The sequence below is a fragment of the Micromys minutus genome, assembly GCF_963924665.1.
Source record: "Micromys minutus genome assembly, chromosome: 16".
NCBI lineage: Eukaryota > Metazoa > Chordata > Mammalia > Rodentia > Muridae > Micromys > Micromys minutus.
In genome coordinates, this window is record NC_137985.1 from 33,611,073 (window position 1) to 33,682,598 (window position 71,526).

A 71,526-nucleotide genomic window follows, 5' to 3' on the forward strand; every position below is an offset into this window, starting at 1 on the left:
AACATCATTATCCAGCCAAAGCACTGAAATGGAGAGGGTGATTGGGAGAGGGAACCCCTTCATGGAAGCAAGTTGAGGGGAAGAAATGAAGGGAGTGGGTGGGGGTGAGGTATAACATTTGAATAATAAATACAGAGAATGTGGGTTAGTTTACAATGTTTAATTGCTTATCTGTAACTTCCACATTTTAAAAAGAACAACAGAAAGAGAAATAAAAAAAAATTAAGAAAATATTTAAGGTGTTGCCATAATCCATTGTATTAACTGTATTATACTCCATTTCATGTCATTGCTATAGTAGTACCACAAATTTTCCCCTATACTTTAAAAAATTCATCAATAAAATATATTAAATAAAACAATTTTAATATTTACATTGTCTGTATTTCTACAATCAATATTTATTGTCAAATTTACTAAGGTCAAGATATTCATCTTCAGCCCCTTCCATGAAAACCCTGTTATCATCAAAACAATATGGGAACACATAAGAGAGAACTTTTTATTATTATTAGAAGTTATTATTTCCAAGGCATTTATTAAATAGGGGCAGAGGGCAAGCATTGAACATGGACTCATATACTTAAGAGATTATTTTCAGATGGGTAGCTGTTATGGAATCTTCCTACAACCATGCTATTAGACTTCAGTCTCTGGCCCCAAATGCAATAAATAATACTATTTCCAAACACACAGAATTATGCTCAGGGGAAGAAAAATAAAAGTAACAAACAAATTATGATGCCAGAAGTCTTAATCACTTTTTCTGTGAGCGTGACATCCCCAGTGAAAGACAAATCCCTGGGGAGTTGCCTTCTGTACATGTATATGATGGCTCTTATATATGACATCTCTGTGAAAATGATACTAGGCTTGTTGAGAGCCTTTAGAAAATTTGAGGGGAGTCACGAAACTGGACTTATAATAGTAACATAAACTAATCAGAACATAAAATTTCTGTTCTGATTTGAAAATTAAGAATGAGTCAGAAGATTTTATTTTAGATTACTCACTCCAACAACGTGAAGGTATAAATTTCATTTAATAAGTATTTGACTAGCACTCCTGTGTACTAGAATGGAAGTCTCCACACAGGGCAAAGGTGAGGGCCTAACTTTCACTTCTCTTGAAATCTCTTAACACTAGAATCTAAAATGACATTTGTGATAATCTCATGACTATCATGAGATATACATATTATGATATGTTATCATGATATATTATATATAAAATCTAAAAAAATAAAATAATTTAAAAATATGTAGTCTGTTTTAAAAGGGAGATTTTGTAACAACAGATTAAGGGGTCTCCTTTAGATTCATTCTTGACTTCCTGGAAGATTTCCCTTAAAGCTGTAAGTTTTGTGGATGCACAGCTGGAGAGCAGGGATAATCAAGACATTTCCTTCCCTGAAAAGCATGAAAGGGTTCCAGATGTTGAACACTGAAGCAGAAGATTCATATTCATAGAGTGTATGTTTGCTTAAGTAAAATTTTTTAATGCTTCAGTTCTTCATCTTTAAAATAAGAAAGCACTTACTAGTTTTAATTTTTCAAGAGCCTATAGTTAGGAAACTTTGTACATTAAAGAGAATTTGGATTTTAAGGTGTTAAATTTTCTACTGACTAGGATAATTTAACATTTTTATGGTATTAAATATTATCTCAATGCCATGAAACTTTGAGGATAATGAATGGAAAGGTTGTGTTTTAATAGAGGTATATTTATGTAATTAGTTTATACAGAATGGAGAGAGTCTAGTTAATTCCTTTCATCAATTTAACACATTCTAGAATCATCTGGGAAGAAAAAATTCAATTGAGTTGAAATTTTTACCTTGGAAAAACTGGCCTGTTCCAAGGTCTATGAGAGATTGGTAAATAGATGGAAATTATGTGAAGGCCTAGCCCACCTAGGGGAGGACTTTTTCTGGAAGTAGCACTGGGTTCTATATGAAAGCTAGTTAATCATTTATCAGCACACAAGCCAATAAACAGTGGCCTTCATTGTTTTTCTTCAGTTCCTGCTTCCTTTGCTGCCCTAACTGTCTGCAGTGGTAGACTATGACCTAAAAATCCATATGCTGAAATGGTATTTTATAACAGAAACAGAAAAGAAAACTAGAACAGATAGTGAGTTCACTTACATGGCTCTACTAATCAATATACTATTATTAATATACAATATACTAACTGTCTTGGAAAGTTCCCATATCTCAACAAGGTTTTATTGATGAATGAATTATCAATATATGAATTCTGGGGAAAAAACAATGTATGAATGCTCCATATTGTTACTTTTGATTCTTTTATTTCTTGACATTATAATATAATTAATTTGTGTCCTCCTTCCTTTTCTCTCTCCAAGTCCTCCAAAAATTCTTCATTGCTTTCTCTCAAATCCATGACTTCTTCTACAATATTATTTTCACCTATATAAATATATATTCCTAAATACAACCTGAATAATCTGTGTAATGTTACCTGTATCTACATTTTCAGGAATGACTATTTGATGCTGAGTGTACTCTTCTCTTAGGAATATTCTCAAACACATATTTTGTGAGACAGAAAACTATGAGTACATGAAGCTTATTACCTTTGAAAGAATTATTCTATGTATAAAAACTATAAAATAATACATTCACTTATATGTTTATAATTTTTAAATCACAGTATATTTATGTTATAATAATACAATTTTATATTTAAAAATTTATAATTATATTATTATACCAATTGATGTGTTTTACTCTGAGGAGAATTATTTTTCCCACTTTCAGCATTTCTTAATTTCCTGTTGTGGTTCTTTGTGTAGAGGTGAAGTCTCATTGCTTTTTTCTGTCCACTATAATATTTCTATTTCTGTTTTCCCTGTTCACCTCTTCTTTAGACAGTTATCCTTATCATCAATGGAAAAAAATAAGAGATTTGCTAAAATACATAAAACACATTTTATAAAAATGAATATACTACCACCTCTGAGTTTGACTTTAAGTTAAAAATACCAATCTCTAGACATTCGTAAGTTTTTCTACAAAAATACAGAATTGGACAAGAATGGCTATTCTTTGTGTCACTGAGTTTTCTACTCTTGCAGGTGTTTCTCAAGTATTGAAATTCTTTGGACTTGTGATTACTGTATGATTTATATTTTCATGGGATCTTCAACAGTTTTCTGAAACTTTTGTCCTGTTTTAAACCCCAGCAGTAATATAATGTTGTCAGGTCCTCACATGTCTGCCAGCAGATATCATTTTATCACAACCCATCTAACCCATGTGAAATTACGTTCCACTTTGGCATGTATTTAAATGTTTCTAATAATTTAGAATGGTAAACATGTTTTCAGGTGTTTTTGGTGATTTACTTATCTCAAATTCAAAGGTCATTATTCAAATTATCTGGTTATTCTTAACTGGATTATTTGTTTTCTTATATATTATGATATATATATATATATATATGTATATAATATATATATATATATATATTATATACATATATATATACATAATATGTAATATATATATATGTATATATATATATATATATATATAAAATGTCTTTAATTCTATTAATAGTTTTTCATAAGATACAACACTGAGATGTATTTCTCATGGAGTATGTTAATTTTCATATATCTATGGTGCCCATTAAGGCTCAAATTATTTTTATTATGCCCAATTAATTCTTTTTTTGTTGTTTATAGCCTCTGATTGTGCCAACTTATCCAGAAAACTATCACAAATTTCATGGACATGAAGAGCTACTGTTTTATATTTTTTAAATATTGTTATATTAATTATAGCATGAATGTTTCATAAAAAGAAAATTAAAATTTATTTTATTTTGTAACTTCATATCTTTGCTCATTAGTTGGAAAAAAAGAGGCTTCCTCCACTGATTTTTTTATAAAATATATAACTTCAAAAATATAGATCAAGAGTTATAAAGTTTAATAAATTGTTTATATTTGAAAGTATTCTTGTATTATAAGAATAGTATAATATTTAGCAAGTTTTCAAACAGAAAACTTGGAACTTCCAATGTCATTGTTTTTATTCAGGTTTGTCTCGATTGTTCCCAGCCCCATTATATTTTTATGATTATTATATGATCAATATAATAATATTAAAAATGAAAGTTTTTCATTTTCAGTAAGGTTACTATGAAATCCTAGAACAGTTTGGAAATTATTGTCATTTCACATGGTTAAATCCTGTGGTTCATTAAGATGGAATGATTTCCCATGCATGTAATAATATATTTTTCCAAAATGTTGATAACTACAAGAGCAATGCTTCGTAATTATTTAATTTATTTCTAACTATCTTAACATTTTCCATGATATGGTAAGTGAATTTTTATGATTTCTGAGAATTTTTAATGATTTTTGTGCTCAGTAGGGGTTTGGCTTTTTAAACAAATTACTATGCCATTTTTAAGGATTTCTTGGAATTATATGTATAAAAAATTAATTCACATATATGTAAATGTATTTTTCATTATTCACTTTTAAATTCAGGTTCCTTTTAATTTCAAAATTCATCTGATTGCCCAAACTTAAGATTCTGTTTAAGGTTAATTAAAGTATAGCTTACACTGTTCATTACCTTATGGAAAAAGGTTTTACGTTGCCACCATTAAGTACAGCAACAGTTACGAATGTATGTGGTGGTCCTGTGCCTTTGTGTAGATGCTGCTCTTGTTGTAACTTAGAAAACAAAGTACTTCTCTCTAAAGTGACTGAGAGAAGGACAAATAAGTCATGAACACTCCTTAGCAGACTCTACTGAATGCATCTGATCACTCTTTCGTTGTCAATGAAAAAAGTCTTAAAATTCCCATAACAAAAATTTTACTCACAGACAGTAGTAACTTATCTTTAACTTCCATGTGCTAAGACTAATGCCTCAAATTCTAAAATTTAAGATTATCTGTCAGAAAATGGAAGATAAAAAGCAAGCTTGAATTGTTTCACACCTCAGTAGAAGGTAAGACACTAGATAGTTATTCCATTTTTGTCTCTCTTGCATAGTACTCGAAGAAATGTTACAAGGAAATAGTTCTGAAGTGACAGAGTTCATCCTCGCTGGGTTAACAGACAAAGCAGAGCTGCAGCTGCCCCTCTTCCTCCTCTTCCTAGGAATCTATGTGGTCAGTGTGGTGGGGAATCTGGGCATGATCACCCTGATACTACTCAGTCCTCAACTACACACACCCATGTATTATTTCCTCAGTAGTCTGTCCTTCATTGACCTCTGCCAGTCCATTATCATTATTCCCAAAATGCTGGTGAACTTTGTGACAGTGAAGAACATCATCTCCTACCCTGAATGCATGACTCAGCTCTACTTCTTCATTATTTTTGCTATTGTAGAGTGTCACATGTTGGCTGTAATGGCTTATGACCGCTATGTTGCCATCTGCAACCCCTTGCTGTACAATGTTGTGATGTCTTATCAAGTCTGTTCCTGGATGATATTTGGGGTATACAGTATTGCTTTGATTGGTGCCACATCCGATATAGTATGCATGCTAAAAGTGTATTTCTGTAAGGCCAATGTAATAAATCACTACTTCTGTGATCTTTATCCACGCCTAAAACTCTCTTGTTCTGATACTTTTAATATTGAACTATTAATTTTATGTTTTGGTGTTTTTAATATCTTTATTCCAACTCTGACTATTCTAAGCTCTTACATCTTCATCCTTGCTAGCATCCTCCGGATTAAATCCACTGAAGGCAGGTCCAAAGCCTTTAGCACCTGCAGCTCACACATATCAGCTGTTGTTATTTTCTTTGGTTCCCTTGCATTCATGTACCTGCAGCCATCATCAGTCAGCTCCATGGACCAAGGGAAAGTGTCCTCTGTGTTTTATACCAGTGTTGTACCCATGCTGAATCCCTTGATCTACAGCCTAAGAAATAAGGATGTCAAAATTGCCCTAAATAAGTTCCTCGAAAGAAAGCTTTTCTTGTGAACAAGACTGATGTTTGTTTACTAACATTCATGTTTATAGGGTTAGCAAACAGTTGAAAGAGCTAAGTATAGTCCCATGATGTGAAATTACTGACATCACTCTTTATTTTTAATGTTTCCAAGGGCAGGACATTATACTCAATGGGGCATGTGATGGAGAACATCTGTTTGGGATGTAGAGAACCATGTGCTTATCATATAATGCATCACTTTATTCAGTTTGTCAAATGTACATAATATGTATAAAAAATCTTTCTTTTATGTGAAACATATTGACCTTATAGCAAAGAGTAAATGCATATGGCTTGACTTCTTCATCATTACAATATAGTCTATAATCACCATTTGTAATAAAATATATTTCTAAAGATTTTGGACATTGTGATCTTCAAAAATAATAATTTTATAAAATAAAATATGCAAAATACAATGCCTAATTTTTGTTAGACAAGAAGAAGTGTATTAAAACTGGTGATGTTTTGCAGTGTCCTTGTTCAGTTTCTGTTCCCATGATCTGGAGTGAGTGCATACCATGCATTTTCTTTTGTGACTGGGTTACCTCACTGAGGAGGAGAGTCTCTAGTTCCATCCATTTGCATATGAATTTCATGAAGTCATTGTTTCTAATAGCTGAGTAGTACTACCATACCAAGCCCCTGTCACATACCCACAGCTCCCCATAGATTTGCAGCCGTCAATTATGTACGTGCAACACCCCATGACCTTCCACACATATATGAGGCATCCCTAAAATCTCAGAGTAAGAAAATAGAAAAAGAGACATGACTATAGGTCTAGTAGACTGAAAAAAGAGAACTCTATGCTAATGAGGTACCTAGAGATATGGAGCGTTTACCAATAAAATACATCCTTCTCAGACATTCCCACCTGCAAAAGGTATTTTAATCTCAATCCAACCCTGGGAAGCAGGGTATTGGTTTTATTTTACACATATCTATCAGCGTAATGTCTAAAGTTCACCCATTTATAAATGTACTTCCAGATCTAATTCAATATTGTCTATGTATATACTCTAATACATTTTCTTCAATAGCAAAATATGTGGCATTTTTTAAGAGTTTCTATTGCTAGGATAAAATATCAAGACCAAAATTAACTAGGAGAGGAAAGGGTTTATTTCAACTTATTCTTCTGTATCACAGTTCATTATTAAAGGAAGTCAAGGCAGGAGCTCAAGACAGAAATTTAAAGGCAGGAACTGAAATAAACACATGTCAGAACTCTCTTTACAGGCTTTGCTCTGTGTTTTTGTCAGCCTACTTTCTCATAAGCTCTGGGACCACCTTCAATAGGGACAGCACTACTCACGGTGGTTGAGACTTCTAACATCAAATATTAATTAAGGAAGCTTCCTAGAGGCTTAACCACAGTCTAATTCAGAAGGGGGATTTTCTGTATTGAGAATTGCTTTTCTAAAATGAGTTTAGTTTTATCAAGTTGAAAAAATAAAACAGAAGAACAAGAGCAAAACAAAAACAACTGCCCCTAAACTATGACAGACAGCTAAATATTTTCTACACATTAAAATATTTTCTTAAGTTTCTTATATATATTTGAATCATATATTTTCACAATAGAAGAATGATACCTTGTTTCATTTTGATGCATAAATAGCTTCAGGTTTTATATTTATATGGTAATTTTAGTTGCAGTTTATTCTTTTACTCTTGTATATAGCCCATAAAATATAGATTTTAATGGCTTAGTAATACCCCACTGTATATTAGTACCATATATACTTTATCTATATTTATGTTAAGGAACATCTATGTTGATTATACTTTCTGGCTATTACAAATAGAATATGGTTAAGCAAGTATCCCTGAGGTAGGATGAAGCATCCATTGGGTATGTAAGAGTGGTATATGAAGATCTTGAGGTATATGGATTCCCATCTTCCTGAGGAACTACCGCATTGAATTCCATTATTCTCCTTCCAGCAATGTATATTTATACATTTCTCTTCCTTTACATCTCTGCCAGCATGAGCTGTCACTTGTTTTGTAGATCTTAGCCTTCTAATTGTGGAAGATAAAGTCTCAAAAATAGTTTTGATTTGTCTTTTCCTGCTGTCTAAGATTCTTGGACATTCTTTAGTTTCTCAGCCATTTGCATTTCCTCTATTGAGAAATTTCTATTTAGATCTGTTTACCATTATTTAATTGGGTTCTATGTTTCCTTTATCTAGTTTCTTGAGATTTTCAAATTATATATGTATATATATATATATATATATATATATATATATATATATGCATGTCAGGGTTTCTGACAACCTGAAGGTTGCCATACACTTTCCTCTGTGTACTTTGCAGCTTAAGCTCTTCAGCCCTGTGATTCCCAAGCTCCAGCACCTGCTGTGTTCCCCATTTTCTCACCTGTTGACATTATTTTGGTTTTTTTTTTTGTTGTTGTTTAATTTACTTTTCCTCAACCACATCATGCACTCATTGATGCAGTATTAAAGACTAAGGAGTCTGTAGCTAGATTTCATAGGTTTAAACTCTATTTTGTCATTCACTAATGTGATGTTTTTTTTCAAAGATATGTTCTCATCTTTAGGTTGTTAAATTCTTATTACATTATCATCTTTTTAAAATTAGATACTCTGTATTTACATTTCAGATGTTATATCTTTATACTGCTCCGTTCCCATCCTCTCTCCCTCTCCAGTTGCCTTCACAAAGGTGCACTCCCTTCTGATCCCCCTCTCCACCCCATTGTCTTCTCATTCCCCTACGTTGAGAAAACCTGCCATCTTTGGAACAAAAGTCTCTTCTCACATTGTTGCCAGACACTGCTATCTTCAGCTACATATGAAACCAAATCAATGGGTCTCTCAAAATGTACACAGAAGTTGGTGCTTTACTCCATGGGAGTTTTGAAGGGTTTGTTTGGTTGATAATGTTGTTATCTTCTCATGAGGTTACAACCCCTTTTATCTCCTTAGGTCCTTTCTTTAGCAACCTTGTTGGGATCCCTGAGTTGAGACAGATGGCTAGCAGTAAGCATGCTCATCTGTATCTATGTGACTCTAGCATAGTTCCTCAGGGGCATCTCTGTCTGGTTCCTGCCAGTAATTCAACACTTGTAAAGAGAACACTATCTATTTTTTATAAGGACTCACTTGACTGTTAGTTATCAATTTGGAATACTGTGGTCTCTGACATGAGAAAATATTCCCTGAGTTCCTTCACAGCCTTTAGGATGTTTCCATGTAACAAGCCTACTTACCTTAGCACAATTGACTTCATTTTAAAAGCACCATTCTATTTTTAAAATTAAGCATACAGGTCCTAATCCAAGAAAAGCCTGTGTGCATAGTTCCAGGATCTAAGAAAGCTGTAAATATATTAACCTTGCTTATTGACGCTTGTAGTTCTTGGTAACTTGACGTATGAACCAGGATGTAGTTTTTTTCCCTCTCAATATATATTTTATTTTTAACAGCATACCCAATATAAAACAATACTCCAAAAATGTACTTGCCTTAAAAAAGACCAGATATAATATTTAATTTTAAAATAAGCAGGAGGGGAGAGAAAGTGAACATATTGCTTTGCAAACTTAGAAAGCTATAGTTACGGATTATTCATGGCAACCTAGCTAGTTTGAGAAATACTAATTCATTTTTTAAAAAAAAAATCAAAGTATTTGAGGCTGCTGGTAGAAACACTTTAGGATGCTGCTTTCTGATGTCTGTGGTAGCAGGTACATATATGATGCCCATACATATATTCAGGATGTAGTTTTGAGCACAGAAGACAAAGAACTGTGAGGATAGGGGATTTATGATTAGGCCATGTAGATATTGGCTATAAATTAAAACTATTTTTTAGCTTAAAGAATAAACTTTAACTTTTAACATATTATTTTATCTTTTAAGATATAACTACTCACTTTTATTAGACCTACTTACTAAGAAACCAAAAAATGAAATGAAATAAATAAAATAAGATGAATACAGCTTCATTCTATTGAACATACCGGTGAAAGATAGCCATATACTCAACTTCCTTAGCTGCTCGCAGCTATATCTTGAGTTTCTATTCTATCCCATATATCCCATCATCTAATATTCTACCAGATATTAGTATCACATAGCTTAAAGTGTAGCTGTTTTAAGAGGTATTTTGATAATCAACACAGCTAGTATTCTTCACTTAATTTTAGTATACATTTTAAAGACTTTGGCACTGGAAAGATGTCTCAGTAGTTAATAGTTCTTAAAGTTATTTCAGACAACCAGAAGTTGATATCCAGCACCCAAGTTTGGCATCTCACAACCACATGCAACTTCAGCTTCACTCTTGACCATCTTCTATATGTACCTTCATACAAGCAAGTATGCATACATACTCACAACAGAAAAATAAATAAATTCAAAAATTTACAAATGAGTGTTAGATTTCTAACCAGACAATTAAATAATTGTGAAAATACTTATATCAGTCTTTTCTTACATCACTTGATAACATAGGATATTAATTAATTAGCCCACAGGAATCTAACATTTAACATGTATTTTCAGCATGATTACATACATTTTATTATAAAATAAAATTCTGATAAAATATCATTTATTAATTTATAATTGAAATGAGTGACACTAGTTAATTGGTGATTCATTTATTTATTTGTATTTTTCTTTTTATTTTCTTATTGTATAGTCTCTGTATTTACATTTTAAACGCTATCTCCTTTTCTCCTTAACCCCTTTCCCATACATGCCCTTTATCCCTGTTTCTAGGTAGATGGTCCCATTCCAACCCACAAACTCCCACCTCAACAATCTACCATTTCCCTACTCTGGAGAACTGAGTCCTCACAGTACCAAGGGCTTCTCCCCTTATTGATGTAAAACAATGTCATCCTCTGCTACATATGCATCTGGAGCATGAATCCCTCCATGTGTGCTCTGTAGTTGGTGGTTTAGTCCCTGGGAGTTCTGAGGGGGGTTGGTTGGTTAATGGTTTTCATTCTATGGGATTTCAAATCTTTCAGCTCTTTCAATCCTTTCTCTGACTCCTCCACTGGGGTCCCTGTGCTCAGTCTGATAGTTAGCTGTAAGCACCCCCATCTATAACAGTAAAACTCTGGCATCTATAACAGCAAAGCCTCTCAGGAAACATTCATAAGAGGATCCTGTCTGCAAGCACTTCTTTGCATCCACAATTTATTCTGAGTTTGGTAACTGTATATGGGATGGAACCCCAGGCAAGGCAGTCTCTGGATGATCTTTCCTTCAGGCTCTGCTCCAGAAGTTGTCTCTGTATTTCCTCCTGTAAATATTTTGCTTACCCCTCTAGCAAGACCACTCTTTGTTCTTCCATCTTCTTGAGCTTCATGTGGTCTGTGAATTGTATCATGAATATTATCATCTTTTGGCCTAATATCTATTTACCAGTGAGTGCATACCTTGTGTATTCTTCTGTGATTGGGTTATCTCACTCAGGATGATATTTTCTAGTTCCATCCATTTGACAAAGAATTTCATAAACTCATTGTTTTTAATAGCAGAGTAGTACTCCATTGTGTAAATGTATCACATTTTCTGTATCTATTCCTCCATTGAAGGAATATGGGTTCTTATTAGCATCTGGGTTATTATTTTTAAAAAGGCTACTATGAATATAGGGGAGCATGTGCCCTTGTTCTATGTTGAAGTACCTTTTGAGTATGTGCCTAAGAGTGTTATAGCTGGGTACTAAGGTAGTACTATTTCCAATTTTCTGAGAAACCTCCAGACTGATTTTGTACAAGCTTGCAATCCCACTAACAATGGAAGAGAATTCCTTTTTCTGATATCCTAGCCAGCATCTCCTGTCAGCTGAGATTTTTTTAATCTTAGCCATTCTGACTATTGTGAGATAAAATCTCAAAGTTGTTTTGATTTGACTAAGAATGTTGAACATTTCTTTAGGTGCTTCTCAGTCATTCGATATTCTTCAGTTCAGAATTCTTTGTTTAGATCTGTCCCCCATTTTTAATAGGGTTATTAGATTCTGTGGAGTCAAACTTTGTTAGTTTTCTGTACATATTGGATAATAACCCTCTATCAGATGTAAAGTTGGCAAATATCTTTTCTCAATATTTTGGGTGCTGTTTTGTCCTATTGACAGTGTCCTTTGCCTTACAGAAGATTTGGTATTTTATGATGTTCTAATTGTTGATTATTTATCTTAGAGAATAAGCCATTAGAGTTCTGTTCAGCAAATTTCCCTTGTACCCATGTTTTTGAAGATCTTCCCTTGTTTCTTTTTCATTTGTTTCAGTGTATCAAGTATTATGTGAAGACCATTGATCCACCTGGACTTGAGCTTTATACAAGGAGATATTTATATTTTTGTTACTATCGTGAAGGGTATTATTTCCCTAATTTCCTTCTCAGCCTATTTGTCCTTTGAGTACAGGGAGGACTGGTTTGTTTGAGTCAATTTTATGTCCGGCCACTTTGCTTAAGTTATTTATCAGCTGTAGGAGTTCTGTGATAGGAATTTTTGGGGTTATGTAAGTATAAAATCATATCATCTGCAAATACTAATATTTTGAATTTTTCCTTTCCAATTTGTATGCCTTTGACCTCCTTTTGTTATCTAACTGCTGTGCCTGAGACTACTAATGTGGTATTTAATAGGTAGGGAGAGAGTAGACAAACTTGTCCTTTTCTTTTCTTTGAAACTAGACCCTGATTTCATTGGGATTGCTTCAAGTATCTCTCTATCTAGTTTGATTTGGCTACTGGTTTGCTGTGTATTCCTTTAACTATGTTTAGGCATGGACCTTAAATTCCTGATCTTCCCAAGCTTTTTATCATGAAGGGATGTTGAATTTTGTCAGATGCTTTCTCGGTACCTAAGGAAATAATCATGTGGTAGTTATTTCTTTGGGTTTGTTTCTATAATGGATTATTTTGATGTATTACCATATACTGAAATATCCCTGCATCCCTGAGAGGATGCCTATTTGATCATTGTGAATGATCATTTTAATGTATTCTTAGATTCGGTTTGCAAGAATTATTCAGTAATTTTGCATTGATATTCATACAGGAAATTGGTCTGAAGTTCTCTTTATTTTGTGAGGTCTTTGTGTGATTTCGATATAAGGGTAATTGTGGCTTCAAAGAACAAAGTGGGTAGTGTCTCTTTTGTTCCTATCTTGTGAAATTATTTGAAGGATTAGGTATTAGGTCTTCTTTGAAGGTCTACTAGAATTCTGTATTAAACCCATCTGGTCTGGGGCTTTTTCTGATTGGGAGAATTTTAATGACTGCTTCTATTTCCTTAAAAGTTATGGTACCATTTAGATGTTTTATCTCATCTTGATTTGAATTTTGTACTTGATATCTCTCTAGAAAATTGTCCAATTCATTTAGATTTTCCAGTTTTGTTGAATATAGGCTTTTGTCATAGGATCTGATTTTTGTTTCTTTTACTTTTCCAGTTTCTGATGTTTTTTCTCCCTTTTCATTTCTAATTTGTTAATTTGGATACTGCCTTTGTGGCCTGTGGTTAGTCTGGCTAAGTATTTATCTCTCATGTTGATTTTCTTCACGACCAGTTCCTGGTTTTCTTGATTTGTTTTATACTTTTATTTTGTTTCTGCTTGGTTGGTTTAGCTCTGACTTTGATTATTTTCTGCTGTCTCCTCCTGTTGGTTGTGTCTGCTTCTTTTTATTCTAGAGCATTCAGATGTTCTGTAAAGCTGCTAGTGTATACTCTCTGCAGTTTTACTTTGGCAGTACTACATGGTTATCTGATAGGATGCATGGAATTCTGTCACTCTCCTTGTATCTATTGATACCTGTTTTGTCTCCTATCATCTGGTCATCTGGAACAAAAGTAGGATGTGAGATAACATTTTAAATACAAACAAACAAAATAACTGATAAAATTTTTAAGGCATTGAAAACAACCTTGACTTAAGAACACAGAAATTGCACTCCATTTATCTGAAAGGATAACTTAATTCAGAATTGTGTCTTATAAATTTGTATCTTAATTCCATTTGTAGACATACAATCATCAATTTCTATTTTCACTTATATTTTCCTGTAACTTGTTGCATTTATTTTTTGTTTAATTAGTTTCAGATATGGGGATGGGAAATCCTCTTCAGTCATTCTTGTGTCCTTTTCATGCACTCACAAAAATTTAACACTGTGACTTTCTGGCACTGAAAATGTTTTAAATATCTGCTACATTTTCTCCCAGAGATATTATTCACCATTTTAACTATTCGCTCTGAATATTTTTTTGCATAGCAGTATTTATATCAGTAAACTCATAGATGCTGGATTTTTTTTCATTGTTACTTTGGTGTCCTTGAGTTTTTTTCTCTAAACACACTAAACAAGTAGCCATGTGTTTATTCTAATTGCCTGAAAATATGCATGTGTAATTGGATGCATTAACTATAATTCATAAATTTTTTCCATTGAAATCTTAAAACAACATAAATATAATGCATTCTAGATGAGATTAGTTTCAGATGGGTTCGTTTACCATGACTAATTGCTTATCTGTAACTTCCACATTTACAAAAACAACAGGAGAAATAAAAAATGAGTAAAAATTTAAGGTTTCAACATCATCCATAACCACTGTATTAACTGATCCATTTCATGTCATTGCTATAATAGTACCAGAATTTTCCCCTATGCTATTATGAAAAATTCTTCATCTATAAAGTATATTTAATAAAAAAATTTAAACATTTATTCGTCTATATTTCTACAATCAATATTTATTATCAAATTTACTAAGGCCAATATGTTCAACAAAATAATATTGGAACATGTAAGAGAGTTTTTATAATAATTAAAAGTTATTATTTATTTTATGGGCATTTATTAAATAGGGGAACTGGACAAGCATTGAAAATGGTCTCATATACTTCAGAGATTATTTTCAGATGGAAAGTTGTCATGGAGTCTTAGTACTACCATGCCATTAAACTTTAATTTTTGACCCCAAATGCAATAATTAATACTATTTCCAAACACCAAGAATTTTGCTCAGGGGAAACAAAATAAAAGTATCAAACAAAGTATGATACCATTAATCTTAATCACTTTTTCCTATGAGCATGTCATCTCCAGGGAAAATCAAGTCCCTGGGGTGTTTCCTTCTGTATATGTTTATGATGGCTCTTGTATTTGAAAAGTTTCCTTGAAAACGATACTAGGCTTGTAAGTGCCTTTGGAAGATTTGAGAGGAGTCATGATACTGGACTTATAATAGTAACATAAACTGATCAGAACATAAAATTTCTCTTCTGATTTCAAAAAATAAAAATGATTCAGAAGATTTTATTTTAGATTACTCACTCGAACAACATGGAGATACATTTCATTTAAGGAGAACTTGACTAGAACTCATTTGTACTCAGATGGAAGTCTCCATATAAGGCAAAGGTGAGGGCCTAACTTTCATTTCTCTGTGTATAGTGCCCTCTCAGAGTGGGGTACAACTAGACCTTAAATCATTAATAATTCAAGAGCTAAGAATGCAGCCTTGTGGCAATCCTTGGTATTTAAAAATCATAATGTTTAATCTTTACACACCTAAAAAACTTCAACTATTTCCATGCAATATTTTGTTTTCTATGTACTTTATGCTCATTGTAACTAGTAAGTTTTCAATGGTTACTTTCAAACCTCAAAAAAAAAATCAAGTACTCACAAAAATATATTCATATTCTTTTATGCTAAAATGCTTTTACATTTTTGTTTACTTTTATCTCTTTTTTAAAATAAAAATTTTTAATAAAAAATTCTTAATATTAGAATGTCAAATGACCTTCATGATAATCTCATGATGATCATGAAAGGTGCATGAGATATTATCATGATATATATTATGTATAATCTCAAAACATAAATGAAATAAACTTAAAATATATAGACTGTTTTAAAAAGGAGATTTAATAACAACTGATTGGGGGTCAGCTTTAGATTCTTTCTTGACTTCCTGGATGATTTTTCTTAAAGCTGTGAGTTATGTTGATGCACAGCTGAAAAGCTGGGATGATCAAGACTTTTGTTGCCCTAAAGAGCTGGAAAGGGCAGCTCTATATGCTGAACACTAAGCCAGAAGATTTATATTCGTAAGTGGGGGTTTGCTTAAGTACAATTTTCAATGCCTTAATTCTTTACATTTAAATTAAGAAAGCACTTACTAGTTTTTAATTTTTAGGAGCCTATAGTTAGGATATTTTTACACTTAAAGAAAACTTGGATTTTAATGTGTTAATTTTTTTAAAGACTTAGAGAATTTAAATTTTATATGATATTTGATATTATGATATTTACATGAGACTTTGGAGGAACATAATGGAAAGTGTATTTATGTTTTTAGTTTATACACAATAAAGAGTCTAGTTAATTTTTTTCTAGCAATTTAACACATTCTAGAATTATTTGACAAAAAGAAATTCAACTGAGTTGAAAATTTGACCTTGGAAAAACTCACCTGTTCCAAGGTCTATGGGAGATTGGTAAATAGATGGAAAGTGTGTGAAGGTCAAGCCCACCTAGGGGAGGACTTTTTCTGGGAGTAGCACTGGGTTCTATATGAAAGCTAGTTAATCATTTATCAGCACACAAGCCAATGAACAGTGGCCTTCATTGTTTTTCTTCAGTTCCTGCTTCCTTTGCTGCCCTAACTGTCTGCAGTGGTAGACTATAATCTAAAAAACCATATGCTGAAATAGTATTTTATAACAGAAACAGAAAAGGAAACTAGAACAGATAGTGAGTTCACTTACATGGCTCTACTAGTCAATATACTAATATTAGTATACAATATACTAACTGTCCTGGGAAGATCCATATCTCAACAAGGTTTATCAATATATAAATTCTTGGAAACAAACAATATATGAATTCTCATTATTGTTACTTTTGCTTCTTTTATTTCTTGACATTATGTTATTGTATCCCCTTTCTTTCCTCCCTCCAAGTTCTCCAAAAACTCTTCATTGCTTTCTCTCAAATCTATGACTTCTTTATATTATTTTCACACACACACACACACACACACACACACACACACACACACACACACACACACACATATATTCCTAAATACAACCTGACTATACTGTGTAATGTTACTTGTATCTATGTTTTCAGGGATGACTATTTGATGCTGAGTGTACTCTTCTCTTGGGAATATTTTCAAACACAAATTTATGAGACACAGAGCTGTTTGTACATAAAATTCACTACATTTAAAAGAATTATTTTATGTATAAAGATTATGAAATAATACATCCATTTATATGTATATAATTTTAAATTACAATACATTTATATGTTATAATAATACAATTCTATGTTAAATAATTTATAATTGTACCATTATTACAATTGATGTGCTCTACTCAGGGAGAACTAGTTATCCCACTCTCAGCATTTCTTAACTGCCTGTCATGGTTCTTTGTGTAGAGTTGAGGCTTCATGGCTTTCTACTGTCCACCATAACATGTCTATCTTTGTGTTCCCAGTTCATCTCCTGTTTAGGCAGTCATCCTTATCATTAATGGAAAAAAAACCAAGAAATTTGCTAAACTACATTAAACATATTTTATAGAAATTAATATACTACCACCTCTGAGATAAACTTTAAGTTAGACAATACCCATCTCTAAGCATTCTTAAGTTTTTCTACGAAAGTACATAATTAGACAAGAATGGTGTATACTTTTGTGGTACAGAAGACAGATAGATGCAAAGTTATAAGTAAATGATCACGGGGCTGTAAGAGGCTTCTCTCCAGCATTGTGTGATGTAAGAACTGCTACTCTGGACTTTTTGGATGGATTTTTGTGTCAGTATGTGAGCCCAATTAATTCACTTTTTGTTCATAATCTGTTATTGTGCCAACTTATCCTGCAAACTGTTACAAATTTCATAAGAAAGATGATCTACTGATGTGTATTTTATGAATGTTATTGTGTTTAATGATAGGAACCATGTCTCATTAAATAAATAGTAGAAATTTATTTTATTTTGTACCTCCATCTCTTTTCTCATTAGTTGGAAAAAGAGTCTTCCCCCATTGATTTGTTATAAAAGGCATAACTTCAAAAATATAGATGTAGAGTTTTTTTTTACATTTCATAAATTGCATATATTTCCCAGCTGTATTATGAGACTTGTGATGTCTAGTAAGTTTTCAAATGAAAAAATCTAAACTTCCAATGTTACTGTCATCCTGCAGGCTTGTATGGATCTTTCCCAGCCTCATTATATTTCCATGGAGATTATATGATCAATGTATTATTATTAGAAATGAAAATTCTTGAATTTTCAATAAGATTACATAGAACATTTAGACTATTTTGGGAAGTATTGCCATTTGGTATGGTTAAGTCTTGTGGTTAATGAAGATGTAATGTTTTTCCATGTGTGTAATGATTTATTTTTTCAAAAATGTTGATAATTGCAGATGCAATGTTTTGTAATTATTTAACTTATTCATAACATTTTAATATTTTCCATGATATTTCAAGTGAATTTCTATGATTTGTATGTTTTCATTTTTTTAGAGTTTCTAATTATTTTTCTTTTTTTTCTTACAACTTTATTTTAAAAAGAGATACATGTACAGGTTTTAAAAACATTATGGCATAAAACTATATGAATATATTTTGTCAGTACTTGATTCTTTTAAAGGTTTGACAGTATTCATTGAAATCTTACTAGTTACCATAAACATAATGTACATGTAAAACAGAATGTAACATGTAAAAAGTCAAACTTTTCTTGGTGTATATAGATTAAACATAAAGATTATTAAATAGCAAAAATTGCCACAGGGCTATATTCTTAGCTCTTGAATTATTAATGATTTAAGGTCTAGGTGTACAACACTCTGAGAGGGTGCTATACACTTATTTTATTACTAAGAAGGACTGAGGCTTTCAATTTTGGCCTTTTTTTTTTTTTAAGCTTAATGTGGCCTGTGAGTTGATCCTGGGTTATTCAGAACTTTCTAGGACTAGTATCAAATTATCAGTGACTGCATATTATGTCTGTTCTTTTGTGACTGGGTTACCTCACTCAGAATGATATTCTCTAGATGCATCATTTTCCTAGGAATTTCATAAAGTCATTCTTTCTAATAGCTGAGCAGTACACCATTGTGTAAATATACCACAATTTTTGTAACTATTCGTCTGCGGAAGGACATATGGGTTCTTTCCAGCTTCTGGCCATTATAAATAGAGTTGCTATGAACATGGTGGAGCATGTGTCCTTATTATATCTTATTATATGTTGGAGCATCTTTGAGGTATATGCTCAGAGGTGGAATAACAGGGTCTCCAGGTAGAACTATGTCCAATTTTCTGAGGAACCGAAAGACTAATTTCCAGAGTGGCCGTACCAAAATACAACCACATCAACAGTGGAGAAGTGTTGCTCTTTCTCAGCATCCTCACCAGCATCTGCAGTCATCTGAGTTTTTGATCTTAGCCACTCTGACTGGTGTGAAGTGGAATCTTAGGGTTGTATTGATTTGCATTTCCCTGATGACTAGGCATGTTGAGCACTTCCTTAGAGCCTTCTCAGATATTCAATATTCCTCAACTGAGAGCTTTTGTTTAGCTCTGTATCTCATTTTTTAATAGGATTGTTTGAGTCTCTGGTGTCTAACTTCTTGAGTTCATTGTTTATATTGGATATTAGACTTCTATCAGATGTGAGACTAGTAAAGATCTTTTCCCAATCTGTTGGCTGCCGTTTTGTTTTCTTGACAGTGTCCTTAGCCTTACAGAAACTTTTAAATCTCATTAAGTCCCATTTCTGAAACCTTGGTCTTATAAGTCATTGGTGGTCTGTTCAGGAAATTTTACCTGGTGCCTATGTTTTCTAAGGTTTTCCCTACTTTCTCTTCTAACAGTTTCAGAGTACCTAGTTTAATGTGGAGATCTTTTGATCCACTTGCATTTGTGCTTTGTACAATGAGATAAGAACGGGTCTATTTTCATTCTTCTGCATGCTGAGTGCCAGTTGGACCAACACCATTTGTTGAGGAGGCTGTCATTTTTCCAATGATGGTTTTTAGTTTCTTTGTGAAAGATCAAGTGACCATATGTGTAAGACTGTATTTCTGTTCTATTGACCTACCTGTTTATCTCTCTACAAGTACCATGCCTTGTAATATAGCTTGAGGTCAGGGATGGTGATTCCTGCAGATGTTTTTTTGTTGTTGAGAATAGATGTTGATATTCTAGGTTTTTTGTTATTCCAGGTGAATTTGCAAATTGCTCTTTCCAACACTATGAAGAATTGAGTTGGAATTTTGATGGGGATTGCATTGAATCCACAGATTGCTTTTGGTAAGATGGCCATTTTTATAATGATGATCCTTACAATCCATGAGAATGGGAGATCTTTCCATCTTCTGAGATCTTCTTCAATTTCCTTATTCAGTGATTTGAAGTTCTTTTCATAGAGGTCCTTCACTTGCTTAGTTATAGTCACACCAAGATATTTCATATACTTTGTGACTATTGTGAAGGGTATCATTTTGCTAATTTCTTTCTCAGCATGTTTATCTTTTGAGTAGAGGAAGGCTATTTATTTGTTTGAGTTAATTTCATATCCAACCAATTTGCTGAACTTGTTTATCAGATATAGGAGTTCTCTGGTGGAATTTGTAGGGTCACTTAAATATACAATCATGTCAACTGCAAATACTGATGTTTTTACCTCTTCCATTCCAATTAGTATCCCTTTGATTTCATTTTGCTGTCTAATTTTCCAGCAAGGACTTCCAGTACTATGTTGAGTAGGTAGGGGGAAGGTGGGTGGCCTTGTCTAGTCCCTCATTTTAGTGGGATTGCTTCAAGTTTCTCACCATTTAGCTGGATGTAGGCTATTGGTTTGCTGTATGTTGCTTTCATTATGTTTAGGTATGGGCCTTGGATTCCTGCTTTTTCCAAGACTTTTTTTTTTCCAAGTTGTTAAACAATACATTTATTTTTTAAAGTCAATAAAATATTTTTATATTTGCTTTGAGTGATGACAGACCTGTATCTCTCCAGTTTTCCAAGACTTTTAACATGAAGTGGTGTTGAATTTTTTCAAATGCTTTCTCAGCATCTTTTGATATGAACATGTGGTTTTTTTTTTTTTTTTTTTTTTTTTTTTTTTTTTTTTTTTTTTTTTTGAGATTCTTTATATGGTGGATTAGTTTGATGGATTTCCATATATTAAACCATCCCTGCATCCCAGGGATGAAGCTTATGTGATTAAATGAATAATAGTTTTGATGTGTTTTTGGATTCGGTTTTGAGTATTTTGCATCAATGTTTATAAGTGAGATTGGTCTGAAGTTTTCTTCCCTTGTAGGGTCTTTGTGTGGTTTAGGAATGAGGGTTTTTATGGCTTCGAAGAATGAGTTGGGTAGTGTTCCACCTGACTCTATTTTGTGGAATAGTTTGGAGCATACTGGTATTAGGTTGTTAATAAACACCTGATAGAATTCTGCACTGAACCCATCTGGTCCAGGTCTTTTTTTTTTTTTTTTTTTTTTGGTTGGAAGGCTTTTGATGATTGCTTCTATTTTTTTAGGTGTTATAGAATTGTTTAGATGGTTTGTATAGACCTGGTTTTGCTTTCATATCTGGTATCTGTCTAGGAATTTATCCATTTCCTTCACACTGTCCAGTTTTGTTGAGGATAAGCTTTTGTAGTAGGTTCTGATGATTTCTTGAATTTCCTCAGTTTCAGTTGTTATGTCTCTACTTTCCTTTCTGATTTTCTTAATTTGGATACTCTCTCTTTGCCCTCTAGTAAGTCTGGCTAAGGATTTATAAATCTTGTTAATTTTCATAAAGAACCAGCTCTTGGTTTTGTTGATTCTTTGACTGATTCTTGTTGTTTCTATTTGGTTAATTTCTGCTCTGAGTTTGATTATTTATTGCCATCTACTTCTCTTGGGTGTATCTGAATAGTTTTGTTCTAGAGCTTTCAACTGTGCTCTCAAGTTGCTAGTGTGTGCTCTCTCCGATTTCTTTTTGGAGGCACTCAAAGCTATTGGTTTTCCCCTTAGTACTGGTTTCATTGCATCCCATAGGATTGGGTATGTGGTGCATTCATTTTCATTAAATTCTAGAAAATCCTTATTTTTTTCTTTATATCTTCTTTGATCATGCTATCATTGAGTAGAAAATTGTTCAGCTTCCATGTGTATAAGGACTTTCTAATGTCTTAGTTGTTATTAAAGACCAGCCTAATTCCATGGTGATCTGATAAGATGCATAGAAGTATTTTTATCTTCTTATATCTATTGAAGCTTATTTTGTTACCGACTATAGGGTCAATTTTGGAGAAGGTGTCGTGAGGGGCTGAGATGTTGTATTCTTTTGTTTTAGGATGAAATGTTCTGTAGATGTCTGTTAATTACAGTTGGTTCAAAACCTTTGCTAGTTTCACTGTGTCTCTGTTCAGTTTCTGCTCCCATAATCTGTCCATTGATGAGAGTGGGGTGTTGAAGTCTCAAACTATTATTGTGTGTGGAGCAATGTATGTTTTGAACTTTAGTAGTGTTTCTTTTATGAATATTTGTGCTCTTGAATTTGGAGCATATATTTTTAGGATTGAGAATTTACCCGGATAAATTTTCCCTGTAATGAATAAAAAGTGTCCTTCCTCATCTTTTTTGATAACTTTTGGTTAAAAATCTCCTTTATTTGATATTAGAATAGCTACTCCAGCTTGTTTTGGGGGGCCTTTTGTTTGGAAGGATTTTTCCCAGCCTTTTTTTCTGAGATATTGTCTGTCTTTGTCTCTGAGATGAGTTTTCTGTATGCAGCAAAATGCTGGATTCTGTTTATGTATCCAGGCTGACAGTCTATGTCTCTTTATTGCTGAATTGAGTCCATTTATATTAACAGATATTAAGGAATAGTGATTGTTGTTTCCTACTCTTTTTGCTTTTAGAGGTAGAATTATGTCTGTCTTTCTTTCTTCTTTTGGTTTTCTTCCTTAGTTATTTTCTTGCTTTTTCTAGGATGCAGTTTCCCTCCTTGTATTGGACTTTCCATCAGTTATCCTTTGTAAGCCTGGATTTGTGTTCAGTATTGTGTACATTTAGTTTTGTCCTGGAATGTCTTGGTCTCTCTGTCTATGGTGATTGAGAATTTTGCTAAATACAGTAACTTCGACTGATATTTGTGTTCTCTTAGTATCTTTATAAAATCTGTCTAGGATCTTCTAGCTTCCATAGTCTCTGTTGAGAAGTAGGGTATAATTCTGTTTGGTCTGCCTTCATATGTTACATGTCCTTTTTCCCCTCACTGCTTTTAGTATTCTTCCTTTGTTTTGAACATTTATTGTTTTGATTATTATGTGTAGGGAAGAGTTGCTTTTCTGGACCACTCCATTTGGAGTTCTGTAGGCTTCTTTTGTGCTCATGGCCATCTCCTTCTTAAGGGTAGGGAAGTTTTCTTCCATGATTCTGTTGATGATATTTTCTGTGCCTTTTAGTTGATAATCTCTTCTATTCCAATTTTTGTTACATTTGGTCTTCTCATTGTGTCCTGAATCTTTTGTACATTTGGGGTTAAGAGGTTTTTGATTTTTGCATCTTCTCTGACTGTTTTGTCTATGTTTTCTATGTTTTTTCGGCCCCTGAGATTCTCTCTTCCATCTCCTGTAGTTTGTTGGTGATGCTTCCTTGCATCTATAACTTTTGACTTCTTTTTTAGGTTTTCTATCTTTAGGGTTGTCTCTTTTTGTGTTTTCTTTATTGTTTCTATTTCCATTTGAAATTCTTTCATCTGTTTGGTTGTGTTTTCCTGTATTCTTTGAGTGATTTTTGTGTTTCCTTTTTAAAAGCTTCTATTTGTTTATGTGTGTTCTCCTGTGCTTCTTTAAAGAGTTATTCATGTACTTCTTAAAGATCTCCATCATCATTGTGAGGTCTGATTCAAAGTCTGAGTCTTCTTTTTCTGGAGTGTTTGGCAATCCACTGCTTGCTGTGGTGGAAGAGCTGTGTTCTGGTTTGGACAGGTTGTCTTGGTTTTAGTTGCTTAAGTTCTTTAGTTTTCTTCTTGCCATCTTGTTATCTATGATTATAAGTGTTCCTGTTGTCAGTTCCTGGCATCTGTCTCTCTTGTGGATCTGAGGGCTTCTGAGTGTTTGGGTTTTGTGGGCAAGCAGTGGGTTCTGGTAGCAGTGACTCTATTCTGTCTTTGTGGGTTCAGGTGTGGATGTTCTTGTGAGGCTGTTCTGAGAGCTCATCCCTCTACCCAGAGGTTCTGAGTACTACTGGCAGGGACTTGACTCTTTCTCTAGACCAAAAGGGACCCTTTTCTAAATAGCACAGTACTTTCTGCTCTCTGAGAACTCCAGGTGTGCTCTCCAAGGCCTATGTGCCAAGCTCCCCTCTAGTCAAGGTGTATGAAGGTCTATAATGCTGACCTTCAAGTACTAACTTTCTCTGGCAGACCCCAGTTGCCACTGGCAAAAGCATGTGCCTTACTGTGGGACAGTGCATTTAGTCCCCAAGCATGGGCTTTCCAGGTGGATCCTGAGTCCATGTGCCAGAGGCCTGGTGCTTACTGTGGGCTGCAGTGGCACATTTTCTGCGAGCTCTGCCTAGCTCTCTCTGCACTTTGGTTGCTCACAGATCAGTCTCACCAGGCCTGTGTCCCCAGATCTCTGCTGTTCCAGGAGGCAAAGGGCCTGTGGTTTTGGTCCACAGGTACCAATTTGTGAGTTTTCTTAACAATCTTTATTCTCAGTATGGGTTAGCCTTCTAATTAAATTACTGTGCTATTTTATCAAGTATTTCTTGGAATGTTTTGTATAAAAAATTTATTCATATACATGTAAATGTATTTTTATCACTTACTTTTAAATTCAGGTTCCTTTTAATTTCAAGATTTATCTGATTGCCCTAACTTAAGATTCTGTTTAAAGTTAAAGTATAGCTTACACTGTTCATTACCTTATGGAGAAAGGTTTTACTTTGCCACCATTAAGTACAGCAACAGTTGTGGATGTCTCTGGAAGTCCTTTGCTTTTGTGTAGATTGTGTTCTTGTTGTAACGTAGAAAACAACGTATTTCTCTCTAAAGTGACTGAGAGAAAGACAAATAAGTCATGAACACTCCTTAGCAGACTATACTGAATGCATCTGATCACTCTTTCATTGTCAATGGAATAGGTACCAACATTCTAATAACAAAAACTATACTCATAAACAAAAGTAATTTATCTTTAACTACAACTGCCATGTGTTAAGTCTAATACCTCAAATTCTAAAATTGAAGATTATCTATCAGAAAATTGAAGATTCATAGCAAAATGAAAGCCTGAATTCTGTTTCACACTCCAGTAGATGATAAAATTCTAGATAGTTTTTTCTTTTTTCATTTTTGTTTCTTTCTACATAGAAGTCAAAGAAGAAAATGTTACAAGGAAATGTTTCTGAAGTGACTGAGTTCATCCTCGCTGGGTTAACAGACAAAGCAGAGCTGCAGCTGCCCCTCTTCCTCCTCTTCCTAGGAATCTATGTGGTCAGTTTGGTGGGAAATCTGGGCATGATCACCCTGATACTACTCAGTCCTCAACTACACACACCCATGTATTATTTCCTCAGTAGTCTGTCCTTCATTGACCTCTGCCAGTCCATTATCATTATTCCCAAAATGCTGGTGAACTTTGTGACAGTGAAGAACATCATCTCCTACCCTGAATGCATGACTCAGCTCTACTTCTTCATTATTTTTGCTATTGCAGAGTGTCACATGTTGGCTGTAATGGCCTATGACCGCTATGTTGCCATCTGCAACCCCTTGCTGTACAATGTAGTTATGTCTTATCAAGTCTGTTCCTGGATGATATTTGGGGTTTACAGTATTGCTTTGATGGGTGCCTCATCTCACACACTATGCATGCTAAAAGTATATTTTTGTAAGGCCAATATAATAAATCACTACTTCTGTGATCTTTACCCACTTCTAGAACTCTCCTGTTCTGATACTTTTAATTTTGAACTATTAATTTTGTGTTTTGGTGTTTTCAATATCTTTCTTCCAACTCTGACTATTCTAAGCTCTTACATCTTCATCATTTCTAGCATCCTCCGGATTAAATCCACTGAAGGCAGGTCCAAAGCCTTCAGCACCTGCAGCTCACACATATCAGCTGTTGTTATTTTCTTTGGTTCCCTTGCATTCATGTACCTACAGCCATCATCAGTCAGCTCCATGGACCAAGGGAAAGTGTCATCTGTGTTTTATACCATTGTTTTGCCCATGCTGAATCCCATGATCTACAGCCTGAGAAATAAGGATGTGAAAGTATCCCTAAATAAGTTTCTTGAAAAATTTTTTTTCTTTTGAACATAACTTATTATTTTACTAACATTCATGATTAGTGGGCTAGCAAACACTTAAAAGAGCTTTCTATAGTCACAAGATATGAAGTTCTGCCATCACTGTTTATTTTTAAAGTTTCCAAGGGCAGGACAGTTTTTGTCAATGGCCCTACGATGGATATCTGTCTGAGATGTAGAGAACCATGTGCTTATCATATTATGCATCGAATTAGTCAGTGTGTCAAATGTTCAAAAGCCTTCTCGTGGGTGATTCTGTTTTATGTATATAGAAAAAATATTCCTTTTATGTGAAACATATTTATCTTATAGCAGAGAGTAAATGCATATTGCTACAATTCTTCATCATCACAATATTGTATATATTCATCATTTGTAATGAAGTGCATATCTAAAAATTTTAGACATGGTGATCTCCAAACTTAATAATTTTATTAAGATAAAATATGCAAAATATAGTTCCTAATTTTTGTTAGATGTGGGGAACTGTATTAAACCCATAGAGGGTTTCATGATGGGTAACATAGCTCCTACCCCCATCCCCAACACACAGAACTACAGTGGGTGAGATGCGCATCTCCAAACAGGAATGTATACACATGTGCAATTCCCTAAAGCAGAGGAGCAGGAAGAACAAAAGTTCTTACAAAGGTCTGTGTTTTTATATTTGTAGGTTTGTGTTTACCATGTATCTGAGCACCACAGGCCCAGAAATGCATCATTTTACTATTGCATACACATGAAATATTTATTACTATCTAGAAAGCAAAACTCATGAAAGTTCTCTCCTGTTTATTGCCACATTAGTCAGAACTGTTAGATATTCTCATATTTTTAAAAAAAAAAAATGGCATCCTCAAAAGAAAATATTGTATTAGGTACAGAGAGATTTTCAGAAAAGAAAATTAATCTCTATTATTTCCTTTTCTGAATTAGATCTCATTTATTTCCTTTGAAACTGCAATCATAAAACTTATTTTGTGTTTCTGGAAGGTAATTGTGCATACCAGGCCATCCCATTAACTCTAAGTAGCCTCCAAAATATGATTCCCTCCTTGATTTAGCAACATCTTTGGAATCATTCTTCTCTCCTCATAAAGCATGTCAAAAAAGGTGTTTCCTTATTATCCAGATCCACTTCCAGGTCATAAATAACAATTGTGTTGTTTCTGATTCCTTAAATTTTAAAAGCTTTGAAACATATTATTAATGATAAATTCTGACTAATCCCTCCCTCCATTATCCCTCATATTCTTCTCAAAGAAGGGGAAACCTCCCTTGTGTATCAATTTTGTACCTCTAATCCTAGTAGGACTGGACACAATCTTACCTGCTGATGCCCAGTCAGTTTGCATAGGTCAAGAGTATCCAGTGTCAGGCAACAAAGAAGGCCTCTCTTTACTTTCAGCCACAATCACCACCAACACTGTCACATTCAAGCCAAGACCAATCATCATGAGACTAGCCAGAGCTCCTCTTTACCCTAACTCCTGCACCAGGCTAGATGCAGCCATCAGCGCCCACTCCATTATCAATTCCTGTATAATCAAGAGTATCAGAATCACACAGCCCCTGCCTTGTCAAAGGTCTAAAACCCCCAACCAGCCCTGGTCTCAGATTTCACTTTATTACCCCAAGACTAGTATCTTGGTACTTCCCTAAAGCCACACCTGCCCAACCATGTGGGGTAAGCAGAGTCAAGGACTGCGGACACAGGGCCCACAACACTACATTCTATAAGCTTCTTATATGTTCATAGTCATCTTTTTCCTTAGATTGAAGTTTTTTATATATATTTTTGTTGAAAATATTTCCTGGACCTTCAAGCTGGGTGTCTTCACATACTTCTATTCCTATTTATCTTAGGTTTAACCATAGTACCTCGGATATCCTGGATGTTCCCTATGCTTGTTATTAGCCATCTGGTTCTCGCTGAATGTTCCTGATACAGCAGATATTGGGAAAGAGTAAGGGATGTAACCTATACATTTTTGGCTTACCATGACCGATGAGGGTGGCTAAGAGATCCCTTGACAATGAAGCAGTGGGGACAGGAGGCCACTCATGTCAGCTGGGTCTGCCTCAAAAGACTCTGAATGTGTGTGGGGGGAGGGGGATTGGTGAAAGGAAGTGACATTGGTCTAATGTTATTTACTACAAACTCAGTAAGCTTTTCTGGTGTCAGTATTGCAGTTTCAAGTGTATAGTTTTGATTCATTTAAAGTAAAGTTTTATGTAGGGAGAGAGAGGAATATGGGTCTAGTTTCATTCTTCCTTATAAAAATATCCAATATTACTGGCACCAGTAGTTGATAACACTGTCTGCTCTCCAGTTTGTATCTTTGACATCTTTGTCAAAACACCAGTGGGTATAGCCCTGTGAACTTATATATGAATTTTATAATTAAACTTCATGTCAGTTTTCTTTCAACTACCACACTCTTTTCATTGCTATTGCTCTATATTAGAACTTGAAATTTGTTTGATGATGCATATCACATTATACATTTCATTAAAATCATTTATTCAACTTTTGACCTTTTGTGAGTCCATATAAATTTTAATCATTTATTCTATGTCTACCAAGAATGACTTCAAACCTTTATGTTTGGAGTAGCATTGAATTCATGTATTATCTTTTATAAGATCATCAGGATATATACCCAAAAAGTTCTGTGTCTTACTACATGTGGTGTTAACTCATGATCACTGATATTATTGCCAATAGATAGAAAATGGAACCAACCCAGATATCTTTTACCCTAACTGAAAGTGAGAATATGGTACCTATATGCTTTACATTTGTCTCTGCAGACAAATGAATTTTTTAGATAAATGAATTAAACTTAAAAAATTTATATTGAGCAAGGTCACTCAGACTCAGAAAAATAAGTGCTATAATGTTCTTTTTTATATGTACATACCAGCTTCACATTATAACCCAGAATACCCAAATCAATAAACAAGAAAAGAGCCCTTGGCTAAAAAAATGAGGAATATTACACCATAATTGATATGAAAATAGAGTGCAAATTTGGGAGTTAATATTTTGAACAGGGATATAGGAAGATGTGTGGTAAGATGTAGGTAAGGAGGGTTACCCCAAAGTAAGAATTATGAAAGAGCCAAAAGACTCTATATATTATACTTTTGTTGTGGTGATTTTTAAAAAGTCACTACAAAAAGCAATTTCTGGAAGAAAGCTACTAAGCTGCGGTTGAAGAGGAAGAGTCCATCATGGGAGAAACCATGGAAGCAAGCTTGGTCCAGGGGAGGCTCGATGACGCAGTGCAGGGGAAAGGTAGGACACTGAGGCAAAAGGAGGATGGGTGAAAGGGGTAGCACACATGTATAAGCAGGGAGGGAGTTCGGGAATGGGATAGGGGTTTTAACTGGGAAGGGGTATAACATTTGAAAGGTAGCTAAATAAAATGACAAATAACATAAATCAATTGAAATATTTATTTTACCTATAATTCTTCAGTCTCTGCTTATTGCCAAATTTACTAGGGTCAAGATGTTCATCTCCAGCTTCTTCCATGAAACTTGTATTATTCTTGAAATAATAAAGTAATATAAGAGAAAACTTTGATAGTGATTATAAAACATTATTTTGCCAAATATTAATTTAAAGAGGGATCAGTGGAAAATGGCCTCTCATATTTCAGGGGTTATTTTCAGATGGGATGTTTTCATGAACTTGTCCTTTATCATGACATTAGACTTCAGTTCCTGGCTCCAAATCTAAAAATTGAAACAATTTCCAGACACAAGGAATTATACTCAAGGGAGACAAAATTAAAGTATTAAACAGCGCATGATACAGAAGACCTTAATTGCTGTTTTCTTTGAGCATGCCATCCCCAGTAGAAGGAATCCTCAGGGTGTTTCCTTCTATATATGTGTTGGATGCCTCTTATATTTCAAAAGTCTATATGAAAATAATATTATTTTAATAAGTCCCTCTGGAAGATTTGAGGGGAATCATGATTTTGGATTTATAGTAGAAATATAAAATACTCAGATTTCTTGCTCATCCCACAAATAAAAAATAAACCAGGAAATTATATTTTGAGTTACTTGCACCAGCAACATGAAGAGATATTTCATTCAAAAAGCACTTGATCTGGAACTCACATAACCAAGGATGGAAGTCTCCATGTAGAGGAAAGGTGAGGGCCTAACTTCTATTTTTCAGATGACCTTCATGAACTCGACATTTCAGATATTCTAGAAATTTCCTACTGATAGATGAAAATATCACTTATACTTGAGAACCAAATTTCTCCCAGGAAATTTTCATACTTGGATAGGATTGTGTTAATGTACAATGTATCTCACCGGCTGTAGCTCTTTCCACTAAGGTGATATGTTAAAAGCCACTCACTTTTTTAGTAAGTCATAGAGATAATAGTTGTAAGATTCTCTCAACACTTATATTTGAAGTATTTACAAATAACTTCAGTGTATAAACTGAGTAATAAGCTACAACGTTTATAATAGGAAATTATACTAAAAATCAAAAAGGATTTCTATTTATTCATTTTCTCATTATTTCTTTTACAAAACAATTTTGAAAGTTTTAGTGTGTTTTGGTGCCTTGCAATCCAAAATTACTAATATTGAACAAACATGGCTGATTTCTTGTTATCCTTCCACCTTCATATTTTTCTTGAAAACTCATCCTAGATTAAGCACCAGAACACCTGTGCTCCTATAGACCTGCTCATTCATAACAGGCATCTCATAAATTACTTTTTTTCTTCTTATAGATTATAGCTGGGTAAGTAGGGACTTTATTATGATTATTTGCAAATTCCATAGTTTGCATAATTGCATAGTATATAATATGCATATTAGTAATATATATTTTATGACAAAATATAAAAATCTTGAAAAATTGTCAAGAATGCTAAGAGTCTTATGTATTCCTTAAGTTTATATAACTATTGATTACTGTTTTTAATCTTTATTGACAAAGTATACCCATCAATTGTTAAACATAAGTCCAGCAGATTTAGCAAAAACTATCACAATAACCTAGTGACCAATCAATATAAAAAGAGAACAAAGAAGAACAAAAGAAAATGAAGGAAATATTTTTAGATGCAGTGACAAAACCATACAAAAGCATAGTTTTGTATGCTAACATAAATATTAAATATCTATCAGATGATAACACTAAAACCAAAATTCTGGATGCACTTTAAGTGGTTCACAATGGTTCTCAATCATCACTACGTTCTTTGCAGTTTTAAAAACTGCGGATAAACCTGGAAGACACTATGTTATATAAAACAAGCCAGCCACAAAATACAATGTTACTAAGTGGTTTTATTTGTATAAGGCAACTATGATTTTAAAATCAATATATAGAGAATATGATAATGATTGACAGAGTACAGTGGCTGAGAGAGGAAAGGTGAACTTGGTCAGTGGATATACATCTGTGGAAATATCAGAAGAATTAAGCTATAAAATGCTATATGTTCATAGTCACATAGTATCATGTACTCAAAGCTTATTGAAAAAAATTTCCCTTAAATTTTAATATTTTGATTATAACATATTCATCTCTTATATTAATAAAATGAAAGCTAATATATATGATATATGTGGATATTTATATGTGCATAAATATGTACATATGTGTGTGTAACAACAATTAATGTGAAAGGATGCCTTAATTTTCAAAGAGAGCAAGGAAGGTTATATTGAGGAACTTGGAGGAAGAAATGGAAAAGAGAAAATAATGGAATTACATTATAATCTCAAAAAAAAATTTTAAATTTACTTTTTCATGTGAGTAAACTAGAAAAGGGCATTGGATCCCATAACAGATGGTTCTAAGCCAGCATGTGGTTGCTGGTAACTGAACTCAGGACCTCTACAAAGAGTATCAATGTTCTTAACCACTGAGCATTGATTAAATAGTAAATCATTTTAAATAAATAAATAAACAAACTAAGTTTGTTTTTTTAAGCTGGGGGTGCTGAAACAACTGACTTAGGAGTTCTCTCTTTAGTTCCTTCTTGAGTTCCTGGACTGATTTTCCTCAAAACTGCTCTGTGGGTGCAGAGCTCGAGAAAAGAGATGGCTGAAGCTTCTGTTACCTAGAAAAGCATGATGGGTTCCAGATGTTGAACCCTGAGCCAGATGATTTACATTCACTAGTGTGGGTTTACTTACCTGTAATCAACAAACAGCATTCTTTCATAGTCATGACAACAAAAAAGCAAACTAGATCTGATAGTGAACTCGCTTAAATGGCTACACTAATCAGTGGACCTACTACTATTGTCCTTAAAAATTCCCACATCTCAACAAGTTTTCATTGATGAATAAATTTCCAACATATAAATTCTCTGAGAGGAAAAACAACTGTAGGAACCTGGACATTCATTATCTTGTCTCTTGCTTCTTTTAATTTTTGATATTATATACTACTTATATTGTTTTCTCCTTTTTCTTCTCCAAAGTCCAGCAATACATACCTTCTTGCTCTAGCTCAAGTTCATAGCTTCTTTTTTCATTGATTTCCACATTATCTATATTTATATATAGATAATAGATAATGACACAGATATATTATGTTACTTGTATGTGTGTTTTCATGGTGAAATATTTGGTATGGGGTGTGTCCTGTTCTGACAAATAAATTTCCATCAAATGTATTTCAGGAGACACATAATAACTAGATGAACATAAAGCTCATTGTCTTTTTTATTTTTACAGATTATAACATATCAATTTATCAGTTTACATTTATATTTTATAACTATAATAATTTCACATATTTTAATTGTATAATTTTATATACAGCCACCTTTATCTTCAATAGAGACAAAACTAGGAGCTTTGCTAAAATAAATAAAACATATTTAATAGAGACTAGTACTACCACTTCTAAAACTCATTTTAAGTTAATACCAATCTGGAGACATTCTTAAGCTTTTCTAGAAACATACAGAACTGGTTCAGAATGGGATGCTCTTGTGGTGTAGGAGACAGCCAGCTGAAGATTTGGAAGAAAACAAGTATGAGCAGTACCCTCCATCCACCATTGCATGTTGTAAGCAGTGTCACTCCAGACTCTTTTGTTTGACTTTTTGTGTCAGTGAGTTTTCTATTCTTGTAAATGTGGAACAAGCACTAAAATTCCTTGGACCCGCATAAAACATGTGCTTTACATTTTGTAGTGTTCTCCCAATGTTTTCTAAAAAGTCTGTACTATTCTAAAACCTCACTAGTAATATGAGATTGTAAATTCCTTGCAACCTTGTTAGCAATTGTCATTTAGTCATAACCCTTCCAATCAATGTGAATTTTTGTTACAATGTAATTTTTATTTAAATGTGCCTATTGACTAATGCTACAAATATTTTCAGGTATTTAATGGTGATTTATCTACCTCCAATGGAGGAATAATCTTTTAAATTATCTAATTTTAACTGGATTATTTTGCTTTTAGTCATTAGAATATAAAATCTCTTTAATTCTATTAACAGTTTTCCCTTAGAAATACTAGTCGAGTGTTGTGATAAATAGTAATGGATGGTTTAACCTTTCTTCAGTCTCTGCTCATTCCTCAGTGTGGAGCTAAGCGCACAGACTCTGTCACACAGTCTGCAAGACACCTTCTCCATGTGGTTCCCTTCCCAGGAGATTCACTCCACTTGTATCCATGTGGATACCATGGCCCTGGAATGATCCTTTCCTCCACCAGCCAGCACAAACATGACTCTAAAGCCCAGTAGCTTATCAAGCAGGTTTATATATTAAAATCTCAATCCACAAGCCCTATTCACCATAACCTTATATCCAATGCAAAAAGTTACACACTGCCCTTCTATTTGAGATAAACAAAACTTAGAAACCCTTAGAAATAATAATAAACTCATCAAGCTAGAGATGCACTAAGAGAAATACAAACATCTGCCTCCATCTTTGTCCTCCCAGGAATCCCTTCTTCCTCTCCTCTTCTGCCTTCCTAGACCTCCCTGCCTATCATGACCAATCATGTATCACATTAGCATAAATCTACAGTTGAGATGTGTCATTGCCATAAATCAATGGTGTCTTTACTTTTAATTTTGATTGTGTTCAATTTTTGCCTCTGATTGTGATCTCTTATCCAAGAAACTATTACCAATTTCATGGCTATAAAAATCTAATTCTGTGTTTTACAAATGTTGTTATTTTTAGATGTTATATTTAGTGATAGTATCATTTTTCATTAACCTTTTCATAGTATGAAAAGTTGAATATTAAATGCTAACATGTAACTTTATCCATTTGCCCATCTGTTGGAAAAACATTCTTCTTACACTGAATTGTTATGAAACACATAACTGCAAAGACATATAAGTTACATTTTTATGGGTGACTAATTTCCTGAAATCTCATGGAGTACCATGAGTTTTGATTTTATGGTCACATATATTTGACCACACTTAAAGTTATGCTATAATGTTAATTAAACTTCAGTGTATATTTTTTGTTACCTTATTGAGAAAGGCTTTAGGATACGACCATTAAGTATCACCTGGGTTGTATATGTGTGTGGTGGTCTTTTTTATTTCTGTGGATGCAGCTCTTACTGTTACATAGAAAAATGATTGTTGGGTTGTTTTATGTTTGGGGTTTGGGGGTTTTTTGATAGCATGATTGGGGGAATGACAATTAAGTCATGAATAATCATCAGCAGACTGAGTACCAACATTCTCACAGCAAAAACGAACAAACAAAAAAAGTCTGTTCAGGGAGGGATGTATCTTATCTTTAACTATAAGTGCCATGTGAGGATAAGTCTAATGACATAGCTAAAATGGAAGATTCCTAGCTAAATTCAAGCTTAAATTCTGAAGTGGTAACTCATTAGTGTAGTGAGATATTTTTCTGGAAGCTGTCTTGTGAGAAGGCATGTAACAGTTTGCTTGAAACAGACACATGAAAGTGCATGAGATGTTTATAAAGAAAGTAAATAGAATCCACTGACAGTGAAAGGTCACTCTGGCATTGCTACACCATGCAATGCATGGCTGGTCTTTGCTGGCCATCAAACACTTTTCTGGTCTGCACGGGAGGTGCAAAGCTTCACTGGTCTTTGATGGTCTTCACTTTGTAGAGAGAATCTTGCCAATGAACTTCTTGTGGTATTCTGGCTAGGTTATGATAGTAACACGTGTAGATTTAGCCGACCTTAAAGTTTCTGTTGAATCAAAACCTGCTACTGATTCAAGTTCCACATCTGCTATTTGACTGGACTGCAGGTATACTGATAATGAAGATTGGAATCACCACAAAGGACTACTTTGAACAAGTTCAGAAAAAACCCACTAACCTTCTTTCCCTACTACCTCTGGTTGGTAAGCTAATTAGGAGGTTGAAATGTTCAATAACTCTAAATAAAGTGGGATTAGAAAAAATTTTAGGCTACAGAGTTTTATTTAATGGTTAAGTATGTGATAAGACAATAGATACCAATCTCATTTTTCCCTGATATTTCTACATAGAATTCACAGAAGAAAATGTTACAAGGAAATTTTTCCAGAGTAACTGAATTCATCCTCGCTGGGTTGACAGACAAAGCAGAGCTGCAGCTGCCCCTCTTCCTCCTCTTCCTAGGAATCTATGTGGTCAGTGTGGTGGGAAATCTGGGCATGATCACCCTGATACTACTCAGTCCACAACTACACACACCCATGTATTATTTCCTCAGTAGTCTGTCCTTCATTGACCTCTGCCAGTCCATTATCATTATTCCCAAAATGCTGGTGAACTTTGTGACAGTGAAGAACATCATCTCCTACCCTGAATGTATGACTCAGTTCTACTTTTTCACTATTTTTGCTATTGCAGAGTGTCACATGTTGGCTGCAATGGCCTATGACCGCTATGTTGCCATCTGTAACCCCTTGCTGTACAATGTTGTGATGTCTTATCAAGTCTGTTCCTGGATGATATTTGGAGTATACATTATGGCTTTGATTGGTACTACAAGTCACACATTGTGCCTACTAAGAGTACATTTCTGTAAGGCCAATGTAATAAATCATTACTTCTGTGATCTTTCCCCACTCCTGCACCTCTCTTGTTCTGATATTTTTATTAATGAATTAGTAGGTTTATGCTTCAGTGTTTTTAATATCTTTATTCCAACTCTGACTATTCTAAGCTCTTACATCTTCATCATTGCCAGCATCCTCCGGATTAAATCCACTGAAGGCAGGTCCAAAGCCTTCAGCACCTGCAGCTCACACATATCAGCTGTTGCTATCTTCTTTGGTTCCCTTGCATTCATGTACCTGCAGCCATCTTCAGTCAACTCCATGGACCAAGCTAAAGTGTCCTCTGTGTTTTATACAATTGTTGTACCCATGCTGAACCCCTTGATCTACAGCCTGAGAAATAAGGATGTCAAAATTGCCCTAAATAAGTTTCTTGAAAAAAATTTTCTTGTGAATAAGACTGATATTTCTTTACTAGCATTATTGTTTAGAAGGCTAGCAAGAAGTTCAGATGGCTAAGTATAGCCACCATCTGATATGAGATTACTACTATTGCTGTTTATTACAGTTTATAAGGGCAGGATCAGTTTTAGGCAATGGACCATGTGAAGTACAATATTTGTCTGGGATTCAGAGAACCTAATTGGTTATCATAGCATGCATCACATAAGTCAGTTTGTCAAACCCTCAAAGCCTTCTTATGAATAATTGTGTTTTGTGTATCTGAAACAATGTTTATTTCATGCAAGTCATATTTATCCCATAGAAGAGAGTAAATACATTTGACCAGCATTCTTGATTATCTCAATGGTCTATGTAATTACTGGTTTAATGAAATATATGTCTATAAATTTCAGTCATTGTGATTTCCAAAACAGTAATTTTATTAAAACATAAACTGTGAAAAATATAATGACTAGTGTTTTTCTAAGTATGTGTAACTGTATAAAGGATATAAAGTCATATCTTCAGTGGTAACATAGCTCTTATCTCCCAAAAAGCACTACATTGTGTGAGACACACTCTGCTAAAAAGGGATGCACATATTGTGCACAGACATCTAAAGCAGAGGGGAAGTAATATCAAGTACTTTTATGATCAAATATTTCTAGTACTTCATGGTATAACTCCAACACATAAATTACCATGGCAGATTCAGAAGGGCATTATCTGACTATTGTATTAGGCCAATATACATATTCAGATATAGAAAACAAAACCTGTAAAACTTATTTTGTGAATCATAAAATATTAGAATTATTAAGTATTTTCATACTTTAAAAGACTATTCCCCCAAAAAAAGAGGAAATTAGGGAAAGAGAAGGCAACTTCCGCAAAATAAATTCCCAATATATCCCTTACCCAATTGAATTCCCATTGCTTCCCTTGAAACTGTAATCATAAAACTGCCATTATGCTTCTGAGATTACACTCTTCATATAAAGCAATATCAGAGCTCTAATTGTCCTCCAAAAATACAAAAACACATAAAGTCACTTAATATACCCTCCTGGTAGTAGCAGCACCTGTAGAAACTTTCCTGATTGCTCTTAAAGCATCTCCAAAGGAGCTGTTTTATTATCTACTTCTAGGTCATTCATGATGATTGTGTTGTTTCTGATTCCTGAAAGCTTCAGAGCTTTGAAATTTTTCATTAAGGACAATTCCCACGCAGGGTCAAGGGTAAACCAGATGCCCTTGGTCAAACTCAGTTGGTCACAAAACAAGACAAAGTGGCATGATCATGGGAAGGTGACTTGTAGAAAGTACAGAAAGGTGAGGTTAGTGGGTATTTAAGAGGGAAAAGAAAGCCAGGATCAGAGTTATCAGGATGAATTGCATACATGTATAATTTTATTATTATTATACATACATACAATTATTAAAAATAAATATAATAAAATGTTAACTTCATATTATTTAATGTGAAAGTTAAAAAGTATGCTGTCTAATTTTGAAGGAAATAATTTTATTTGAAACTGTGTAGATTCATACAATATATTTTGATCATATTCAACTTCTACTCTCCTCAGATTTACCCTCTACCTCCTTTACCTTACCCAAAATTTTTGCTTTCTTTTATATTTTTATTATCCATTAGGCTAAATTTGTGCTGTCTATATATAATATATATGATACACCTACAAGAGATAACAGCCCAAAAGCAAAATAATTCTACCTCTCCTAGGATACAGACCGGGCATGAGCCTACAAATGGTATAGGTGGGTTACATGGTGGGTCAATATAATGCTTCTTAAAGAACCTCTGCACTGATTTGTACAGCAGTTGAAACAATCTGCACTCCCAGCCCTAGTATACAAACATTCTTTTTTCCATTCATCTGAGTCAGTTTTTCTTGTCAATTCTTCTCCTAAACCTAGTGCTTTTTTTGAATGGAGCAAGACGAAATCTCTAAGTAACTTTTAATTGCCATTTTCCTGATGGCTTTTGATTTTGAACACTATATTAAATATTTCCTTAGATACTTTATTTTTTTCTCTTGAGAGCTCTTGGTTCAATACTATAGACTATTTTAATGTGTGTATTTGCTTTCAGGCTGATTTTTATTTTAGTTCCTTATATAATCTAAATTATAATCCTTTCATAAGTATAGCTCAAATAGATGTTTTCCCACTCTGTTTACTGGAGCTTAATGCGATTACAGTTTCCTATGATGTGCAGAAGTTTTCTAATTTCACTAGGATCTTATCTGTCAATATCGGTTTTATTTTTTATACTAATTCAGAAATCTTTCTTTGTACCTATATGTTGAAATGTTCTTCCCTATGTTTTCCTTTAATGCCTTAAAATTACCTAGCTTTAATCCATTTAGAGTAAAGTTTTATATAGGGAGATGGAAATAAATCTAGCTTCATTCTTCCTTTTCTTAATATCCAGTTTTTCCAAGACCATTAGTTTTAAATGCTGTCTTTTCTCTAGCCTATATGTTTTATATTTTATCAAAATTCAAGTGGATACACTACTGTGAACTCATACCTAGATCCTATAATTGAGTTACATGTTTGTTTTTGCTACATTTTTTAAAGTAGGACACTCTATACATAAATTGCTATGACTGTGTAGTGTAACTTGAAATTGGTGTTGTGATACTTGGCACGGTAACATTTTCATTAGAATTATTTGGCCTATTCTTGACCATTTGTGAATCCATATAAATTTTAAGACTTTTTTTTATGTTTGTCAAGAATGACCCCAAACTTTTAACTGGGGAATCACTAAATTTATAGATTTTCTTTTATAAGATTACAAGGATATATATACCCAGAGGATTCTTGGTCCTGTTCCAAATACCTGTTAAACCTTATTCAGTGATAGTATTAAAATAGAATATTGAATCAAATAGGATACCAATCATCTGATTAACTTATATGGAGATATGGCATAAATATAAGACATTTTATTTTATGTGGCATTATATATCTCTCTCTACAGACAAATTAAATTTTTGGAAAAATGAATGAAAGCTTCAAGAAAGTATATGGAACAAGATCACCCAGTTTCAGAAAGATAAGTATCATATTTTTTTTTCTCATAGGTACATGCCAGCTTCAAATAATAACCCAGAAGACCTGAATAAATAAATAAATAAACTAAAAAACTCCATTTGGTAAGAAACGGCTTAAACAATGAAAGACATAACATAGTAATATGAAAATAGAGAGGGGACATGAGAGTGAAATTTCTGAGCAGGAAGTTGAAGGGAAGTCATTGGTAGCTAGGGAGGATTAATCAAAACTAAGGATTATGAAAAAGTAAAAAGGCTTTTTATTGATTACATTCTGTTGATGTGTAATAAACAAAGAAACAAATACCATGACAAAAGCAGCTTTTGGAAGAAAGAAAATGTTTGCATTGGCTGTCTTGGTATTCCAGAGGAATAAGATTTCATCATCACAGAAAACATGGCAGCAATCAGAAGCATGATGAGAAGGTCAAGCATCTAGAAGTTCAGACCTTCAACTACAAACACAAAGCACCAAGAGAGTGAATTGAAACTGGATCAAGGCTGTAAGCTCTAAAATCTAACTAATTTGATATAATTCCTTGTTTCATCAAGGTTCTGTTTCATCAAAATTCATCAAATCTGTACAAAGAGTGGCAGTGACTGAGAACCACATGTTTAGATACAAGCACCAATGGGCAATATTGTCACTCAAAACACCACAGAAACTCACTAGTTTTAAAACCAGTGTGTGTGTGTGTGTGTGTGTGTGTGTGTGTGTGTATGTGTGTGTGTGTGTTAAAAAGGGAAAACTAGAAGTGAGACTTCTTGCATTTCTGGACAATGATGTGTATGTAGGTTTATGTTAAGGTAAAAAATGATTGGACAGGAGAGAGGTGGGAGAGGATAGGTTTAGGAAGGCAGAAGAGGAGGCAGAAGACAGATAATGAGGGACGAAGAGATTCTGGAAGCTCATGTGAATGTTTCTTTCAGCACATCTCTAGCTTGTGAGGTTGTTATTCTTATTTCTAAGGGTTTCTTTGTGTCTACTTATTTCATATAGATGGGCAGTTTATCTTTGTCCATTGGTTGTAAGCTTATTGTGTAGAGGGTTTATGGATAGAAATTTCAACATATAAACCTGTTTGATAAGTTACTGAAATGTAGAGTCATGTTTACACCCAGGACAGAAGCAGCTGGTTTGGCAGAGTGATTTGTGCCTGAGTTCTTAGAGGTGGTTTAGAGCACCAAGTTAGAAATCTCCACAGTGTCCTATGGCCCTGCGGGAGCCCTGAAAGCACAGGATAAAAAGGTTAAGCCACTTTTAATATTTACCACAACAGTAATGCACTTGAAAATAGTAGTTACTTAACAAAAATCTAAGGGAAGTTATTAAATTTATCTTTATGAATATTTTTATTATGGAGACCTCATTTGAACCCAAAATAGGACAGAATCTTGCCAAGTTTCTTATCAACACAACCAGTTAATGACAACTGATTATTAAAGAAAGTACATATTTTTGTTACAGGGTATAGAAAGGTCAATATGATACTGATCTGAATGCTTCTTGCCCGCTGGCTAGCTTTCAAAATGCCAGAGAATTGTATAAAGGCTGTTGAGCTTGGGTTTGGAGGGTAGAGGGTAAAGTCAACCTTACCCAGCTGTGAACATGAGATTCTACAGTAACAAAGAATCAGACAAGATATTCTCACTGGTGTATAGTGCCACAACTCTTATAAGAACAATTTACTACTTTCTAGTTAGATTTGAGGTTTGTTTCTCAAGGGCAATATCATGGCTCATACCATAAACTCATTTAAAGTGTTTGAGTGAGAAGTTCTTAAACCTGATGGGCAAACTTATTACTGTTTAGGTAAACTCTCATGGCTCACAGCAGCTTATGAAATATTTACATTTATCTTCAATGGCATATGCTATTCCTAGTCTTAATCAAAGGAGCTTTTATTTGCAACATTTAAAACAGCACATGATTGTTTAAGGTGACAATACTAAGTTCATACCGAACCAAAATTTGTTCACCAACTTTTTCTGAGCCTGTTATTAAGGGGACAGTAATATAGACTTAAGAGCGAAGAGAAATTGAAAATGACCATACACATCCTTTTCCTGGGTATGGCACAGATAATGATGTCATGGTCTCACAGCACCTGTGACTGCCTTCAGTGAATCTATACAAGATTTGGCTATAAACAGTCAACCGTAAGGAGTCCTGGTGAGGAGCCCATATTGATGGTGTCACAAAAACTACAGATTTTGAACATTCTCAAATATGATGTATTAACAGAGGGATATACTTTGGAACACACCATGACACAGTACAGCTTCCACAAAAAGACATCTTCTATGCTTTTTGTTTTGATTTTGTTTGTTTATGTGTTTTGCTCTGTTATTTTAGTTTGTGGTGGGGTAGATTTCGAGAGCAGGGGGTGCATAAAAGAGGCAGGGAGATGAGTGTCACCAGGGTGCATTATGTGAAACTCACAAAGAATCAATAAAATTATATGTAAAAAAGTCAAACATAAACCATGAAACAGAGCCATGAGAAGGAATTTCGCAACCTTATCTCTGATACTACACTATTGTAAATTGATAGACAATAGGGAAAACCAAGAACTGACTTTAGTTGTGTGCCCACTGAAGAGACCTCCAGTCTCCAGAATACTTCTAAACTCATAGTCACATAAATGACCACAGTTAAAGTCAATGACTTTTAATACACACACACACACACACACACACACACACACACTTGAGGACAGCGGGGGAAGGGGAGGTAGGAGGGGAGGTGGTAGGGGTGGTGGGAGGGAAGAAGGGAGGAAGAGAGGAAGAGAGGGAGCAAGGGAAGAAGGAGGGGAGAGGGAGAGAGAGAGGGATGTGAAGGGCAAAAAATCAGCAAAAAACTGAATGTAGAAAAAGTGTAGGTAGTAGGACAACAATACAAGGGGGAGGATTAGAAAGAGTGGTGGCTGAATTTTTTATATCTGTATGGAACTTTCAAACAACAAATTCAGTAACACACTGACACACTCACAATGAAACACAAACACACACAGGATAGCTATTACCTTGTATAATAAAATAACTGTTGCAGGTATCACCATTGATGAATTCAAGTTGTACTTTAGTAACAAAAACATCCTGGTATTTGGTCAAAATAGACAAGCTGAACACTAGAATTGAATTGAAGACCTAGACATAAGTCAATGCACGTATAGACATCTGATTTTTAATAAAGACTCAAGAAATACACTCTGGAAGAAAAAACAGCTTCTTCAACAAATTGCATGGGTTCAACTGGAAGGCTACATATAGACAAATCAAAAAAAGAGCCACACTTATCATCCTGCATAAAACTCAACTCCAAATGACCAAAGAGCACAACATAAAACCAGATACACTGAACCTAGTATAAGAGAAAGTGGGAGATAGCTTTGAATGTGTCAGCACAGGAAGACTCTGTGAACAGAACCATTATCACAGTTGCTAAGATCAACAGTTAATAAATGAAACTAAAAAGTTTCATGGAACTGAACAGCAAAAAACATCAACAGTCAGACAAGGTGGCAGGAAAAGATTATTTTAACAACTGCACATGTGAAAGAGATAGTAAGAGGCATTTGAAAAGTAGTATGAAAACCCAACACAATAGAAACTTCCTATGTTCAGGAGTTGTTGACACACAACTATATATGTGTGTGTGTGTGTGTATGTGTGTGTGTGTGTGTGTGTGTGTGTGTGCGTGCACACGCACATATATATATATATATATTTATTTATTTATTTATTGATCAACTATATAGTGTATATATAGTGGATATATATAAAATGTATATATAATGTATATATCTATACTGTATAAATAATTCAAGAAATAGTTATGGAAAAATAAATAATCCAAATAAAAAGGGGTTACAAATCTAATTAGGAAATTCCTAGAAGAGAAAACTCAAATGTCTTAGAAACAAAAAATAACAGCCAAGATAATTCAAATAAAAACTATTTTGAGATTTCATCTTACAACCAATATAATGGCTAAGATCAACAAAACAAGTAACAGCTCATGGTGACAAGGATGTAGAGTAAGCAGAACATTCTTGCATTGCTGGTGGGAGTGCAAGTTTGTACAGCTAATATGGGAATCAGTGTGGTGGTTTCTCAAGATGAGAATCAATTTACCTCAATATCCAGCTACAGTAGTTTTGGCCATATAACCGAGGATACTCCACCCTACAACAGATGCACTTTCTCAGGTATGTTTCTTGATGCTATATTTGTAATATCCAGAAATTGGAAACAAGCTAGATGGCACACAACAGAAGAATGAGTAAGTAAAATGTGGTGCTTTTGTACAATGGTCTGTTACTCAGTCATTTAAGAAAAAAAAATGTCATCATGAATTTGCAGGAAAATGGATGGAACTAGAAAAAAATCATTGTAAGTAAACCCACACTAAGAAAAACAAATATAGCATGCATTCAGTTATTTATGAATATTAGGTGTAAAGTCAGTGATTACCAAGCTACAATCCATAAAACCACAAAAGGTAGGTGTAGAGTAAGGGACTAGAGGGAAGAGACGGATCTCATTACCCCAGAGATTCTCCAACATACAACAAAGATACATGTACCACAATGTTCATTGCAGCTCTATTTATAGTAGCCAGAAGCTGGAAAGAACCCAGATGTTCTTCAGTAGATGGATAGATACAAAAATTGTGGTACATTTACACAATGGAATACTACTCAGCTATCAGAAACAATGACTTAAAGAAATTCTTAAGAAAATGTATGCATCTAGAGAATATCATACTGAGTGAGATAACCCAGTCACAAAAGAACAGACATAATATGCACTCACTGATAATGGGATACTAAACCCAGAAAGTTCTGAACACCCCAGAAACAGCTTACAGACTGTGTGAAGTTCAACAAAAAAAGAATATATTTTAATTAAAATAGAACTGTATCACATCCCCCTTTCCTCCCTACAGCCCCTCCTAGTTTCTCTCCTATCCCCTCAAATTAATACCCTCGTTTCCTATATTATTGTTACATATATACATATGTGTATGTATATGTACCCACAAATACTTAATTACAACCTTAAAAATGTATTTGTATACTTTTATGAAAATTTGTACATTTATCTTTGTTTTTTAAAATAAGGTTTTTCAATTAAAAAATAAATAAATGAAGCAGATAGATATAGATGAATGTTGTGAGCTAAAATGGAGGGTCAGGTGGGAAGGATGAGCAAAGATGGGGTTGGTTCAGGGAATATAGGGTGAGACAACTTAAGAGAAGGAGGATTTAAGGGGCAGTGTATAAACCTAATACCATAGAAACTCCCTAGGTCCAGGGGTAGTTGAACAACATACAATGGGCTCCACTGATTGTGGTTTTTTGTTTTTGTTGTTTTTGGCTTTGTTTGTTTTGTGCTTTTATTTGTTTATAGTTTGGTGCTTGGTTTGGTTTGGTTTGTTTTATTTAGAAAGATCTTAAAGTTGTGTGGTTGAGGAGGAAGGGAGGTCTGGGAGGATTTGAAGAAAGGGAGCACTATTATCAAATATATTTAAACTTAAAAATTGTTTTAAAATATTAAAAAATATTATTTTAATTATTAATTTGTTAAATATAAAAAATTCCTATCTCCTTGCTGTAATTGTTACTAAAATATGTTAAATAAATTTTAAAGGTTTATTTGAAAAACATTTATTTTACTTTCATAAAACAAGCATGGACATCTCCAAGAACACTATGCTTTCCCTGTGTTATTTTGTATACAGAGAGAGACATAGCCTGGGCTCTTTATTCTTCCTTATCAAAAAATAGCCTTTCAACCTATTCACCTTGCAGCTGTAATCTAGTTGTCTCCTGTAACAGGCTTAGAGCTATGCTCTTTTTTGCTTCACCTGGATTCAAGAATGTGATGGTATCAATTTCCCACAAAGCTCTTCTGTTTGTTCGTTTGTTTGTTTTTCATTGTTATCCATTTCACACCTTGATTGCAGTTCCTAACTCCCAGTGTCCTCCTCTCACAGATCCTCTCCTGTCTCTCATTACCCACCTCCTTTAGCAGGGGGAAGAGGGCCTGACTGGGTATCACACCACTCTGGCACATCAAGTCACTTCAGGACTAAGGAGCATCCTATCCCAGAGAGATCAGACAAGGCAGCACATTTATAGAAACAGTATACACAGGCAGGCAACAGATTCAGGCACAGCTTCATCTCCAGTGTTTTGCGAGCCGCATGAAGACCAGTCACACATCTGAGGATGAATCCAAATAGTCTTACAAAAATCAGCTCGATAGTGGTAATGGTACTCCTCACTACCTGCCCCACTGTTCTGGGCTCTTGAATGAAAAACAAATACACTCACAGAAACACACACACACACACACACACACACACACTTCACACAATCTTATATTTTAATGTTCCTTAAACAACTCAATGACTGGGATACTTCCAAACTTCCACGTATCTAACACGCACCCCTCCAATACTCCTGAGTAAATATGTGCTAAAACCTATATTCCATTTTGGCTGCCCTGGACCCAGACATGCAGACCTCTCAGGCTGAATTCCCCTGTACCTACATGAAGGTTATGTTCTCTGTACAGCACCTCTCAGACCTCTACTCCTTTCCTAGCATGGTGGCTCTTCCTTTTCCTTCCTTGGTCCCTTGCCCAGGAATCCTAAAGTCCTGCCTCTGTCTCTTTGCCCAACTATTGTCCCCATGCAACTTTATTTACCATTCTAAACCAAACAGAAGCAGGAACCCTCAGCATCTTATGTGCAGATATATGGATTCCTACGCAATTTGAGAAACCAAATTCACAGCACACATTTGCTAGGTGTGTGTGCGCTGGGAAGGTTCTCCCCATACTTGCATTTTGGTTGGTGCATTCGGAACGTTTTTTAGTATCCTTTAAAGATTTAATTTTATGTATATGTTTATTTAGTTACATACCCAGCATGTGCATGCCTAGTGTCTGAGACCAAAAGAAGGCATTACATTTCCTGAAACTGGAGTTTCTTACTGCTGTGAGCCTGCAGTGTGTGCATTGTAAACCAAATGTGGGTCCTCTGCAGGCAGCAAGTACAGAGAACAACTGAGATATTTCTCTATTGTGGATTGCTGTCTTCTTTTTTTTTTTCTGTTCCCCCAAAAGGGGCGCATGTACTCAGGTAAGGTCCGTGAAATCTTAGCTGGTCAAATAAGGCTAGAACCTGTGGCTGGGCAGCTGAAAGTTTTAGAAAGGGAAAGAGGAAGGAGAGAGAGATAGGGCGAAAAACAGAGGAAAAGATGTAGAGAGAAGACCACTGCCTGGGGCTACCCCTAGGGTTTGGAAAGATCAACAGTGCCAGTTTATTGCTGGTTAAGTTTGGGTTGTTTTTTGTAAACCTGCATGCTACATTTCCCCAATGCTGTTACTAAAAATTTAACATTTAGATTTAACATTGCATCGATGAAACATAATGCTGTCAGATATGACTAAAATACGATACATAAAGTGCTAATAAAATGTGCAGAATTTTAGTAGCTATCAAAACATTTTCAGGAAGACCCATATCATGCTAGACTCAGCCTCTATTTTTGTCTTTACTTGAGATGCTTTTCACGCAAAAAGATTCGATCTTTTCCAGCATTTATAAGCCTTTCATTGACAGACACAAGTGGCTGATTGCCATGCATTTCCCACTCCTCCATGTTTTAACCAGGCTTCCCTCTGTACTATCCATCACACAGGCTACTGAAAAGACACGATGTCTGTATGTGGTTGATGTCATATACTGTCGTACCCTGTATGGCTGCTGCATAGCAACATATTTTTGGCTTTTTTAAAAAAACTCTTCCAAGTAAGGACAGCAGTGGAAGCTCCTGTTCATGGTATATCTGGTAGAGCTGGATCCCTGTTCTTTTCTGGCTACCAAGGACACTTCCAACACTCCAAACTGTCCCCAGCAGCACTGAAACAGAGGTTATCAGCCTGTGTCAGTCAGCACAAGGCCATACGGTAGGGCCGTCACAGGTCCTCTGAAGTCTGGGCTTTTCTTTATTTTTTTTTTTTTTTTTGGTTTATATTTTTAATTAGTTTATTTTAATTTAAATATTTTATACATTTTTATCATCCATTTCTCCATTTTGGTGAATAAAATATTAAATGTAAATTTGCTATAACAAATAATTTCGTATGAAAATAGAGTGTGTAACAAAATATTCACAGTGTCCATCCATATTTATTTTTAAATTTAGAAAGAAACTATTTTAATTTTTGCCTATTAGTCTTGTTAAAAATTCCTTGTACATCTTGAATAATGTGAATATTTTAATAGGAAAATAAAGTGAAATATGTTTGTATTCACTCCACAATTTAAAATGTTCTATTATAATCTATGAGTATATTATGATATTTAAATACAATTAAGATAGTGAAGTCAACAGAGGTCAAGAAAATCATATGGACTCTAGTTTTCTGCTTTTCCTGTATTCAAGTTTGATATCATATGAAATATATCATTAAATATATATTCTACAGTTTTCATGACATTTTAAAATCTTAAATGCCTTGCCTTATAATGGCTAGAACCCTCACAATGAGCACACTCACATTTTCCTTTTTTAACTCGGAGTCTAACAAGAAGAGCCAATAACCTCAGACAACATTAAATCCCCAACACTCAGTAGGGAAATAAGATTTTCTAATTGTTGACAGTTTTCATCACAGTTAATACCTATGGGACACGATTCTTCTGAGAGGTCATTACTACTTCTGTTTTGAATGTGACTGTGATTATCTCTAACATACAGAAGTGTGGTATCAACCAACACTTGCAGAGGAACAAATGCCTGAGGTAAGAGCTTAATCAGTTGTCCAGATTAGAGGAAGCTATCTCCTCACATTATCAAACACATTTTTTAATAATGTACAATTGAGAATAAATACCTTCAACACTGAACTTGCTGCAAAAAAGGGGGTAAGCATAAATTCCCAACAGTGTCCTTTAAAACCTGAAAATCTTCTGTTGCAGTATCTCTCCCGGTGAAGACAAATGTGCGGGACAGTTTATCCATTCATAGCCACGTTCATTCTGGAGAACACAGTCTCTGGTAAAAAGTCGTCTTCACCATGTGCTTAGCAGTGCAGACTCATGCCAGACATGTTATTGTTCAGCCATTTTTAACTATACCTGTGTAAACTTGGTGTCCCATTCTTAAGGAATGTTTCACTATGTATTAATCTTCTGTGAACAATTTTATTGAACACATTTTTGACACATGCCATATTCAAGGCAATATGGCAATCACCATTGAGAAATACAATGAGGAGCAGTAGAAATCTGCTGACTAACTCACGCAGAAAATCCCAAGGAGAAACACAACACATTCCAATGTAAACAACAGGGGCATCGATTAAGCTCTTATTGTGATACTGAAACTGTGTGCCAAGCAATTTAATTTTTGATATGTCGGGCATTTGAATTTCTGCTTTCCTGGTAGATTAAAGAATCTAATAACTTTCCCTGTGGTCATAGAACAAATAGAATTTGAGAAAAGATTTGAACTTAGACTGTATAATCTAATGACATTAGCATTTTCAAGTCACAAAATACTGGAGTTAGAAAATATCTTAAGGGTAACTTAATATACCTCGTACTGTATCCTTGGGCTGATAGCTGAAAAAGAAAATTGTTACACAGAAAGAAAACATTCTGCCATTGAGAACTTTATGGGCATCAAGTGGTGTCTGACTCTTGGGATGTTCTTTTTATTTCAGAAGCAACATACTTCTCTCCCCTACTACAGGCCGTTAATTTTACCTTAAGTCTTTGAAGGCAAATACAGTGATACCAATACTCTTTATCCAGACAAGTAAGGTGCATATTTAGACACATCATGTGATATGTGGAGTTTTATTATATTGAAAAATTACTCTGTATTGTTTTAGACATTCCTCGACTAATAGTCATTGGTTTATTTTCTGTAATTATCTGGTTTCCATGTTCTTTCAAAATATTCTACTCTGATTTGAAAATAATAGTACAGATGGTATTGGGTGTTAAAACTATAAGGTTTTTTTTGTGTGTGTTCTAGAATCTATATGTTTGCTTTTGAAATGTAAAGTGAATGTGGTCATAAAAATCCAACTGCATTGTGCAAATGCTCTGGTAATTCACAACCTACCATCAATATGTTAGAAGGTATATATAAATTCCATGATCACAGAATCTGACCAGTGAAAAGCACATCTTCTGTTTGCTCTCCCGAAACTATTCTCATATGAGTAGTACTCTGAGCTCTACCAATTCAACAATGAAGTCTAGTTAGCAGGGGTCATTATGGCCCATTGCTATCTTTACCAAGGTGGTGAAGTATGTAACAACATTATGCTACCTTATTTCTACTGAGGAACTATATAAGTTAGAATAAGAAAACATAACTCCTCTGCTGCCAAGATATATGTACAATATCTGTGGGGCAATTAAACTCTGCCTTGCATGGTGGCAGGATTATATACAGTATATGAGATTTAGACTGTAGCTGTTTTGATAAGGAAACAACTGTATTAAGTCAGCCAGTTGGTCAGCTGGTTTAAGTCAAAAATTACTATAAGTAAATAGTATGAATCTAGTTCCAAATAGATGAAGGGAAACAGTTGTAATTCTTATTGATTTTAAGTCTGGTAAAATTTAATTACTATACATTATAAATAATAATATGCATGACAACATATATTACAGAGAATCTGAAAGGAAGAGAAGAAATCATCAAAAATAAAACTAATAAACCTTTGTTTTAAACTAAATTTAAAGGACAGACCTTGAACTTGTCTGATAAGGTTAAATGTCAGTTTTTCTTCCTCTGATTATGCAGTCATCTCTTGCCTCCAGAAAACAGGAAAGGTCTGCTTGGTGAGGGACAATGGTCTCCAGAGAATCCTTTAATTATGTGTATTGCTGAGTCTCTCTATGTCGCCCACACACACACACACACACACACACACACACACACACACACACACAGAGAGAGAGAGAGAGAGAGAGAGAGAGAGAGAGAGAGAGAGAGACAGACAGTGAAAGAAAGAATACAGATATGCAGAAAGTGTAATCATTTCTCTGTTTCAAACTTAGAAGTGCTGGACAATATAATGAGAAGATAATGGAGTCTGGAAACCAGTCGATAGTAATCGAATTTCTCTTGGCTGGATTCTCAACCAAACCAGAACTGCAGCTGCCCCTCTTCCTCCTCTTCCTTACAATCTACCTAGTCACCATGCTGGGAAATTTGGGCATGATCATCCTAATTTTGCTCAGCTCCCAGCTGCACACACCCATGTACTTTTTCCTCAGCAGTCTGTCCTTCATTGACCTCTGCCATTCCACTGTCGTTACCCCTAAAATGCTGGTAAATTTTGTGACAGAAAAGAACATCATCTCCTACCCTGAATGCATGACCCAGCTCTACTACTTCCTTGATTTTGCTATTGCAGAGTGTCACATGCTGGCTGTAATGGCTTATGACCGCTATGTTGCCATCTGTAACCCTTTACTTTATAATGTAGTCATGTCTCATCGTCTCTGTTTCTGGCTTACAGTGGGAGTTTACACTTTGGGTATTGTTGGATCATCAGTTCACACAGGCTTTATGTTAAAATTAATTTTCTGCAATATTAGCATTATTAACCATTATTTTTGTGATCTTTTCCCACTCTTGGAGCTATCGTGCTCTAATATATACATCAATGAACTCTTGGTTCTTCTCCTGAGTGCATTAAATATCCTGACACCTGCCTTGACCATCCTTATGTCCTACATCTTCATCATTGTCAGCATCCTCCGCATTCGCTCCACAGAAGGCAGGTCCAAAGCCTTCAGTACGTGCAGTTCTCACATCTCTGCTGTTGCTATCTTCTATGGTTCTGCTGCATTCATGTACTTACAGCCATCATCAGTCAGCTCCATGGACCAAGGGAAAGTGTCCTCTGTGTTTTATACTACTGTCGTACCCATGCTGAACCCCTTGATATACAGCCTGAGAAATAAGGATGTCAAATCCGCTGTAAAGAAAATTCTTAATAGATGAACATGGCATACTCATGAATGTAGTTGTTGTCATATTAAAAACACATGTTTTTGGCTGTGTCTGATATTTGTGAGCCCTACATTGTTTACCTACACTATGGTAAGCCTACGCTCTTCCAGTGTGATCATAGTCAGAACTATACACATTCAGTTCACTGAGTTAAATCTAAGCCCTCAACAAATGCTTCATCCATATGATGGTAGTTACGATCTCTCTCTCTTTTTTTTTTTTTTTTTTTTTTTTTGTAGCATTCATGTACTAAGACTGTCATGAACCTAAGTCCATTTCAAGAACTAGTGGAATGTGTTGTGTGGATTTTTTTTTCTATCTTTTCTTTCAGCTGAACTGCCTGACCTATAGTATTAAAAAGAACAACATCAGTGTTGCCTAAAAATGATATTGCTAACAAAAATATTTAAAAAAGGAAATTATCAAACCTGTTAATGATTATTATATTGTTTGAGTAATCTATTACATATTGGTCTATATGTCAACATTTCCCCTCATTTTTATTATCTTGTCTTCTTTAAACATTCGTGCCATTTGTATGTGGAACTTTATGTTATCTGTATCATTGAGACATGTATTAGAATAAATACTAATATTACAAAGAGCAGGTATTCCTAAATCTATTCATGTAGCCTATCTTTTTCTACCATCTGATATAAATTTAAGTGAAAACCCAATCATAATGAGAATTCCATTCTGCACATGTAAATATTAAACTCTGTTATTATATGCAGTCAAAGATAGCACAAATCAAGGTGAATAGTAGTTTTAATATCTAGTTTGAAATGTATATCTTATTATGGCAACTTAAGAAAAACTTTAAAATATAGGGTAGGAATATAATGACATTCTGTGATTCTGTGAGACAGAATGTCCCCTGCCTTGCCCTTTGCTTTTCAGTGTTGCGGCTTCTGTTTGTTATCTAGCTGCACTAAAAGTTAATTGATCCATGAGGGCTCTGGCTGGTCATATGGTTCCATGTATGTATGTCTATAGGACATATACTGCTTCCTGCCACTTTAAGTTCAATATCATTTCCACTTACTAAAATTTGGTTGTTATCTTTGAAGATGAGTATCTAAAAACTCTATAAAATACATTTATTCTTAAACTTTATAAAGTTAAACTTTGGAAAATTTCTCAAGGATCTTCTGCAAGATGATAGCCACCATCTTACTGATTATGGACAAAAACATTAGAACCTGTCTGTGTCCTGTTATAATTCCTAATAAAAGGGTAACAAGAACTTAATATTCCTCTATCAACAACCAAGAAGACCCAGAGACTACATGTAGTTTTTAATATTTTCATTCACATATTCTATGGATGCAGAAAATAAGATATAAAAGATATATTTTATTGAATTTAGTACATACGATGAGGAGATGTACTAAATAAGCTACATAATTCAACAATGCTATCAAGGTGGTGGAGAAGCAAAACCAAACAAACAAAAAACAGTACTCACAGAGAGTCTGGAAACTCCTTGGAGAATCACTGCCTCTATATCAAAAGTTTATCGAATCTGAACTACTCAGTAGCAGCAAAAGACATAATCAGAAAGAGGAGCACAACATGAAGGGGTGTTGAATTTGTCAAATGCTTTCTCAGCATCTAGTGAGATGATCATGTGGTCGTTTGTCTTTGAGTTTGTTAATATTGTGGATAATGTTGATGGGTTTCTATATATTAAAGCATCCCTGCATCCCAGGGATGAAGCCTACTTGGTCATGGTGAATGATCATTATGATGTGTTCTTGGATTTGGTTTCCAAGTATTTTATTGAGTATTTTTGCATCAATGTTCATAAGGGAGATTGGTCTGAAGTTCTTTTACTTTGTAGGATCTTTGTGTGGTTTAGGAATGATAAATATTGTGGCTTCAAATAATTAGTTGTGTAGTGTTCCATCTTACTATATTTTGTAGAATAGTTGGAGAGTATTGGTAGTAGGTCGTCAATAAATGTCTGATAGAATTCTTCACTGAACCCATCGGGTCCTGGGCTTTTTTGGTTTGGTAGGCTTTTGATGATTGCTTCTATTTCTTTAGGTCTTATGGGATTGTTCAAATGGTTTATCTGGTCCTGATTTAACTTTGGTATCTGGTATCTGTCTAGAAATTTATCCATTTTCTCCAGATTGTCTAGTTTTGTTGAGTATATGCTTTTGTAGCAGGATCTGATGATTTCTTCAATTTCCTAGGTTTCTGTTGTTATATCTCCCCTTTTATTTCTGATTCTGTTAATTTGGATACTCTCTCTTTTCTCAAAGAAACAGTCCTTGAATTTGTTGATTCTTTGTATGGTTATTTTGTTTATACTTGGTTGACTTCTGCTGTGAGTTTGATTATGTTCTGCCATCTACTTCTCATGGGTGTATCTGCTTCTTTTTTTCTAGAGATTTCAGCTGTGCTGTCCAGTTGCTAGTGTATGCTATCTCCAGTTAGTTTTTGGAGGAACTCAGATCTATAAGTTTTCCTCTTAGTACTGTTACACTGCATCCCATAGGTTTGGGTATGTTGTGCTTTCAATTTCTTTAAATTCTAAAAAATCCTTAATTTCATTCTTTATTTCTTCTCTGACCATGCTATTGCTGAGTAAAGCATTGTTCAACTTCCATGTGTAGGTGTCCTTTTTGATGTCTTTGTTGTTGTTAAAGACCAGCCTTAGTCCATGGTAATCTGATAGGATGCATGGGAGTATTTCAATTTTCTTATATCTATTGAGGCTTGTTTTGTGACTGATTATATGGTCAGTTTTGGAAAAGGAGCCATGAGGTGCTGAGAGGAAGGTATATTCTTTTGTTTTAGGGTGAAATGTTCTATAGATGTCTATTAATTCCAAATGGTCCATAACCTCTGCTAGTTTCACTGCGTCTCTGTTCAATTTCTCCTTCCATAATCTGTCCACTGATGAGAGTTGGGTGTTGAAGTCTCCCACTATGATTGTGTGTAATGCAATGTATGTTTTGAGCTTAGTAGGGTTTTTTATGAATATGGCTGCTCTTGTATTTGGAGCATATATGTTTAGGATTGAAAATTCATCCTGTAATTTTTTCTGTAATGAGTAAAACGTGTCCTTATTATCGTTTCTGATAACTTTTGGTTGAAAATCTACTTCATTCAATATTAGAATTGCTACTCCAACTTGTTTCTTGGGGCCATTTGCTTGGAAGGTCTTTTCTCAGCCTTTTCCTCTGAGATAATGTCTGTCTTTAACAAAATGCTGGATTCTCTTTATGTATCCAGTCTGAAAGTCTATATCTCTTTATTAGGGAATTGAGTCCATTTATGTAAACATATATTAAGGAATAGTTATTGTTGTTTCCTGCTATTTTTGCTGTTAGATGTAGAATTATGTCTCTGTGTCTTTCTTCTTGTGGTTTTCTTGCATAGTTATTTTCTTGCTTTTTCTAGGATGTAATTTCCCTCCTTGTATTGGGTTTTCCATTATTCTTTGTAGGGCTGGATTTGTGGTCAGATATTGTGTAAATTTAGTTTTGTCTTGGAATATCTTGGTCTCTCCATCTATGGTAACTGAGAGATTTCCTGGATATAATAATCCGGGCTAACAATTGTCTTCTCTTAGAATCTATATGATGTCTATCCAGGATCTTCTAGCTTTCATAGTCTCTGTTGAGAAATCAGGTGTAATTCTGATTGGTCTGCCTTTATGTGTTGCATGTCCTTTTTCCCTTACTGCTTCTAGTATTTTTTCTTTGTTTTGAACACTTGGTGTTTTGACTATTATGTGTCGAGAAGATTTTCTTTTCTGGACCAATCTATTTGGAGTTCTGTAGGCTTCTTTTATGCTCATGATCATCTCATTCTTAAGTGTAGGGAAGTTTTATTCTATGATTTTGTTGAAAATATTTACTGTTCCTTTTAGTTGATATTCTTTGCCCTCTTCTATTCCTATTATCCTTAGGTTTGGTCTTCTCATTGTGTCCTGGATCTCCTGGACATTTTGGGTTAGGAGCTTTTTGGTTTTTGCATCTTCTCTGACTGTTTTATGTTTACTATGTTGTCTTTGCCCCCTGAAATTCTCTCTTTCATCTCTTGTAGTCTATTGGAGATGCTTGCATCTGTGACTCCTAATTTCTTTTTTCGGTTTTCTATCTCCAGGGTTGTCTCTTTTTGTGTGTTTTTTTTTTTTTAATTGTTTCTATTTCCAATTTCAATTCCTTCACCTGTTTAGTTGTTTTTTTTCCTGTAGTTCTTTGAGTGATTTTTGTGTTTCCTCTTTAAGAGCTTCTGTTTGTTTATGTGTGTCCTCCTGTGATTGTTTAAGGGAGTTATTCACACACTTCTCGAAGATCTCCATCAACATCATGAAGTATGATTTTAAGGCTGAGTCTTGTTTATCTGGATTGTTTAGCAATCTACTACTTGCTGTGGTGCTAGAACTGGGTTCTGATGTTGCCAGGTTGTCTTGGTTTTCTTTGTTTACGTTTTTTTGTTTTCCTCTTGCCATCTTGTTATCTGTGGAACTGATCTTCGAGTACCAACTTTCCTGTGCAGATCCTGGCTCCCTCTGACAAAGGCCTGGGTCTTACTGTAGGCCAGAAAGAAACCTTTTCCACAAGTATTGCCAGGTACTCTCTGTGGTCTAGGTACTCACTGTACAACCTACCTAGGCCTGTGACCCAGAGAGAGACAGGAAGACAAAGAGACAAGGAGGTAGAGAGACAGAGAAAGACAGAGAGATCATAATGGGCTTACACAGATAAAAGCAAATGTACATTTATGTGAAGTAAAGCTGATCTAATGTCAATTACTGAGACTGGGGATGAATCTCAGAGTAAACAGTTTCTTAATATGTTCAAGGACCTGAGCTCAATTCTTAGGATGAAAAATAAATCAGACTGCTGGGGAAGAAATGCATGTGGGATAAACTTCTATTGGAACTGATATACATTTACTCTGACTATCAATCTGCAGACATTTTCTTCACCAAAGAGTTCAGTATGCCTTTATTACATGTAATGTTTAATTTATATAATTAAAATTTTTCTACATTATGAAATAGGATCATGTGGAATGTGTGATGTTCTCAAAATGAAAAATCTAGAATGTTCAAAGTAGCTGTAATCTGGCATTGGTTCCACATGAAACATTCTCTTTTTACTATTAAAAAAACTGATTATTTTTAATTTTACTTCATTTTCTAACCTAACCATTTATACTTATTAGGTCTCACAATCTCTTTACAGACAAAAGTATACAAGTTCCTGTACCAAAGTGGTTTATTTAATCAGTGCATTGTTCTTCCAGTTATAGACCTTTCTCACATGGAGCTCGGCTGAGTCAACTACTAATTATCATCTAGTGTCCTAATGATGCTGTCATTTTAAAAAATGGCATCATGCTCTGAATCAGCTTAATAGGCTGAGCTACTATCCCAACAGAACAAGCTCCTGTCTCTGTGAAGACAGAATGAGAATCTAAAGCTATAGGGTGGGATCAGAGTCTAGCCTATAACTAACAGGGTCTTGAACCCATGCTTATGGCCTTTGTAGGAGTCTCTGAGACCTCCCCTAAAGAAGGGTTAACCTATATATGGTATTGCAACACTCAAAAATTATTCTGATAGAGCTGGGAAGAACAAAGACTGCACTGCCTATGGTGTAGTGGTTTCCACTGCAAACCTTTCAAATCCAGGTCCTAGGTACTTTTGTTTCTGATTCTTCACTAAAGCAACTCAAAAGGAAACTGGGCATGCAGAGGGGAGAACACAGGTGAGTCATCCTGCAGCTTTGGAGACTCTTACTTTCTATTCTTGTTCCTAGTATGCATGCAGTTTCCTGTATACTAATACTGTGCTTTCACCATTACTACTTTTTTGTTTCTTTCTTTCTGCCATTGTTCTTTTCATTAAGACAGGAGCTCTCTTTTTAGGCCATGGTGGTTTGAACTCCAGACAACAGGATTTCTGCCTCTGAACTGTAATTACTGCTCAGACCTACCATGTTTTCTAGCCAAAAACAAAATGCATAAAAAGTATTTACTTCTCTTTCTGTTTGTTTATTGTCATGCATGTGTGCTTAAGTGTGTGTATGTATACATGAATATATATGCATACTTGTGCATGTGTGTATGCACACACATGCACATATATGTGTACATATGCATGTACATATGTGTGCATACATTGCTTTCAGAAATCTATTCTCTCCTACTATATAGAGGAAGCATGGACTTCCAGTACTCTCTCTTCTTCCCATTTTACCACCTTAGGAATGGGAAGGTATAGATGCGGGCTGTCCTCAGTTGTCTGCAAGACTCTATTGGAGAGAATTAATTTTCCTTTTGAAAGCATCAACTGGAGACGTATTCTGAGTTAGGGATAGGGGTTCATGTCTGGTTCCCCTCCAAATGTGGTCATGTTTATACAGGACCTCTGTGTTCTTTTGTGTGTGGGGGTGTATGTTTAGTTTTAATTAATTTTTCATACAAAATATTTTATCATTTTTTCTTCTTCCCCAGCTCCTCCTAGAACCTTCCAGAAAGCTTTCCCAACCCAATATGGAGCTGTGCTTGGCCTACCATTTGAGAACTTCTAAATAGTTTTCTTTCCAACTAGGTTGAAAAATCATCTATTTTTAGAGAAGACAAATATTTAGCATTAAGTCTGGTGACAAGCTATCCTGTCTCCCAATTTGCTTATACTTCTTAAACTAATAATGACGATGATGATGATAATTAAGAGGAGGAGGAGGAGGATAATGATGATGATGGTGATGATGATGATGATGGTGATGATGATGATGATGACGATAATACTAGATCGAAGTTTTTCATTCTAGGCCCTGTAGCCTGGCTGTAGTGCCCTGATTATCACACTATGCTGAGGAAGGTTAACTGTTACGGTTGCTTATTAGCTGCCAGAATCTCTATTACCTGAATAAGTTGGATGTTCCTGTCATTTGCCCTGTTACCTACTACAATATTTTCTCTTCCTTTACTCATTTGTGGGAGTCTTTATAATTCTACATACTGATTTTCATATGTATATAAGGTTTGATTTTTTCCCCAGCTAATGCCTTGTTTTTAATGCATGACAAATTTTGTTGCATTCTTACATAGTTATTATTTTACTCATTTTCTTTAAAAATCAACCTTATTTGAAGTCATTATGGCCCTTGCCATTTAATTTTTATATTGTAATCATTATAAACAGCAGTGGGAAGAGGATTAATGGTACAGTTCAGTGAATTTGTGTAACTGTATATACCTATAAACCTAGCTGGCCCATTCGTCACAGAGCAAAGGGACAAGATTGCTTCATGGACCAAGTCTAACTCCAAAAGAGTTTGCTACTATTCCTTAGCAAAAATGTCTTTATACACTTCAAATATTTTAGTAAGAAAAATAAAACATTAAATTCAGACTTCAATGTTCTTAAATAGAATCTTACCCAATATAGCCACACACCTTTATTACAATACCATTTTAAGCTGTTGTCTCTAATCATTGGCAATTGACTGACTGCAACAGTTACTTTGTGATCTATTCAAACTAATATAATCTCTATTTGTTTCTTTATAAAGCAATGTCAGCCAGTTCCCGATATATACCCTAGGAAGTATTTCCGTATTTTTATAATATACATATTATCCACAGAGAGAAACATAAATATTGTTTTAACAGTCATTCTTGAAATAAGCTGCATCAAATTGAATGTGCAAATGGTTCTATTGATAAGCCCAAACCTTTTTCAAATTGAAAAATGCCATGTGTTGAAAATGCATTTAATATTTCTATATTACAGAATGGCAATATCTAACTTGGTATATCTTAAACATGCTCTGAAATTTTGAATCAATTTGTACTTAAGGGAAAATCATCTAACTCCAAGATTACTTTATACTAAAACATTAAATATATTAAGGCAGTGATAGCATTCTGTGTCCATGTGAAGCAGAGCAGAGCATTTATAAAGTATCAGTTCTTTGCACTTGTGATCATGTGACTGACAGGGAGTTTCTGCTAACTGCTGCTGCCTAGCAACACAAAGAATCTTGTAACATTATTTGCTGAGAAGGATGCAAAATTCAGTGTTTGAAATAAAATTTCTAGTAAATGAACATTACCTTTGAACCATCAAAAAAGTCTAAATGTTTTAAGTCAAATTACAAGAGAACCTCTCTTATGTGTATGGGTCACTTGACTGACAAGCAGATCGGTGGCATTCATTATCTCTTGTGGGCTTTTTCCTTTTCTCTTTTCTATGACAAATGTGATCCCAGCAGACAAGCTTGTACCTTTATTGATATGGGGCCTAAAGCATTTTATACTCTGATGCATAAATTTCAGGAGGTGTCACTGCTATAAGATGTCTCTGTTGTGTTTTCATTTCTTGGTGAATGCATGATGGTATCTCCTTGTGATTAATTGGGTGAGGGGAAGTTCTGAGGGCCAGCAGGAAGAATGGAAGCAGGTGACCTTGGGAGGTAGGAGGTTAGGAGGGCCCCCCAGAATGTACAAGAGACCTAGGAGGTGAGAGACCCTTGGGACTCAAAGAGGGGAATCCTAGAAGAAATGCTCTACAGTGAGGAGAGGGAACTTGTAGAGCCCACCTCCAGTAGAAAGGACATCAAGGAAGAGATGGAGTTGTCACTCCACAGTCAAAATTCTGACCCATAATTGTTCCTGTCTAAAAGAACTGCATGGATGGAACCAGAGAAGAGCCTGAGGAAAAGAAGGTCCAGGGACTGGCCCAAAGGGGGATCCAGCTCAAGGAGAGGCCCCAAAGCCAGACACCATTACTGAAGCTATGAAACGCTCACAAAAAGGGACCTATTATGACTGCCCTCTGAAAGACAAAACGAACAGTTGAAAGAGTCAGATGCAGATATTTGCACCCAACTAATCAACAGAAGCTGTTGAAGTCTGTGGTTGAATTAGGGAAAAGCTGGAGGAAGCTGAGAAGAAAGCAACCCTGTGAGAGAACCAGCAGTCTCAATTAACCTGAATACCCGAAATCTCTCAGAACCTGCAGCACCAACCAGGCAGCATACACCAGCTGATATGAGGCTCCCAACACATATATAGCAGAGGTCTACCGGGTGAGGTTTCAGTCCAAAGAGATGTACCTGACTCGCAGGAGACTGGAGTCCCCAGGGAGTTTAGAGGTCTGGCTGGTTGAGTGGGATGGGAACAACCTTGTGGAGATAGGAGTGGCAGGGAGGAGGTATGGGATTTGAAACAGTCAGAGGGTGGACCGAGAGAGGTATAAAATCTGGAGTGTAAAAATAAAACCAATAAATAAGTAACCTTTTTTTCAAGACTACTGATGCTGAGAATAGATTAATGCTTTGTTAGTCGATGTATACTCTTAAATTTAAAAAGTATTCTATTTCGATTTAGTTGTCTTTTTTTTAAACAACTTTATTTTACAAAACAAAGATAAATGTACACACTTTAAACATTTTTTGCATAAAATTATACATTTTTGTCAGTATTTTTTTCGGATTTTAACATAATTTTTACATAAAACTGTACGAATATATTTTTTAGTCAGTACTTGATTTTTTTCAAGGTTTGATTTTATGCCTTGAAAACTTAATAGTTACAATGAGCTAAAGTACATGTAAAACAAAATGTAACATGGAAATAGTTAAAGTTTTCTTGTTTTGTAAATATTTTTTTGTTTTGTTTTGTTTTCTTTATTTCTTGGACTTCACACAGTCTGTGAGTTGTTTCTGGGGGAGTGCAAGCCTCTGGGGTTAGCATCCCACTATCAGTGACTGCATATTATGTCTGTTCTTTTGTGACTGGGTTATCTCACTCAGGATGATATTTTCTAGATGCAGCCATTTTCTTAAGAATTTGGTTAAGTCATTGTTTCTGGTGCTTGAGTAGTATTCCATTGTGTATATGTACCACAATTTTTGTATCCATTCATCTTCTGAAGGACATCTGGGTTCCTTCCAGCATCTGGCTATTATAGAGCCACTATAAACATTGTGGTGCATATATCTTTGTTGTGTATTAAAGTGTCTCTGGGATATATGCCCAGAAGTGGAATAGCTGGGTCTTCAGGTAGTACTATATCCAATTTTCTGAGGTATCACCAGACAGATTTCCAGAGTGGTTGTATTAGCTTGCAACCCCACCAACAGTGGAGAAGTGTTCCTCTTTCTCCGCAGCCTCGCCAGCATCTGCTGTCATCTGAGTTTTGGATCTTGGCCAATCTGACTGGTGTGAGGTGGAATCTCAGGGTTGTTTTGATTTGCATTTCCCTGATGGCTAAGGATGTCGAGCACTTCCTCAGATGTTTCTCGGCCATTCGGTGTTCCTCAACTGAAAACATTTTGTTTAGCTTTGTACCCCATTTTTTAATAGGGTTATTTGATTCTCTGGTGTCTAGCTTTTAGAGTTCTTTGTACACCTTGGATATTAGGCCTCTATTTGATGTGGTGTTGGTAAAGATCTTTTCCCATTCTGTTGGTTGCCATTTTGTTTTCTTGACGATGTCCTTAGTCTTAGAGAAATTTTGCAATCTCATTAAGTCCCATTTGTTAATCTTTGACCTTAGAGCTTGAGCCATTGGTGTTTTGTTCAGGAAATTTTCTCCTGTGCCTATGTGTTCTAAGGTTTTCCCTACTTTCTCATCTAATATTTTCAGTGTATCTGGTTTAATGTGGAGATCTTTGATCCACTTGCACTTGAGCTTTGTACAAGGAGATAAGAAAGGGTCTATTTTCATTCTTTTGCATGCTGAGTGCCAATTGGACCAGCACCATTTGTTGAATAGGCTGTCCTTTTACCATTGAATGTTTACTGCTCCTTTGTCAGAAATCAGGTGACCATATACATGAGGGCTCATTTCTGGATCTTCTATTCTATTCCATTGATTCACATGCCTATTTCTGTACCAGTACCATGCAGTTTTCAGCACAATTGCCTTGTAATATAGTTTGAGGTCAGAAATAGTGATTCCCGCAGATGTTTTTTTTTTGTTGTTGAAGATGGATTTCGCTATTCTAGGTCTTTTGTTATTCCATATGAAATTGCACATTGATCTTTCCATGAAGAACTGGGTTGGAATTTTTGATGGGATTGCATTGAATTTGTAGATTGCTTTTGGTAGGATGGCCATGAGCATGGGAGATCCTCAATTTCTTTCTTTAGAGGTTTGAAGTTCTTATCATATAGGTCCTTCACTTGCTTAGTTAGAGTCACACCAAGGTATTTCATAGTTTTTGTGAAGATTGTGAAGGGTACGTTTTCCCTAATTTCTTTCTCCACATGTTTGTCCTTTGAGTATAGGAAAGCTACTGATTTGTTTGAGTTAATTTTGTATCCAGCCACTTTGCTGAACTTGTTTATCAGCTGTAGGAGTTCTCTGGTGAAATTTTTGGGGTCACTCAAGTACACAATCATGTCATCGGCAAAGAGTGATGTTTTTATCTCTTCTTTTCCGATTTGTATCCCCTTGATCTGCTTTTGCTGTCTAATTGCTCCAGCCAGGATATCCAGTACTATGTTGAATAGGTAGTGGAGTCCCTGATTTTAGTGGGATTGCTTCAACTTTCTCGCCATTAAGTTTAATGTTGGCTGTTGGTTTGCTGTATATTGCTTTTATTATGTTTAAGTATGGGCCTTGGATTCCTGTTCTTTCCAGGACTTTTAACATGAAGGGATGTTGGATTTTGTCGAATGCTTTCTCAGCGTCTAGTGAGAAAACCATGTGATTTTGGTCTTTGAGTTTGTTTATATGGTGGATTACATTGATGGAGTTCCTTATGTTAAACCATCCCTGCATCCCAGGGATGAAGCTTACTTGGTCATGATGAATGATCATTTTGATGTGTTCTTGGATTCGGTTTGCAAGGATTTTGTTGAGTATTTTTGCATCAATGTTCATAAGTGAGATTGGTCTGAAGTTCTCTTTCCTTGTAGGGTCTTTGTGTGGTTTAGGAACGAGGGTTATTGTAGCCTCAAAAAATGAGTTGGGTAATATTCCATCTGATTCTATCTTTTGGAATAGTTTGGCGAGTATTGGTGTTATGTCCTCAATAAAAGTCTGATAAAATTCTGTACTGAACCCGTCTGGACCTGGGCTTTTTTTGGTTTGGAGGCTTTTGATGACGTCTTCTATTTCTTTAGGTGTTATAGGATTATTTAGATGGTTTACTTGGTCCTTGTTTAACTATGGGACCTTGTATCTGTCTAGGAATTCGTCCATTTCCTCCAGATTTTCCAATTTTGTGGAGTATAAGTTTTTGTAGTAGGATCTGATGATTTCTTGAATTTCCTTAGTTTCAGTTGTTATGTCACCACTTTCCTTTCTGATTTTGTTAATTTGGATACTCTCTCTTTGCCCTCTAGTTAGTCTGGCTAGGGGTTTATCAATCTTGTTGATTTTCTCAAAGAACCAACTGTTTTGTTGATTTTTTCAATGGTTCTTTTTGTTTCTATTTGGTCTATTTCTGCACTGATTTTGATTATTTCTTGCCGTCTACTCTTTTTGGGTATGTCTGCTTCCTTTTGTTCTAGGGCATTTAGCTGTGCTGTCAGGTTGCTGATGTGAGCTCTCTCCATTTTCTATTTGGAAGCAGTTAGGGCTATGAGTTTTCCTTTCAATACTGCTTTCATTGCATCCCATAGGTTTGGGTATGTTGTGTTTTCATTTTCGTTGAATTCTAGAAAATCCTTAATTTCTTTCTTTATTTCTTCTTTGACCCTGCTATCCTTTAACAGAGTATTGTTTAGTTTCCATGTGTATGTGGGCTTTTTGTTGTCTTTGTTGTTGTTAAAGACCAGCCATAGACTATGGTGATCTGAGAGGATGCATGGGAGTATTTCAATCTTCTTATATCGATGGAGGCTCGTTCTGTATCCAATTATGTGGTCAATTTTCGAGAAGGTGCCATGGGGTGGTGAGAAGAAGGTGTATTCTTTCACTTTAGGATAGTATGTTCTGTATATATCTATTAATTCTAGTTGGTTCAAAGTCTCTACTAGTTTTGCAGTGTCCTTGTTCAATTTCTGTTTCCCTGATCTGTCCATTGGTGAGAATGGGGTATTAAAGTCTCCCACTATTATTGGTGGGGTGAAATGTATTTTTTGAGCTTTACTAGGGTTTCTTTTATGAATGTGGGTGATTTTTTGTTTGGAGCAAATATGTTAAGGATTGAGAGTTCCTCCTGACAGATTTCCCGGGTAATGAGTAAAAAGTGTCCTTCCTTATCTTTTTTGATAACTTTTGCTTGGAAATTTACTTTATTCAATATTAGAATAGCCACTCCAGCTTGCTTCTTGGAGCTGTTTGCTTGGAAGTTTTTTTTCCCACCCTTTTGCTCTGACATAGTGTCTGTCGCTGTCTCTGAGATGAGTTTCCTGTATGCAGCAAAAGGCTGGATTTTGTTTATGTATCCAGTCTGATAGTCTATGTCTATTTATTGGGGAGTTGAGTCGATTTATGTTAATAGATATCAAGTAATAGTTGCTTCTGTTTCCTGCCATTATTGCTTTTTTGGGTTGAGTTGTGTCTGTGTTTTTTTCTTCTTTTAGTTTTCTTGTTTAGGAGTTTTCTTGTTTTTACTAGGCTGTATTTTCCCTCATTGTATTGGGTTTTACACCTATAATTCGTTTTAGTGCTGGGTTTGTGGTCAGATATTGTGTGAATTTTGATTTGTCTTGAAATATCTTTGTCTCTCCATCAATGGTGATTAATAGTTTTGCTGGGTATAGCAGCTTGGGCTGGCACTTGTGCTCTCTTAAGGAGTGCATGATGTCTGTCCAGGCTCTTCTAGCTTTCATAGTCTCTTTTGAGAAATCGGATGTGAGTATGATTGGTCTGCCTTTATATGTTACCTGACCTTTTTTCCTTACTGCTTTTAGTATTCTTTCTTTACTTTGGCTACTTGATGTTTTTACTATTATGTGTCGGGAGGTATTTCTTTTCTGGTCCAACCTATTTGGAGTTCTGAAGGCTTCTTTTATGCTCGTGGTCATCTCATTCTTGAGGGTAGGGAAGTTTTCTTCCATTATTTTGTTGAAGATATTTACTGTGCCTATTAGTTGATACTCTTCTTCCTCTTCTATTCCTATTATCCTTAGGTTCGGTCTTCTCATTGTGTCTTGAATTTCCTGGACATTTTGGGTTAGGAGCTTTTTGTTTTTTGCATCTTCTCTGGCTGTTTTGTCTATGTTTGCAATGTTGTTTTCTTCCCCCAAGATTCTCTCTTCAATCTTTTGTAATCTATTGGAAATGCTTGCTTCAGTGACTCCTGATTTCTTTTTTTGGTGTTCTGACTTTAGGGTTATCTCTTTTAGTGTTTTCTTTATTGTGTCAATTTCTGTTTTAATTTCTCTCTTCCATTCCTTTATTTCTTTGGTTCTGTTTTCCTCTAGTTCTTTGAGTTCTTTGAGTGTTTTTCTTGTTTCTTCTTTAAAAGCTTCTGTATCTTTTTGCTTTTCCTCCCTTTCTTGTTTAAGTATCTCTATCAGCATCTTGAGGTATGATTTCAGGTCTGCATCTTCTTTTTCTGGAGTGTTTGGAATTCCATTGTTTTCTGTTATGGGAGAGCTGGGTTCTGCTGTTGCCAGGTTGTCTTGGTTTCTTTGGGATATACTCTTTCACTTTCCCCTTGCCATTTTGTTGTCAGTGATATGTTCTTGCCTTTCCCTTGTATCTGTTCTGTGTCCCTGGTTCTCCACTGGTCCAGATGTCAGATGGGCCGATCCCTGTTTTATGCCTCAGAGTCATCGGGTGTGACCAGAAGTTCCAAAGTTCTCTTTCTGGTTGCTGGATCAGGCACGGCAGGGCAGGGCAAGGCAGGGGGTGCACTTCGCAGAGATCTCTCTGCTCCCCAGCAGCCCAGGTCTCCCACCCACCAGTTGCTCAGCCTCTACGAGCCTCTGTTCCGGGTGGCAGATGGGCCAGGCTCCAATCTGTGTCCTGAAGTCGCCTCCAGGTGGAAACAGAAGTTCTAATTTTCTGTTTCCAATTGCTGGATCGGGCAAGGCAGGTCAGGACGAGGTAGGCTGTGCACTTTCCGTGTGCACTCCGCAGAGATCTCTCTGCTCCCCTGCAGCCTAGGTCCCCACCCACCAGTTCCTCAGTTTCTCAATTTAGTTGTCTTTTATACTACGTTGTATTATTTGCAATAAATGACATGAGTCCTTTATCAGACATGTTTGTTGCTTTTGTGATTTCATGTTCTATTTTTTTTCAGTCATACTACATTTTGTGTTCTAAAGATGATGACTTTTGATGATTAGAAATGTCAAATCTTAACAGATCATGCTTACAATTTTCCTTGTATTCTACTTAAGAAAAACATGCCTTCCTCCCAGACACAGTGATATTCCCTCCTAATTTTTTTATTTAATTTCTGTATAGAGAGTGGCAGAAGGGTGTGGGTATGCACACGTGTGAGCATGTGCACACATGCTGTATGAGAGTGGGGTCAGGTTCAGCTCTTAAAGGCAGAAATGCATCTAATTCCTTACAACAACTGAAATGTCGTTTTACACTATGAACATGTTGTACTTCTCCATTTATATAGGTCCTTTAACTTTTGTCAAGGTAGTTCCCCAATTTTCAGTGAAAAGATTTTATCTATATATTTATTAAAATTTATTTCTATAATGGATGATTTAGAGATGAACTGAAGGAGCTTAAGGGCTTTTGCAACGCTATAGGAAGAACAGCAATATCAACAAACTCGCACCCCAGACCTTCCAAGGACTATACCACCAAAACAATGAATACACATAGAGAACCCCATGACCCTTCTTAGGGGAATGCTAAGGCAGGAGACAGGAGTGGGTGATTGGATAAGGGAACACCCTTATAGAACCAGGGGTAAGGGAATAGGATAGGTGGTTTCTGGGGGGGAAACTCGGAAAAGGAGATAATATTTAAAATGTAAACAAATAAAAATAACCAACTAAAATGTAAAATATATATATTTCCATGTATTCTGTGGTTTTGATGGTATCTTGGTTTCTTTTCACATTTGTTGTGATAACATATTCAACCAAAATAATTTAAGGGAGAAGGAATTTTATTTTTCTATCTCACAGTTCAAGGAACAATCATTGTAGGCAAATCAAGGCAGCAGGAGCCTAAGTACCACAGAAAAAGAGCAATGGGGGAATACATGGTTTTATCAGCTCAATTTCTCTATTGTAAATAGCCTGAAACCCCCAACTCAGAGAGAGGGCTAGGCCACAGATAAGATGGTATAACCAAAATAACCCTCACAGGTGTACCACAAGATCCATATCTCAGATATTTCTAGAGTCTATCAAGTCAGCAAGTAGCTTTCACAGATGCTACTGTGTTGTGCTTAACTGTACTTCTTATACAGTTTTTTGCATATTGAGAATTTAGCTCAGTCATTGGTAAACTCATGATTCAATTTAAGAATATTTGGGAATTATGTTTAATGTTTCATGTAAATATCAATGACAATTAAAAATAGAATAATATTTATGCTTATTTTCTTACTTTTTATCATCTAAAATCCCTAATATATTGAATATAATTAGAAAAGTATATATGGTTTCTTTGGAGAAATTTGAAATTTAAATAAATAAAATATTTAAAATGTAAATAAATAAAGTAACCAATATAATATTCTCTACTTTGTTCAATGCTGCTGCAAGTGTCAGTCATGTTTCATTTGTGATTAAGTTTATATGTGTGTGGCACGACAGGGAGACAGTATAGGTGGGGAAGAGAGAGGAAATTCTGTCTTTAAACATTTGATCATTGCACTGATAAATCTAATACAACATATGTAAGATATTCAGAGACAAAAGTACAATGCTCTCTGTTTCAGCATCATTATTTACAGGGGTAAAATGTCTGCCTATTTTCTTATAAATTCATTCAAATTTCTAGCAGATATTTTAGAGAATTCAATCTTTAAAAGAACAGAATTTACTTTTGAAAATTCAGAAGTCCAAAAAAAAAAAAAAAAAAAAAAAAGTGCTGAAGTGTTGGGCAAATGTCTCCTGAGGGAAAGTCTTTGCATGAGAAGATTCACAAACATGAGGACCAGCATTGGAGATGCTCAGAACAAATTATAAAACACAAGTGAGCCAAGTGGTCAACTTGTAAGAGCACCTTGCTGAAAATGTTGACAGAAATACCTAGAGTAAGCTGGCTAGCTACACAATCAAGGTCCAAGTTCAGCAGGAGACTCTGCTTCAGTATAAATGGCACACAGCATTGGAGGAAGACACTAAACTTCAATCACAAGCTACCATGACATAGCACACACATATATGTTTACCTGCAGACATATGCTCATATACACTTCTTTTAAACTACATAGACAGATAAACAAAAAATAGATCCACATAGTGGTGTTGATTTACATCAGCAAAGGTTCTAGCCTAGTTCATCTGATGACACTGTACATGCAGGACCATGATTGAATCTCAGTGTAATTATTTTGGACAAAGAAGACAAGAAAGGGTTACAAAATCAATTATAACAAAATTTCAAACATTCATATTTGCCAAAACAAAAGTGGATTCCATATTGCTTAAAAATACAGTGGATGATGGTTGATAGAAAGGATTACAAAATACTTGATAAACATCATTGACAGGGAGACATGTTTGTTTTGTTATTTGGAAAATGACTTCATGGGCAAAACAGTAAATCACAATAATATAATAGGCACTCAAATTGTGCTATTTGTTGATTAACAGTTACATAATCATAAAACTATTAAAATTTAGATGAAGAAATTAACAAGAAACTCAACTAGTTTAGAAGATTGGCAAAGAACAGCTGAGATTACATGCTGAAAGTCACATGCACATGTATTCTTCCCATAGGCATCCATCAGAGAAAATGGTTTAAACCTCAGGATATTTCATTTAATTATAGAAAGAAAGTAGGTTACATATATTTTCTTATCATATATAATATTCCAAAATTCCAAGTAGACTGAAAATAAAATAAGATACTCCCCAAATTTGGAAGTAGCAAAGTGGGGCTGAAATGAAACAAAAATTAAAAAACTAAGAACAGATACTTAATATTGGTATTGATAAAGCAACTTGATCATCCAAAATGTTTAAAAAGTTTTAAACTAATATTGGAGGCAATGTGTTTAAAATACTTGATATACTTGAAATAAATTGGCTACATTATACTCAATACTATGTACAACGAACATGAATCATCAAATATTGAGACTTATAATTTATTATTGATTCATTATTGATATCCCCAACACTCATGGGGAAATGGAGTTTCTTTGTTTTAGACTCCTGAGGGATTAAGTGTATAGCTGTTCCTATATTGCTAGCAGGTATAGATTTGGTAATTATTTTCCCTTCAGAGTCCAATTGCTGGCATGACAAGTCCCTAAGGAGAGCAGTGGTTCACAGTTATCTTCTCTAGTCCAAATAAAATCTGAATAGAATTTTCTCATAAGAGATTGGTAGGACATAAGATTATTCTTCTCACTCTTAGTTGAGTCTTCTAATGCTTAAGCCAAATCTGTAAAGCTTTATGCTAACTCTACTCCACATTATGTTTCAAGATCTGGAAGACATTGGACTCAGTATTTAATGACCAAGTAATTTGGTAATTGTATGTGTTTGCATGCATACACTTTGTGAAACTAAAATTAAAATCATAAATGACAAGCAACACATTCCCTGCTGATAATATTCAGGTGAGTCATTGTTTTGATAAGATAATGTAGTTAAAATTTAACTTTAAAGGATGGTTAGACACTCTTAATATTTGTGCTGATCAAACTATTGCTTATGTCTAGTGGAGGAAGAGGAGGAATATATGCATCATGACAGAGAGCAGAAAGTATAGTGTATAGAACACACTGCTCCCATGGGTTCTGTATCTGTCCTAATTTCAAACTTATCACTTTCTTCCCCATTACAACCACATTTGTGTTAATATTTATTATCAGCAGTTTGGAGTTTACAGAGCATTCTTGGGTGCATTAGCACAATATGGCAATGCTTGGTCAGGTCATAAATCCCTTTAACTAAACAGAAACTGACATTAACCTACATATTCTATATTTACAGAGAAAAAGAAACTTAATCTCTACACTAACTCAAATATTACTAACTCTTACCATACTTAATAAACTATTATTAGAGGTCAAAGGGAGGACTCCACTCTGCATACGATTAAGAATTCAAATTTCTTAAAAGCAATCTTACAAAACAGAAAGTCATTCCTGGCATTGTGTAAGACCGCTTTACTCCACACAGTTTTCCTGTTTCTCCCTTGCTTGTAATTCCACAATAATTCATGGATGTTTTAATTAAACTGCAAAAGTACTGTGAGCTTTAAACATAACTCTGACCCTCATATCTCCTTTAAACACCAGTAGTCCCCAGGATTGCCATTATCAATGTTCCAAATATATTGAAAAATGCAAATGAAGTTTATATCCAATACCCTGTCAAGAAGAAAAAGGTAAAATCATGTGTGTCAGTGGCACAGTCAACAAAAAAGTATACATTTTAAATACTTACAGAAGTGTTAAATTTTGTACATAGTATTAATTCATGCTTACTATTTAAATTGATAAAGAAAATATAAAAATGAAA

At 34.9% G+C, this 71,526-nt stretch overlaps 4 protein-coding genes across 4 annotated transcripts; all 4 read left to right on the forward strand.

Annotated features, from left to right (window-relative positions):
* Positions 1–5,051: 5,051 nt before the first annotated feature.
* On the forward strand, positions 5,052–5,987 carry LOC308431112 (olfactory receptor 8G50-like; the record flags this gene model as incomplete). The annotated part of the gene is made up of 1 exon (XM_080930476.1): positions 5,052–5,987. One exon carries the CDS (start codon positions 5,052–5,054, stop codon positions 5,985–5,987), a length of 936 nt encoding a protein of 311 aa, XP_080786602.1.
* A 19,451-nt stretch (positions 5,988–25,438) lies between these two features.
* On the forward strand, positions 25,439–26,374 carry LOC308431210 (olfactory receptor 8G50-like; the record flags this gene model as incomplete). Its single annotated transcript, XM_080930573.1, has 1 exon — positions 25,439–26,374. The coding sequence occupies one exon, from the start codon at positions 25,439–25,441 to the stop codon at positions 26,372–26,374; it is 936 nt and encodes a 311-aa protein (XP_080786699.1).
* A 9,523-nt stretch (positions 26,375–35,897) lies between these two features.
* LOC308431211 (olfactory receptor 8G50-like) lies at positions 35,898–36,896 on the forward strand (the record flags this gene model as incomplete). Its single annotated transcript, XM_080930574.1, has 1 exon — positions 35,898–36,896. One exon carries the CDS (start codon positions 35,898–35,900, stop codon positions 36,894–36,896), a length of 999 nt encoding a protein of 332 aa, XP_080786700.1.
* A 14,134-nt stretch (positions 36,897–51,030) lies between these two features.
* On the forward strand, positions 51,031–51,954 carry LOC308431142 (olfactory receptor 8G3-like; the record flags this gene model as incomplete). Its single annotated transcript, XM_080930502.1, has 1 exon — positions 51,031–51,954. The coding sequence occupies one exon, from the start codon at positions 51,031–51,033 to the stop codon at positions 51,952–51,954; it is 924 nt and encodes a 307-aa protein (XP_080786628.1).
* Between the last annotated feature and the right edge of the window lie 19,572 nt (positions 51,955–71,526).